This window comes from Cebidichthys violaceus, unplaced genomic scaffold (genome assembly GCF_023349555.1).
Source record: "Cebidichthys violaceus isolate CVI_PGR_0920_01 unplaced genomic scaffold, fCebVio1.0.p SCAF_49, whole genome shotgun sequence".
In the NCBI taxonomy this organism is placed as follows: Eukaryota; Metazoa; Chordata; class Actinopteri; order Perciformes; family Stichaeidae; genus Cebidichthys; species Cebidichthys violaceus.
This window is the reverse complement of record NW_027176694.1, coordinates 224,142-285,089: the sequence shown is the minus strand read 5'-3', so window position 1 is coordinate 285,089 and position 60,948 is coordinate 224,142. Positions and strand designations below refer to the sequence as shown.

The 60,948-nt window shown below is 39.0% G+C and overlaps 3 protein-coding genes across 3 annotated transcripts in view; 1 reads left to right on the top strand and 2 right to left on the bottom strand.

The window, feature by feature from the left end:
• Window positions 1-2,273: 2,273 nt before the first annotated feature.
• Window positions 2,274-18,125, top strand: fbxl4 (F-box and leucine-rich repeat protein 4). The gene is given in 10 exon segments (XM_068730020.1): window positions 2,274-2,423; window positions 3,715-3,812; window positions 3,815-4,350; window positions 6,209-6,542; window positions 8,917-9,161; window positions 9,426-9,639; window positions 11,344-11,415; window positions 12,474-12,598; window positions 12,828-13,015; window positions 14,451-18,125. Coding segments are annotated over 10 exon segments (2,001 nt in total). The 5' UTR covers window positions 2,274-2,398; the 3' UTR covers window positions 14,615-18,125.
• A 33,139-nt stretch (window positions 18,126-51,264) lies between these two features.
• pou3f2b (POU class 3 homeobox 2b) lies at window positions 51,265-52,965 on the bottom strand. The gene has a single exon (XM_068730052.1). It carries the CDS (start codon window positions 52,897-52,899, stop codon window positions 51,754-51,756), a length of 1,146 nt encoding a protein of 381 aa, XP_068586153.1. The 5' UTR covers window positions 52,900-52,965; the 3' UTR covers window positions 51,265-51,753.
• Window positions 52,966-57,036: 4,071 nt separating this feature from the next.
• Window positions 57,037-60,948, bottom strand: part of LOC137887202 (proprotein convertase subtilisin/kexin type 4-like) — a 160,102-nt gene continuing 156,190 nt past the window's right edge. The window contains 2 exon segments of the mRNA XM_068730015.1: window positions 57,037-59,312; window positions 60,805-60,948. The exon segment at window positions 60,805-60,948 is cut by the window's right edge and continues 44 nt beyond it. Coding sequence (XP_068586116.1) covers window positions 60,837-60,948 — 112 coding nt within the window. The 3' untranslated portion in view covers window positions 57,037-59,312; window positions 60,805-60,836.

Below are 60,948 nucleotides of genomic sequence, written 5' to 3'. Positions count from 1 at the left end.
GAGTACTGAGAACATTGGCAAAAGTATTTAATGGCTTTTTTGGCAAGTAAGAAATGTTTTCCAATACTTTACCAAACAAAACTGTGACAGATAATGATGCTATTGGAGCTTCTCAAATTTGAGGACTTGCTTGTTGTTCAACTACATACTACATACACACTTTCATTTTTAAATGTCTGATGCATGTAATATTTGGCTTTTTTTTTTTTGTACTGGCAAATATAACAGAGTTATTGATTGACAAAGAAAAAGAACAGAAGTCTTTAAACTCACGGTAAGATTTACCTAACAATCAAAATGAAAAAGACATGTAATTAAAAGTTGAACTGTGCATATATATGGTGCATATATACCCTTTGGATCATTTTCTTTCTTCAAGTAATTTATCTCCTGGAGAGAGCAGGGTAACTCTAAAAACACACATGCACTGAAATAAATAAATACATATAATGATGGCCTGATTCAGTGTAACAGCCACAGTGTGTTCCATGGTTGTTACAATAACAGTGAGAAACCAAACTATGTACTATGATCTTTTTTTATACAGCAGGTAGAGCTATGTAATATTCTAAGGAGAAATCCAACAAAGCCCTTTTACAGTTATACCAAGTTGTGGTAGTGTGGAATGTTGTTGTTGTCTTCTTGACAACCTTAATTTGACAAAGAGTGACATTCAGATGTTTGTTTAATATGAATACCTGGCAAATGTTTACTTTCAGCTACAGACAGGCAGTCTGAGTCTGGTATTTTCCGTTGAGCTTCATAAGCTCCAATTCTGATTTGTTTTTTTTCCTCCATGTCAACTTTACTGTTCTAGCCTGGAAACAAACCGTATGCCCACTGCCAAATAAGAATTCTGGATGAAACACAGAAAACAGATCCCTTCTGTTCATAAAGAATTATTAACATGTATGCTTGAAAGGACACACATTTTGTCTGAGTCACTCTGCAAAAGTGAATTCTGAAAAAACTGGAAAATTGAAAACATACTGAGATATACAAGCTGTTTCACCATACAACACAATAATTATCGGACTGTGAGCTGACAATATCCCGATCATATCAAAAGTCACTTTATCATATAGCATGTGCATGAGGATGCAACTTGATAATAAATGGGAGTGAGTATAAGACTTTTCCCTCACAAAAAGTGTATTATTGGTATAATCTTAAACAATTACATTTTACTACAATCAACTTTAACTTTATCAGTATTGATTAAAATTGACACAATACATGTTAACAGCCCATTAACTAGACTTCTCTTTATGTTTGCTGAGAGAGACACACAAGCACACACGTCTTTTGGCTTCGTGGCACCAGCTTTGAAAATATATATATATATATATATATATATATATATATATATATATATATATATATATAAGGTGCAACAAATTTAAGCTGTTTACTGTAAAAACATAAAATAATAATTACATAAATTTTAAAGTGTGATGGATTCTAATCAGAAACGTGTTGTTGTAAGAAAAATAATATTTGGCTATTATGTTGTTTAAACTGTCAAATATCAGTAATATGGCTCAGGTTGTAATTTAAAGAACATACAAGAGGTTTAGAAGTTGTCATTGACAATGTGTCTCATAGCCAAGAAATACTAATCCACCACCCTAAACTGTAAAATGGTAAACTATGGACATAATTATAATACTGTATATACTGTATTTGCTATATTGCACATCCCATTGTGATATCAAATATTGTGGATGAAAGCAGAAATAGATGAACAAAGAGATATTCAACATCTGTATGTAGGGTAAGAATCGTGGTCATCTTCATATATCCATCCATTCATCCATCACTCCATCAGGAAATAATTATACATCCATAGTTAGCGCACTACTAATAGGATAACTACTGTACCCAGAATGCTTTGCTTAAAATGGCTAATTTGTTGGACAGAAGTGATGCGACTTTTACCGTTCCCACGTAACTTCGAGCACCCACCATATTCAGACGTTTTAACAACCGTGAATTCAGTCACTTATTTTGAACGAAATTGTCAAAATGGACATGTGGCAGTTTCCCTTTTTTAGTAATATTTTTAAAATGAGGCGAGAGCTATTTAGTGCGGCAGCGGTGCAATAAAGTGGATAAAACTGCACTTCCGCAATATTGATCGCTTTTATCCCCAACTGACGACACAACTTTTGCCAAAATGCACTTTGTTCAGTAAACATAAAACCTCAAAAACCCAATACTATACAAAATGTTCCTAGTCTCAGCATTACCATCCAGATTGTGGTTGGATATAATGTGAGCTCAGTGAGTGGGAGCGTTGTCCGAGAGTTCATGAAGGCATCACAAGGTAAACGGTAGGAATTGTGGTTTGGTTGTTGAAATGTCCTGTAAAAGAGAAGAAGAGGATCAATCAACATGAATGAATATATTGATCTACGTTCACCGTAAATTGAAATTATGTCCCATCCACTTCGATTGCTTCATTTTGCAGAGCTAGCTCCGGAAGCTAACGGTTATGTTTTGACAGCTGAGCTTGTTTGTGTCACGATAGAAGCTAACGTTGGCTAGCTAGCTGACTAACCAGCTTTTTAACAGATAGCTACACAAACAACAAGCTGAGTAACGTTACGTTACTTAAGAAGAGCAACAGTTTCTTCAAGGTAACGTTAGTTCATGTAAGTGTAGCGTTAATGTATCTACAATTAGAAATACCTTTAAAGTAACGTTAACCTTAAGCCAAGGTTTTATGACAATTTAGCTAACGCTTGTCACATTTGCACAACTGGCGTTACTGTTAGCTAGCTAGTTAACTGTCCTCGGCACTCGTAGGAAACCACAGCAGAGATAACGTTTTACAGACGAAAGTTAATGCTAAACAGAATAGCCATTTCTCAGTAGCATTGATAAAGCCAACTTGTTATGGACTAGCCCAATTGCTATGTGCTGTTTGTCCCGTGTAACATTAACTTCAGAGCGTATTTATATCAATGCACATAAAAGCATTCATGCTAAAGCTTTACCAGTAATTGTAAACATGAACTACTTTGATTTAATTGTCTTCGAGTGTTTTCCCAGCATTGCAAAGACCTGTCAATACATTTGGGACTGATACCAGTGGTTCCAGTCCTGTTTTGAATTATGCTTATGGGACTGTGCCTTTGTTTACATCTGGATCACAGGTTGGCCCTTTTAAGTCATGCAAATGCTCATTGCTTAAGGCAGCCTTAAGTTGTATAGCTGATTGATTTGAAATGGGAATATCTGGTGAACACATTTAATTCCTGGCCGTTAAAGTGGGCAGTGCCACCTCTTCCCACTGTACATTAATGCTAGCTAAGTGTTAGCTAAGTAAGACAGTAGTCCACCTATGGCAGGACGCCTTGTGCATGTCAATAAGCCTTAAAAGCTTCAACTCCAATCAATCGGCTTTAAAAGCAACAACTCCCATCAATCAGCGTCACCTTCGCTCTCCTCTCTTGTTGTCTGGAAGTTTTCCTGTAAGTGCTTAAAGTAGGCAAGGATCTGTTGATTTACATTCTTTTAGACGTGGGTGTGTTTCTAGATTTGGGAAAGCTTCCATTTATGTTTAGCTACTAATCTAGGTGACACGCATTCCTCCCCTTTTTAACCTATGTTGTGAAATAGATGAGCATTCTCAATTGTGTTGACCTCTGTGGTGTCTCAGACCTGCTGTCTTGGTGTTCTCACTTGTGTTTGTTTCTGCCTAACCTACAGGTCATGCATGCAGCCGGGCCTCGAGCCTGCGCTTTGTACACTCCCAGCCATTGAGCCAGTGTCCTTCCAGTAGGTGGAGGCTCTTCCTCCCTCTAGCCGCTGTTTCTCCCCACTGCCCCCATCAGCCCCAGAGTTCCCTATGTTAACCCTCTTGAGCATGTTTTACTATATCTGTCTGCGGCGACGCTCCAGGAGTGGGACTCGAGGTGAGGCTCTTACCAGTCGGAGGGCCGTTGAGTCCGGCCAGCGTGCGGTGTTACCGGTCAGTGTGGAGGTGGAGCAGTATGCCAAGGAGGTTCTGGACTTTAGCTCTCACTATGGCAGTGAGAATAGCATGTCCTACACCATGTGGAACCTGGCCGGGGTACCCAATGTCTACCCCAGCTCAGGGGACTTCACTCAGACGGCTGTATTCAGAGCTTATGGGACGTGGTGGGAACAATGTGCCAGTGCGCCGCCACCTTTCCGTCGCACCCCGAAAGGCTTCCACAGCCGGGATTATATTGAACTGGGTTTCGAGGAGCCTGTCTACCCCACAGCAGTGGATGTGCTTGAGACTTATTACCCTGGAACCATTGTTCAGATCCTGGCCTGCTCTCACAACCCCTTCTCCCAGAACCCACCAACTGATGTCAGGTAAAGACAACCATCAATCTAAGAAACCATCATCAGTCATTCTCCTCAGTGCTCCAATAGAATGCTGAGTTCAAGGTTCATGTATTGTCATTCTGCAACACAGAGTTGCCCGACGAAATGCAATCTGTAGTCCCTTTATGCTACACAAGAAAAGAAACGCATCACAAAACATGTTTTTATGGTGGAGGTCAGAGGATGACTAGAGGAGTCATGGGTGCTTTCACACCTGTGGTTGGGTTCATTAGGTCCGAACCAAGGGACAAAACGAAACATTGCTGCATTTTGGTTCTGATCGGGTTTAGAGTAGAAACTTGAATCCTGGAGTCATTAAGAGCCTTATTTGAATTATTATTTATTACTTGCATTGTTTTGCTCTTACACATTTTTTCCTGACATTTGTATTCTTTATGTGTGTTTGTAAAACACGTAAGCGCTCTATAAATCATGTTTATTGCTACTTTTGGAGCCACAGTGTCCTGGCAGAGCACTCCAGTTTCTGCTATCTAACAGTGAAATCAAAAAGGTGCAAATGTTAGCCTGAACTGTTGGTGAATACAGGCAAAAAATAACACTAATGCACTTTTCAATCAAACATAGGAAAGCAGCAGCAAAAGCATAAATCTCTGGAAGGTGAACACGAGTCAGTGTGTGATGAGAACGAGGAATTTGATTGATAAACAGCTTCTGATGACCCTGTGAGGTGCTGCGGGGGGGGGGGGGGGGGGGGGGGGAGCACCGGGAACGTGTACACAAGGTCGTTACTGTTGTGGGAACCAACCTCATCAAATCAAGTGAAGTTCAGAAGTTAGACATTTTATCTCTCTGTCTGGCAGAGGCACACTGTGTAACAAGCCTTGAGGTACTTATTCACACACAGCACGGACATGACTCCAAATCCCAATTCGTCCCAATCTGTAATTGGTGAAATTGTGCCAAATGTAAGTATTCCACAGAGTTAAGAGTATAGAGTTAAGTAACTGATATATTGTATTTTTAGTCAGATTCATGCTGAGTTTTCCGAGTATAAAAGGATTTGTATTCTAATATGTTTTTGAACATGTATTAAAGGAATTGTCAGTAAACTCATCTTTTCTTTAAAATCATACAGCATGCAAAAGTGATTGTTGGACAGTCATACAGTTATAGTTAAGTCCAGTTCCTTGTGTGATTTAGAAACAATAATAAAAAATTTAAAAAAAGATCCTGTATTTTTGAAACTTTGCTGGAGTGTTTGTCTAGCACCATAACAGTCTGCTTATGTGGCACTGAGCAGGAATGCAAGGTCATCATCCTACATAGAAATTATTCTTCAAATATTATTGGCTGGTTTGGTGTCCTTGGAAAGAGCCTCCTTAAGAGGACTGATTTGTAACCAGTGTCAATGTGAACATAATGGGACCTTTACCAGTTGCCAAAAATAAAAAAAATCTCACGGTCTATTTGTATCCATAACCATGGTTGAATGTTCTGTAAGTAAGCAGTTTGGAAAACAGGACGGCGCTGAAATAATTCATCAGTCGTCTTTGATGAGTCGGTGAAGTTGTCAGTGCGGCATGGTGTTGTCCAATGCCAAGGCTTTTTTTTCCCCCACAGTGGCCGCTGTACATTGGATTCAGAGCGTGAGGCACAAAAAACAAGCCTAGAATCACTGAACCAGCAGCTGAAGATGTGAGAAAGAGTCAGGGAATGCCATCCTGATGGATTAGGATTATGGTCAGATGTTATTAGCCATATAAAGCATCGTCGTGCCACTGTTGACTTAAATAGATGACTGCGAGTCCACAAACAAAACACTCACTGATTTCAAGAGCCTAAGAGAGTCATGGCTTTACAGTACAACTTTTTTTCTTCTGTCCAGGTGGGAGGTGCTGTGGTCGGGGGAGCCCACCAAGGTGCTGACACCCCAGGCACGTCAGTTTTCGCCAAACATCAAGCACATCAGCTTCCCCACCAACCTGCTGCGTCTGGAGGTCAACAGCTCTCTGCTGGACTACTACACCGAGCTGGACGCCGTAATCCTGCGCGGCGTGAAAGAGAGGCCGATGCTGGCCCTCTACAAGATGCCCATCATCGACATAAATGACCTGAGTGACAGCGAGGAGGAGCTGTCTGATGTGGGAGGTCCATTCAGACAAGGAGACGGCAAGCACCAGAGGACAGGCAACGGCTACTTTGACAAACTGCCCTATGAGGTGATTACAGACCTTAATGACGTGTACAATCACTCGGGGTAAAAAAAAAAAAAAAGTAGACGCACACAAGTTTTCTTTAGTTTATCTTTAATAATGGGACCAATTGGTCCCTCTAATCCTTTTTGCTGTATCCCATAATACTACTGGCAGCCACATTTGTACTAGTGGATGTTATTAAAGGCAAGTTATGTTTACGTTCAGCGTTACTCATCAAAACTCACCGTGTGTGTATCTTTGAGTTCTAACAAAGCCGCTGAAAGCTTTTACCTTCCTCGTAAATCATTTGAGAAGCTCGTGTTTTAAGTCGAGATCCTCTGATCTATCAAAAGGTTTTCACCGGATCGGCCATGAGCGCTGAATCAGTTTCATATTTCCGTTTTTTTTTTTTTTTTTTTTGCCCCACATGATAGTTCTACGTCAGCACAGACCCTGCCTGTGTCGGTGAGCAAAGAAGACATAAAGTTCACAATTTGTCACGACTGCAAGTCCAACATAAACCGAGGGGGGAAAAAAGCCTTTAAACCGTTTGAAACAACTTAATTAGACACATATTATATTGTAATTAATTTCCATGCATGCTGTTCAAGGTCTTCTGTCGACAGAATGAAGCTAACGCCTTACATTAAGGTGCATGGCGCGTTTCCACGGTCCTCCGCTGTCATCATGTTTCCCAATGTAATCTTGTAAAATGTTGTTTATGGTGAGAAACTTGAATGAAGGAGATATTTTCACAGCAATAAAAAAAAAATAGATTAGAGAGAGAATTATGACCTGTTTAACTTATTAGCATTAACTCTAAGCAGCTTATAATACATAATTAAAACTAATATTGTCAAGATTGTTTTTTTTTTTAATCAGAGCAAGTATTTAGATACAAATACATTAATGTATTTCATAATCATTTGAATTGCGTGTTTTCTGCAAATAAACACTACAAATGACGACAATAAAGTTAAAAAAGACAACATTTAGAATTTTGACAATTTCCGTGGTAGTATGGTAGTAGGGACACCATCACAGTGTTGGGATGGTGGTAAACAAACAGTTGTCTGGAGCCTTGCTGTCAATTATAGTTCTTAGACAGAAAATTGGTATCGGCTGGTCAGACTTTTATAATAATTGGAACTCAGAATTGGGCCAGAAAATGGTACGCTCTGCATCTCTAGTTTTAAGTTCTGCATCGCTTCCATCCATGTTTACGGGTTTTCAGTCTTACTCTTCACCGCCTTTTGTTGGTGCAATTCAGTGTTTCTTGGTATTTTGCCGCCACCTGTAGCTCAGTGGAATAGTGTGGAAAAACCCATTGGAACCCACTCATGAAAACACTGCTCCACAGCACTGCTAGGAGTCAAAAATTCCACGGGACGCTTTTAAGCCAGTGGCAATTAATATCAAGTGTCTCTGGGTGCTTTTTGCATTAAAGTATGAAAAGGAGCAACTTGAAATTCCATCGCATAATGATATTAGTAGGAACATTGCAAATTAACAGATGGATAAATCACAACTGTATGCTAAGAATATTAAATATTCATTTTACCAACATGTCAACATGTCTGCGTGACAATAACAATGAAGGGTAACTTCAGTATTTTTCAACCTGCACCCTATTTTCACATGTTTTTGTGACTGCGTGACTAATCGGGCCAACACATTTTGAAACTGTTGATGATGATGATGATGATGATCACGACTTACAAGAGTGTGTGTATCTACGTTGTACAAGTATTCCACACAAACACATGAACATTGTGGCTTGGACCCATTTTTGACACGTGAGCTCGTATGCAGTCACGGACACGGAGTCATTTTCATGCCATGCAGACGTATCATGTCGTCTGAGGCGAGCTTCAAAAACGCCGGCAGTATGCTTGATATTCTCGTCTCTTATCTCTTCCCCCAAACCGCTGCCATTAACGGCAGTCTTCACAACCGCCGTGTGCTTGTTTCAGAAACACAATATAGCTATTATCTGTCAGCCGATACCCGCTTCAACACCGTGTATTGTTAATTCACTGCAACACACACACTTACACGAGCACAGTCGTCCTCTCTCTTTGAGAGGCGCGTGAACACAGTGCAAAACAAGCCGGCTCACCTCTCCACTGATCCTGCTATCAGTGCTTTGTGTCCCAGATAAACACTATTTTGATCTGTCTGACAGGGGGGACGCTATTAACATTCTCCAGACTACTCTGTTATCCTCTGTTCTCTACTGTTTTACTCTTTAGTGTTCTGTATTTTGCTTTGCTTTCTGCTACGTTTTCCTCCCAGACCTAACAGTCTTACATTTTGTCTGTCCTCTTTTCTTTTGTTGCCTTTCCCCCTTATCTTCCCGTCTCCTCTCTTACCCCTTCTCCCCGTCTTCCATCCGTAGCTCATTCAGCTGATACTGAGCCACCTGACCCTGCCAGACCTCTGCCGTCTGGCCCAGAGCTGTAAGCTGCTGCACCAGCACTGCTGCGACCCGCTGCAGTACACCCAGCTGAGTCTGCAGCCCTACTGGGGCCGGCTGAGTGACGCCTCCTTGGGACACCTGCAGGGCCGCTGCACCCTCCTCCAGAGGCTCAACCTGTCCTGGACCGGCAACCGCGGAGCTCTCACCCTGACCGGCTTCAGCAGGTCAGGCTGTCGGCGGGCTGGAAAACAGGGAGATCACCTTGGAAAGCTAGCAAATAGTCACAAGCATATGTTTTGAGGGAGGGACATGCTGAGACAAAGAAATTAATTGAAACTTCTTTCTTTGATTCATGGCCAAAGAAAGTAAGAGATCATGTAAAAGGACGTGGGCCTTACTGTCTAAAACAGGGACAGGTGGACTAGTAGGTTGCTGATGTGTGATGCGTTTGCTCATGCCTCTCCCTCTGCTTCCATTCTCCCCCTCAGCTTCATAAAGGCCTGTGGTCTCAGCCTCTGCTGCCTGGAGCTGTCATGCTGCCACTTCCTGAACGAGGCCTGTCTGGAGGTCATCTCTCAGACTTGTACTGGGCTGCAGGAGCTCAACCTGTCCTCCTGCGACCGCCTCCACCCGCAGGCCTTCGCACACATCTCGAAACTAACACGCCTCCGCAGGCTGGTGCTCTATCGGACCAAGATAGAGGTAGGCACGGTCAACAGCGTGTGTGTGTGTGTGTCTGGGGAAACCCAAATCGAAATGTGTCCCGTCCAAATTGGCTGCCTTGGCAGGTTGTAATGTTCAGGTTGCTTGGTTACCTTTTCGACAAGGCTGCATTTGTTTTCATGACAATAAGGAAACTTCATCTGCTGATGAAGACTGTGTGATATGGTTGAAAGCACTAAGTTGATAAGTGGTGTTGGAAGGTTTTTTGAGGTTTGATTTTGCTTTGTTGTTCTCTACTGTGGTAATTAATGTAGATAGAGTACTGTATCTCCATCTACTGTAGCTAATGTGATGTAAGTCGGTCAAGAGCACAAGAAGCAAACATCATCACAAGACGGTAGTAAAGATCAGATGCTAGGCTAATTAGCATACAGAGGGATAAATCACATCTGAATGTTAATTAAAGGCTTTTTTTTTTATCTGCAACTTTGCAACAAAACAATATATTTGTTTGCTGTTTCTGCTCAGTAGCTTGCATGAGTTCTGGTGAACCAGGAAACGTAAGCATCTCTACAGTAAAACAATGTAAGCCTCGTCTTAACGGACTGGTTCCCAACCGTTTTTAAGCTTTTGAGCCTTTACAGTCAAGTAATGTCTACTCACTGTAGCACACAGCTGGTCTTTAAAGTGTGAGCAGTGATGTTCCCTTTTCACACTGTTTCAAATTTGATATTTTTTTTTTTGGAAGGCCTGGAGATTTTATCAAAGAACAAATGAAGAGGAGCAGAAATGTTTTAGTTCTTCATTCATATCAAGTGAATCATCTCAAGACGCTTCAGACTTGTGTTCTGACCACATGGGTGGTTCCAAACACTTTTCGTGTGAAAACATCTGTTTCGTGTTTTGGTGTTACACCTCCGCGTTTCTCCGGTGCTCGTCGTGTTTCAGAGCGCCGTTGTGGGCAGGAGGCCGTGTAGAGTTTCTGCGGTGGAGCCAGGCAGCGTGCTGCAGGTTGTTTATACCCGGGCAGACAGAGCGAGCTGTGTGTGTCTGTTTGAGGCCCCGACATCTCAGCTGTCATTAGCCTGTCACTGCTCTAATTAAATGGCTAGCTCGCCCGGAGAGAGACGTTTATAAAGATGCCAGCGACACACACACACACACACACACACACACACACACACACACACACACACACACACACACACACACACACACACACACACACACACACACACACAAAAGGCTTTCGCTTTCATGTCTGCCACTTTCTCCTGCCACTGAGGTACACGTGTTGGCAGATTCCGTTTTGAGTTCCCATGTCTCTATCCAAGCTGCGGTGCCGCTGGAGAAGTCTCTGTCCTCCCGATGCTTGACTCTGTGAGGAGACGTAAAAACTAGCTGTTGCGCCGTATTACATTTCTTTAAATACAACAAGTGTTATCGGAGTGCCCCGGGCAGCAGACAGGAAGTCACTTCGGAGGAACTTTGGATGACATGACTGGATATGTTACTGTTATTTAAACACATATTGGTTAGTATTTGAATGTATACATTTTAGATCCACACTCGGATGTCTGGGAGTTTGATTGTTGGTGAGCTGTTAAATGCCATCAGTTGTTTTAAATGAAGTCTTTTCTGTGTTGTTCCATTGTTCCCTGGTCCTTCGACATAACAATTGTACCAAACTGAAGGAGTAATAAAATGACAACTCTGCATCTTTCTTGTTGTTGTCCTCTGCAGCAAACGGCTATTCTGAACATCCTGACTTTCTGCATAGAGCTGAGACACCTCAACCTAGGGAGCTGTGTGAGGGTGAGAACGCACACGCACAAACACACACACAGGAAGAAGTCCAAATACAGCTGTTAACTGCAAAACCATCCAAAAGATGGCAGAGACACCAGTGTAGAGTAACATAAAGACGGGAATCTAGGGAAACGGCTAGCCTGGCTCCATTCAAAGGTAACAAGATCTGCCTAAAGCTCACTAAGTAACATGTTATATTGTGTTTGTTAAATTCATACAAAACTGAAGTGTGAAACAAACAGCAAAGTGGCATTTTTACGCTTAGTTTTTTGTACAAATTAAACAAACAACATGTAGATTGGCATTTGGATTTTGTTGGACAGAGCCAGGCTAGTTGCTTCAAGTCTTAATGCTAAGCTAACCTCATAGGCTGGTGGCTGTGGCCTTATGTTGAAGAGATGGATATGAGAGTGTATTGATCGTCTCATCTAACTTTTTCTGCCAAAAAGCAAATGCATGAATTTCCAAAAAATGTCAAACTGCTCTTTTTAATGATTTTATTCTCAGTGTATGTGGCGTTCATGGACAGACAAATATGTTGACATTAAAATACAGCATCATGTTTAATACCATACATTAATTAGAATAAATATGACATTATAGTAAATATCCAGTGTATCATGCCGATAATGGTGCCTCTAAATATATATTTTTCTAAAAGATAAGTCAAAAAGAAGGGAAAATTCACCCCAAACCTATTTTTCTCATTCATTTCCCTCTAATTTGCAAACTCACACGGCCTCTGACTGACTGAGTGACTCGGTAACTCACCCACTCACTTTGTCACTAGCCGAGTTTCCAGCCAGCTGATGGATATTTGATGCAGATTAATAAGTAGCATGTGAGAAAAGCCGAAAGTAAATTCCAAATTTCAGTACGGTTTCTTCTTTTGCTCTTTCTTAAGGTATAAGTGTCATAATGTGGAACTAGAAAGCTGCACTTAATGCAGCAGCCGAGAGGTACGCAGCAGCATGCCTCTGCGTACCTGTGTGTCCTGGTAGTTCCGTTAGCTGTTCGCCAAATACACCGCAAACTGTTATCCCCCTGTTATGTCTCTACTGCAGATTGAGGACTATGATGTGGTGGCCAGCATGCTGGCCGTTCGCTGTCGCTCGCTCAGCTCGCTGGACCTGTGGCGCTGCAGAAACCTGACTGATCGAGGCCTGGCCGAGCTCGTCTCTGGCTGCAGGTAGGCAACCCCCATGGGTTCTGTGCTGTAAATAATGTTTGTCTTATTGTCCCCATTGAGTGAGAATAAACAAGTCATTTTTGATGGCAGCCTTTAATGCATGTAAACACGTCCATCCTGCAGCTGTAGACCACAGAGGCAAAGCAGAGCGTATCTGTTTTCAGTGTATTTCTACATTTTGTGGAGTGAGTCACCCCGGTGCTCTCCTGCATGGTCTGTGGTTCCTCAGGATGCTGGAGGAGTTGGACCTGGGCTGGTGTCCCACGCTTCAGAGCAGCACAGGATGTTTCCAGCAGCTCGCCCGCAGCCTGCCGCGCTTGCGCAAACTCTTCCTCACCGCCAACCGCACCGTCTGCGACTCGGACGTAGACGAGCTGGCGGCCAGCTGCCCCTCGCTGCAGCACCTCGACATACTGGGTAAGCTCTCTGTGTGGATGAACGTTGATGGACAGAAATGTCCACAGCTGAACGCAGTGTCGGTAGCATTCAGTGGGACCCTCTCTGCTGCGCTCCGGATGTAGGAAATGTGATGGTGAGACGGCGCTGATGAAATATTGATCAGAATTTGGCTTATATCTGTAACAGTTGATAAAAGATCTTGAAGTAACGTGTGACATGCAGTGAAAATAAATGTGTGAGTGCGATGCCGCTCACTTTTAATGGCTTCAAATCACCCAGAGTTTCTGTACAGGTGTGCACAATCTCCCATCAGGTTTTGTTTTTATGGATCACAAATGTTGTGTTCCATAAGCTGCATTAGCCAAAAACACTGCGAGGCTCTTCTGCCCATCGGCTACCAACATGACAGTAACTATAGTAACATTAAGAGGCGCTATGTTCTGTGCATTTTTCTTTTCCATTACTATACCTATTTCTTACATAAAGTTGCATTGGATCCCACATTCAGCTATCGTCTTGTGAATATGAAATATGAAAGGTACATGTATGACCGTTATTACTTATTCATACCCCTCACTGATTACTTGGTAATAAATACTGATCTCTCTTCAGCGATTAAACAAAACCCTGTTTTCTAAATTGCATTTAGTTGTGATTTTTGCATAGTCATAATCGAAGCATCACTCTGCATTCCACATGTCTCAACACATCCCAACTTTGCATTTGTGAGTTTCTGAAAAACTCAAGTTTTCTGCAAACAGAACCCTAAATAATCTGAACGAAATACCGCTCACTAAGCAATGTTGCGACAGCACCCCACAGCAGTAGCTGCTGTGCACAAACACTATGGTTCCAGTTGCGTAAGGTGATGGGCTTGGCAGCACAATAGCATGACAGTGTGTTATTCAGGCTGATTATGCTGATGTGTCAGTTGTGCTACAGTAGTTGGGTTGGTGTGTATGGGGGGAGAGTAACTCAAGTGGTGCAAAGAATAAACATTGAAGCTCATTATTTGGGTCTCGACTCTTTTATATGTAGAAGTGAGCGGTGCTTGAAGTGGGGGAAATAAACAAGCGTCGGTGTGTATCAACTGGTGACAGCAATCACTATCACGTTCTTAATTTTTACAATAAATAAAAGATACGAGGAGATGTTGGGTTTGGAGGTCCTCCCCCAAAAATCTGAAGGTTACTTGCATATCATTTTTATTATTATAGGCTACTCAAAAAGCTTTAAGAAAAACTTGCTGTAGTTAATTATTATTTTACTATTTACACATATCACATTTCATTCTTCTGAAAATGTTTGTAAAATCACATCCTGTAATATAGAGAAGAGTCTGAAACCTTTAACCAATTAGTTTTTTTGATAACTGACTTTCTTTATTACTTGTTTTCGTCCCCCCTCTGTTCATGTTATGTTTTAATAACGTATCTTCTCGTCTGATGTTCAGGTACGCGGTTGGTGAGCGCCGCCTCGCTGAAGAAGCTCCTCCAGTCCTGTCCGCGACTTCTGCTCCTGGACGTCTCCTTCTGTTCGCAGATAGACATGCGCGTTGTCCAGGAGCTCTCCAGCCTCTTCCCCAACGTGGCCATCAAGAAGAGCTTCACTCAGTGACTCCAGCGTTGTCTCGTTTCCCCACAGTCCGGAGGAAGGAGGAGGAGGGAAGTGCTCGCCCGCAGACACTGCCCCAAAGTGAATAAGCGGCAGGTCAGATGTTGTAGGAGATAGCTGGCCTGCCTCTGTATCACAGACGACATCTTCTTTTAGCGGTCTTACAGACCACAGCAGCTGAAACGGGTGAGGAGGTCATTTGGATTAACTGGCTGAACACAAACCATTACAGACTTCCACTCACAGGATTATAGAACGTGAGACTTCTTTTGTTGTTATTTTTTATTTTTTTTATTTTTTTGGACACTTGAAATCAGGGTTGTTGCAGTAAAACTGCAACATCTTCCCAGAATTGGAATCCCCACTTATGTATTGCCAAGCAACACTAGGCTAGGGAATATGCCACTGGATGCAAAACAGAAAACGTTTGTGAGCAATCCTCCCTTGAACATCTTATTAGGACAATGAGAAGGGTGTGAAACACGCCCTGATTGGAAAAAAGTTTGAAAAGCAGCAGTAGGTTTTGGTCGTCACATATTTATGTCAGCTGGTATTGTAATTAAAGATCAGGGCTTTGGCCAGGGCCTTTTCAGAACGTGCAGCCATCATGCTGGCTGTCTTAATGCATTCTGAAGGCATCTGCCAACATCAAGCCACTTTGATTTGATTATAACGAAATCATACTCGATGCTGTTGTGTTAAAGGTGAAGGCAGCCTTATTTCACACAGTGTACTGTGCGGATTGGGTCCACTCAAAACTTATATCACAAGTTCTTTGTTGCGGCAAACTGAACCTGAAGTTTTCATCAGAAAGAACTTGTGGAAAGCGTTTGTTTTAGTTCGCACATGTGCTATGAATAACAGAAGTAGTAAAAAGACTGGCCGACACAGTTGAAATGCAAACTCCTGAGAAGTTAAACAGTTTGACAGTCTGAAACCCAAAGATATACAATAATCAATGATGTGAAAGCGAGAAAAGAAGCAAAATGACTGAAACTATTTTCTAAATTATCCAAAGTGTGCGCCTAGTCGTCGATTGACTTATCAATTAATCGACTAATCGTTTCAGGTCTAATTGTTAACGTCAACCAGACAGATGCAACAAAGTCATTAATAAATCTTCTGATAGCACAATATGAGGACGTCTCCAACCACGACATATGTGTTCTATACAGTATATATATATATATATATATATAAATTAGGAATGACTTTAATTTAGGTCGTGGCACAGTAAGAGCCTCCCTTATTGAACAAATGATGCAAGACCTCCGTTAAACTTTTGTTGGATGAAACCTGTATAGAAGGGTCAATTTCTGTTTAAATCTGCCCTTTGAGTTTAACAGGGTGTTAAAAGTGCCTTTCACACAGGACGCGCTGAACATTGCGGCATGATGTGCTTCTGTGGTGTTCTGTGTGAAAAGCCCTTTATTGCTTCGTTGGTTATGAAAGAGACTTTTCAACAATGAACTCTGGTCAAGTAAAGGACAGAAGAGAAAAAAAAATCAGGTCAGGCTTTTAGGTTTGGCCAAGAAGATAATTGGGTTGATAATTGTGTTTGCTTAGCGTAGGTCTTACCGATCGTTCTTTTTGGTCAGTTCTTGTTTTGGCTGTGTCAGTTTAAGGGGACGATGAGTGAGTTTTGGCTCCAAAGATGAATGATTATGTTTGAAAGTCACCGCTTTCACCACGCTTTCCTGATGTTGCATGCTTTTCCTGTTGTCTTTCACACTGGGCTGTCTGTCACTGGCGTTTGACTACAGCGACCTCCTCATGTATTTACCTACCAAAATGAAGCTTCGCCGATGTGAAGCAGTGCTGTGGATTTAGTTGGGGATAGTATGTGACCTCAGTATTTGTCCTGAAACTCAGGGGTTTTAATATTTCATCTGGTTTGAGTTTTTTTTTAATTTATTTATTTTTTTTTAAACATGTGTTTTGCTCCAAAAACCAGCACAGCATCTTTACAGCCCTTAACGGCAGACTGAGTGAGCTTTGAGGTTGTCTGTAGTCAGTGCTGCTCTTAAACAACAAACACACACACACACACACACACACACACACACACACACACACACACACACACACACACACACACACACAGCACAGATGTAACCGAGACACAAGTTATAGATTATTGGCAGTGGAATGTTGCTGTAATTGTACGATTGTGAAAAATGTATTGATGTCCCTGATTATTTCATTTTTTGTAATATATGAAGCCACAATAGCCATGTGGCAGAAGTGCTTCAAATGCATTTCTTTCCTTGTCTTTACTTCTTCTTTTTCGTTGAAGCACATGCACAGGTCAATATTTGTGCCTTATACTCCCGTTTGAATGTGGTGTGATGTCCATGTGCTGTAGGTTGTAGTGAAGTGCTTTGCTTTTATGGCCTTCAACCAAAGTAGTACGCAGACGCCTGGTCTTTAATCCCACGACTATATTTGACCAGTTTAAATGCCATATACTGTATATCCGCCATGGTAATTAATATGCAAAAATGATATTTATTTATACTTCCCTGTGTGATAAAAATGTTATTTAAACATTACTACGTTATCCTTTATATACGTAAACAGTACTACACATTTTTGGGGAAATACTGTTTTTTGTTTTTTGACCCAAATGAGAGGAATAATATAGATTTAATCTGACTGCATTCAGTAGGTGTTCAGCCTGGCTCGGCTCAAAGAATGGAAACGGGGAAGCTGTTGGCTTCACCGGAGAGAAAACGTGGGCTTGACAGTCCTGACAATGACTTGGCCTTCTACGAGTACAGTCAAATTACGTAAAGTGGGTTTTCAAATGCTGATTCTGATATTTGTAAATCTTTAGATGTCTGCAAAAAATCAGTTTTGTGATTCCGACCAGAATGTCGGAGGAAGTTATGAACTTCTGAATCGATGTGTTCCTAAAATACCGGCTCCGGTCTTGACGCTATCGGTCTTCCTGCTCCCAGTCGTTGTGCTAACCGAGGCTAAACACGCCCCAGATCGATGATTGTGCTGCGTGCAAAATAGACATCGGCCTTCTAATCGGATTATTATGGGTTTTGATGGGAAACCCCAAAAATGCTGGACTGGCCCATTTAAAATGACATTTATGTTTAAATTGATTTCTTTTCAGTCTTGAGTTATGTTTGAAACGGCAATACCAGCCCCCCCCCCCCCCCCCCCCCCCCCCCCCTTTTTTTTTTTTGTCGTGAAGGCCACACTTTTGAATGGATGGTCACTGTCTGCAGTTTGGTTCAACACCTCCCAATATCTGTCTTGCTTTAGCTCCCCTCCCTTGAGTCGAGCGAGTTGGATGGCTCTGCTTTTCTGCTATGAATATGCATTCTCTCCTCTCCCGCTCCGGATGTGAGCTCAACCTTTGTGCCATTGGTAGGACATGCAAATGTGCTCCCTGTGCTGCAGTATGAAAGCCACTGTTCTGTGAAAAGATTGTGCCTCTGTCATGATGAAACTGGGTGCTTCACTTTCACTAGATTTTAAATAAACTGAATGCTGATGACTGAAAGACTCTGTGTCTCTTTTTTTAACGTTTACAGCCCTCTGATGCTGTAAGGATACGGATACAATAAGGAATGTTAACGTACAAACAAAGTGTCGAAATTGCTAGAATTAAGTCGCTCATATTCCGTTACTCTTCAGCGAACGGTACGCCATCACTGACAAAAGAAAAGAAAATTGTGTTATTACTGTATCACGCTGAGGAGTTATAAGTAGCAGCCATTATTCAGGATGACTGACTGGATGGTAGTGGCGGAATGATCCTTTCTGCCATGTTACAGTCTATTAATACCACAGAGAGAAGTGACATTAGCTTGTCTTCTTAACGGCCTTTTAATGAATTGTTTATGCCTAGTTTAATGATGTATATTGTGGCCCTGTAATGCGCCCTAATGACGGAGAACGAGGCGGCCTCGGCTGAAGTATTAATTTGGACTGCCTCCCCTATGATTATTCCTCAGCCAACAACACCGCTGCTCTTGGCTCTGCCGCCGTGTGCGCGAGAATGGATGCAGACGTGATTCATGGAGGCTTTTTCCGCTCTGCGCTACCGCTTGATTTCTTGCTGTCACGCTCCTCTATGAGGCTGATATATCCAAGGGGGAGCCACCGCAATTAGTTCAGCTTTTTATTTGTCTTTCAAGAGCGTACAGACGAAGCTTGATTAATCTGCAGGGGGAATATATGGATGGAAATATTGTTCCTGAATAATAAATCCAGCATTCAGACGTAAGCATGGGAAGGGTTAGGGGGGCTGGCACATGGTTGCACTTTGCTTACTTTCTTTCCTTTCCTTCTATTTACAAACCAGATGAGTGACACCAGAACATACCTTGACAAATATGGCAGCACGTGTAGTAATTGTACTCTCTTCAGTGAGACGCATGTTGTGGTCTGTCTCCTCTGAGCCTTTCCTCATCAGGCTGGGACTCGACAGGCCACAGACCTGCCTGAGGGAGGCCTCTCTGTGATACCCATCATTATGTGGCTTGGTGTTCCTTCTCTAGTTTCTTGACTTCGCCTCTAATAATGAAGACGTCCCTGTCAGTCCTCGCACTGCTGTCTAAAACAGATTATTTATGTTTCGTATATGAGTATATTAAAAATGTCAGCGCTGAGTCCCTTAAATCCATCTAAATACGTCAACTGATAGGTTGCTTTTGGAAGCAGCAGTGACGGCCGATGTTTCTTTAGCCGAGTTTAAGTTCGTGAGGATTTTCATTTGAAAACTTTGCTGAATTGTGATACCTTGGTGTAATTACTGTGACGCCGCAGAAAACTCTGAATCCTGATCTGATGCTAGAGGTGCAGGTCTAGCGCTAGTGTTTCTCAAAATTTAAACTGACAATGGCTCAGGTAAACTCGGGGGCCGTATGCAACCTCAAAAGCAACGTTAAGTGTTCAAAAAGAATAAGTAATGAAAAAAATCGAACTATATTATGTATAGTATGTTGAAAAAGTGTTTGAAAAGTAATAGAATAATACATCGAAAAAAGTCGTATCATAGTATTTGGAATATGATTTTAAAAAGTCACTGCATAGTATGTCTAAAAAAATTACAAAAAAGTAATATGAGATTATAATAAGATAAGTCATAGTATAGTATTTCGAAAAAGTGAGAAATAGTATAGTATGTCGAAAAAAGTCAAAAAACAGTCATAGTATATTATGTTGAAAACAGTCGTAGTATAGCCTGACTGTTTTTTCACTTTTTTTCTACATGCTATACTATGACTTTTTATAGAAATATTATGCCAGTGATTCTCATCTGGTGTCTGTGGATAAGTGGAGAACAGGGCTACCTTTCAATCAGAGGGTCGTTGGTTCAATCCTCTGCTAGTCCCATCTCAGTGTGTCATTCTGCAAGACACTTAACCCCAAATTACTATGACTTTTTTCAGACATACTTTTCTGTGACTGTTTTTTTCACTTTTCGACATGCTATACTATGAGCGTTTTTACATTTTTTCGACGGGCTATACTATGACTGTTTTTCACTTTCTTTGACAGGCTATACTATGACTGTTTTCGACATAATATACTATGACTGTTTTTTTCACTTTTCGACATGCTATACTATGACCGTTTTTCACTTTTTTCGACCGGCTATACTACGACTGTTTTCGACAGGCAATACTATCACTGTTTTCGACATAATATACTATGACTGTTTTTTGACTTTTTTCAACATGCTATACCATGACCGTTTTTCAATTTTTTCGACAGTTTATACTATGACTGCATTCGACAGGCTATACTATGACTGTTTTTGACAGGCTATACTATGACCGTTTTTCACTTTTTTCGACAGGCTATACTATGAAAGTTTTCGACATGCTATACTATGATCGTTTTTCACTTTTTTCGACAGGCTTTACTATGACTGCTTTCGACATAATATACTATGACTTTTTTTACTTTTTTCGACAGGCTATACTATGACTGTTTTTCACTTTTTTCGACAGGCTATACTATGAAAGTTTTCGACATGCTATACTATGACTGTTTTTTGACTTTTTTCGACATGCTATACTATTACTTTTTTTAGACATTCCATGCCAGTAGTTCTTGACTGTGGCTAAGTGGAGCGCACATCCACCTTTCAATCAGAGGCTCGTCGGTTCAATCCTCGTCTCCTGCTCTGTTAGTCCCCTGTCAATGTCTCCTTGAGCAAGACACCTTTCCCTAAAATTGCTCACATGGCTGTGTATAGATTTAGATTTTTTATATCATACAGATATTGATTTTTTTTTAAACATGCTATACTATGACTTTTTTCGACATGCTATACTATGACTGTTTTTCACTTTTTTCGACATGCTATACTATGACTGTTTTTCACTTTTTTCGACATGCTATACTATGACTGTTTTTTTCATTTTTCGACATAATATACTATGACTGTTTTTAAATTTTTCGACATGCTATACTATGAGCGTTTTTACATTTTTTCGACAGGCTATACTATGACCGTTTTTCACTTTTTTCGACCGGCTATACTATGACTGTTTTCAACATAATATACTATGACTGTTTTTTGACTTTTTTCGACATGCTATACTATGACTGTTGTTCACTTTTTTCGACAGGCTATACTATGACTGTTTTTCACTTTTTTCGACAGGCTATACTATGAAAGTTTTCGACATGCTATACTATGACTGTTTTTTGACTTTTTTCGACATGCTATACTATTACTTTTTTTAGACATTCCATGCCAGTAGTTCTTGACTGTGGCTAAGTGGAGCGCACATCCACCTTTCAATCAGAGGCTCGTCGGTTCAATCCTCGTCTCCTGCTCTGTTAGTCCCCTGTCAATGTCTCCTTGAGCAAGACACCTTTCCCTAAAATTGCTCACATGGCTGTGTATAGATTTAGATTTTTTATATCATACAGATATTGATTTTTTTTTAAACATGCTATACTATGACTTTTTTCGACATGCTATACTATGACTGTTTTTCACTTTTTTCGACATGCTATACTATGACTGTTTTTCACTTTTTTCGACATGCTATACTATGACTGTTTTTTTCATTTTTCGACATGCTATACTATGACTGTTTTTCAATTTTTCGACATGCTATACTATGACTGTTTTTTTCATTTTTCGACATAATATACTATGACTGTTTTTAAATTTTTCGACATGCTATACTATGAGCGTTTTTACATTTTTTCGACGGGCTATACTATGACCGTTTTTCACTTTTTTCGACCGGCTATACTACGACTGTTTTCGACAGGCAATACTATCACTGTTTTCGACATAATATACTATGACTGTTTTTTGACTTTTTTCGACATGCTATACTATGACCGTTTTTCAATTTTTTCGACATGCTATACTATGACCGTTTTTCAATTTTTTCGACAGTTTATACTATGACTGCATTCGACAGGCTATACTATGACTGTTTTTGACAGGCTATACTATGACCGTTTTTCACTTTTTTCGACAGGCGACACTATGAAAGTTTTCGACATGCTATACTATGACTGTTTTCGACATAATATACTATGACTTTTTTTACTTTTTTTGACATGCTATACGATGATCATTTTTCACTTTTTTCGACAGGCTTTACTATGACTGCTTTCGACAGGCTATACTATGACTGTTTTCAACATAATATACTATGACTGTTTTTCACTTTTTTCGACATGCTATACTATGACTGTTTTTCACTTTTTCGACATGCTATACTATGACTGTTTTTCACTTTTTTCGACAGGCTATACTATGAAAGTTTTCGACATGCTATACTATGACTGTTTTTTGACTTTTTTCGACATGCTATACTATTACTTTTTTTAGACATACCATGCCAGTAGTTCTTGACTGTGGCTAAGTGGAGCGCACATCCGCCTTTCAATCAGAGGCTCGTCGGTTCAATCCTCGTCTCCTGCTCTGCTAGTCCCCTGTCAATGTCTCCTTGAGCAAGACACCTTTCCCTAAAATTGCTCACATGGCTGTGTATAGATTTAGATTTTTTATATCATACAGATATTGATTTTTTTTTAAACATGCTATACTATGACTTTTTTCAACATGCTATACTATGACTGTTTTTCACTTTTTTCGACATGCTATACTATGACTGTTTTTCACTTTTTTCGACATGCTATACTATGACTGTTTTTTTCATTTTTCGACATAATATACTATGACTGTTTTTAAATTTTTCGACATGCTATACTATGAGCGTTTTTACATTTTTTCGACAGGCTATACTATGACTGTTTTTCACTTTTTTCGACCGGCTACACTACGACTGTTTTCGACAGGCAATACTATCACTGTTTTCGACATAATATACTATGACTGTTTTTGGACTTTTTTCGACATGCTATACTATGACCGTTTTTCAATTTTTTCGACATGCTATACTATGACCGTTTTCTACATGCTATACTATGACTTTTTATAGAAATATTATGCCAGTGATTCTCATCTGGTGTCTGTGGATAAGTGGAGAGCAGGGCTACCTTTCAATCAGAGGGTCATTGGTTCGATCCTCTGCTAGTCCCATCTCAATGTGTCCTTCTGCAAGACACTTAACACTAACATACTATTACTGTGACTTTTTTCAGTCATACTTTTCTGTGACAGTTTTTTTCACTTTTCGACATGCTATACTATGACCGTTTTTCACTTTTTTCGACCGGCTATACTACGACTGTTTTCGACAGGCAATACTATCACTGTTTTCGACATAATATACTATGCTTGTTTTTCAATTTTTTCGACATGCTATACTATGACCGTTTTTCAATTTTTTCGACAGTTTATACTATGACTGCATTCGACAGGCTATACTATGACTGTTTTTGACATGCTATACTATGACCGTTTTTCACTTTTTTCGACAGGCTATACTATGAAAATTTTCGACATGCTATACTATGACTATTTTTTGACTGTTTTCAACATAATATATTATGACTTTTTTTACTTTTTTTGACATGCTATACTTTGACCGTTTTTCACTTTTTTCGACAGGCTTTACTATGACTGCTTTCAACAGGCTATACTATGACTGTTTTCGACATAATATACTATGACTTTTTTTTACTTTTTTGACATGCTATACTATGACTGCTTTCGACAGGCTATACTATGACTGTTTTCAACATAATATACTATGACTGTTTTTCACTTTTTTTGACAGTTTATACTATGACTGCATTCGACAGGCTATACTATGACTGTTTTTGACAGGCTATACTATGAACGTTTTTCACTTTTTTCGACAGGCTTTACTATGACTGCTTTCGACAGACTATACTATGACTGTTTTCAACATAATATACTATGACTGTTTTTTGACTTTTTTCGACATGCTATACTATGACTGTTTTTCACTTTTTTCGACATGCTATACTATGACTGTTTTTCACTTTTTTCGACAGGCTTTACTATGACTGCTTTCGACAGACTATACTATGAAAGTTTTCGACATGCTATACTATGACTGTTTTTTGACTTTTTTCGACATGCTATACTATGACTGTTTTTCACTTTTTTCGACAGGCTATACTATGAAAGTTTTCGACATGCTATACTATGACTGTTTTTTGACTTTTTTCGACATGCTATACTATGACTGTTTTTCAATTTTTTGACATGCTATACTATGACCGTTTTCTATATGCTATACTATGACTTTTTATAGAAATATTATGCCAGTGATTCTCATCTGGTGTCCGTGGATAAGTGGAGAGCAGGGCTTCCTTTCAATCAGAGGGTTGTTGGTTCAATCCTCTGCTAGTCCCATCTCAATGTGTCATTCTGCAAGACACTTAACCCCAAGCTACTATTACTATGACTTTTTTCAGACATACTTTTCTGTGACAGTTTTTTTCACTTTTCGACATGCTATACTATGAGCGTTTTTACATTTTTTCGACGGGCTATACTATGACTGTTTTTCACTTTCTTTGACAGGCTATACTATGACTGTTTTCGACATAATATACTATGACTGTTTTTTTCACTTTTCGACATGCTATACTATGAGCGTTTTTACATTTTTTCGACGGGCTATACTATGACCGTTTTTCACTTTTTTCAACCGGCTATACTGCGACTGTTTTCGACAGGCAATACTATCACTGTTTTTGACATAATATACTATGACTGTTTTTTGACTTTTTTCGACATGCTATACTATGACCGTTTTTCAATTTTTTCGACATGCTATACTATGACCGTTTTTCACTTTTTTCGACAGGCTATACTATGAAAGTTTTCGACATGCTATACTATGACTGTTTTCGACATAATATACTATGACTGTTTTTTGACTTTTTTCGACATGCTATACTATGACTGTTTTTCACTTTTTTCGACATGCTATACTATGACTGTTTTTCACTTTTTTCGACATGCTATACTATGACTGTTTTTCACTTTTTTCAAAAGGCTATACTATGACTGCTTTCGACAGGCTATACTATGACTGTTTTCAACATAATATACTATGACTGTTTTTTGACTTTTTTCGACATGCTATACTATGACTGTTTATCACTTTTTTCAACATGCTATACTATGACTGTTTTTCACTTTTTTCGACATGCTATACTATGACTGTTTTTCACTTTTTTCGACATGCTATACTATGACTGTTTTTCACTTTTTTCGACATCCTATACTATGACTGTTTTTCACTTTTTTCAACAGGCTATACTATGAAAGTTTTCGACATGCTATACTATGACTGTTTTTTGACTTTTTTCGACATGCTATACTATTACTTTTTTTAGACATTCCATGCCAGTGGTTCTTGACTGTGGCTAAGTGGAGGGCACATCTGCCTTTTAATCAGAGGCTCGTCGGTTCGATCCACGGCTCCTTCTCTGTTAGTCTCATGTCAATGTCTCCTTAAGCAAGACACCTTTCCCTAAAATTGCTCCCATGGCTGTGCCTACGTTGTATAGATTTAGATTTTTTATATCATACAGATATTGATTTTTTTTTAAACATGCTATACTATGACTGTTTTTTTCATTTTTCGACATGCTACACTATGACTGTTTTTTTCATTTTTCGACATGCTATACTATAACTGTTTTTCAATTTTTCGACATGCTATACTATGACTGTTTTTTTCATTTTTCGACATGCTATACTATGACTGTTTTTAAATTTTTTGACATGCTATACTATGACCGTTTTCTACATGCTATACTATGACTTTTTATAGAAATATTATGCCAGTGATTCTCATCTGGTGTCTGTGGATAAGTGGAGAGCAGAGCTACCTTTCAATCAGAGGGTCGTTGGTTCAATCCTCTTCTAGTCCCATCTCAATGTGTCCTTCTGCAAGACACTTAACCCCAACATACTATTACTATGACTTTTTTCAGTCATACTTTTCTGTGACAGTTTTTTTCACTTTTCGACATGCTATACTATGACCGTTTTTCACTTTTTTCGACCGGCTATACTACGACTGTTTTCGACAGGCAATACTATCACTGTTTTCGACATAATATACTATGCTTGTTTTTCAATTTTTTCGACATGCTATACTATGACCGTTTTTCAATTTTTTCGACAGTTTATACTATGACTGCATTCGACAGGCTATACTATGACTGTTTTTGACATGCTATACTATGACCGTTTTTCACTTTTTTCAACAGGCTATACTATGAAAATTTTCGACATGCTATACTATGACTATTTTTTGACTGTTTTCGACATAATATACTATGACTTTTTTTACTTTTTTTGACATGCTATACTTTGACCGTTTTTCACTTTTTTCGACAGGCTTTACTATGACTGCTTTCAACAGGCTATACTATGACTGTTTTCGACATAATATACTATGACTTTTTTTACTTTTTTTGACATGCTATACTATGACTGCTTTCGACAGGCTATACTATGACTGTTTTCAACATAATATACTATGACTGTTTTTTGACTTTTTTCGACATGCTATACTATGACTGTTTTTCACTTTTTTTGACAGTTTATACTATGACTGCATTCGACAGGCTATACTATGACTGTTTTTGACAGGCTATACTATGACCGTTTTTCACTTTTTTCGACAGGCTTTACTATGACTGCTTTCGACAGACTATACTATGACTGTTTTCAACATAATATACTATGACTGTTTTTCACTTTTTTCGACATGCTATACTATGACTGTTTTTCACTTTTTTCGACAGGCTTTACTATGACTGCTTTCGACAGACTATACTATGAAAGTTTTCGACATGCTATACTATGACTGTTTTTTGACTTTTTTCGACATGCTATACTATGACTGTTTTTCATTTTTTTCGACATGCTATACTATGACTGTTTTTCACTTTTTTCGACAGGCTATACTATGAAAGTTTTCGACATGCTATACTATGACTGTTTTTTGACTTTTTTCGACATGCTATACTATGACTGTTTTTTTCATTTTTCGACATGCTATACTATGACTGTTTTTCAATTTTTCGACATGCTATACTATGACCGTTTTCTATATGCTATACTATGACTTTTTATAGAAATATTATGCCAGTGATTCTCATCTGGTGTCCGTGGATAAGTGGAGAGCAGGGCTTCCTTTCAATCAGAGGGTTGTTGGTTCAATCCTCTGCTAGTCCCATCTCAATGTGTCATTCTGCAAGACACTTAACCCCAAGCTACTATTACTATGACTTTTTTCAGACATACTTTTCTGTGACAGTTTTTTTCACTTTTCGACATGCTATACTATGAGCGTTTTTACATTTTTTCGACGGGCTATACTATGACTGTTTTTCACTTTCTTTGACAGGCTATACTATGACTGTTTTCGACATAATATACTATGACTGTTTTTTTCACTTTTCGACATGCTATACTATGAGCGTTTTTACATTTTTTCGACGGGCTATACTATGACCGTTTTTCACTTTTTTCAACCGGCTATACTACGACTGTTTTCAACAGGCAATACTATCACTGTTTTCGACATAATATACTATGATTGTTTTTTGACTTTTTTCGACATGCTATACTATGACCGTTTTTCACTTTTTTCGACAGGCTATACTATGAAAGTTTTCGACATGCTATACTATGACTGTTTTCGACATAATATACTATGACTGTTTTTTGACTTTTTTCGACATGCTATACTATGACTGTTTTTCACTTTTTTCGACAGGCTTTACTATGACTGCTTTCGACAGACTATACTATGACTGTTTTCAACATAATATATTATGACTGTTTTTTGACTTTTTTCGACATGCTATACTATGACTGTTTTTCACTTTTTTCGACATGCTATACTATGACTGTTTTTCACTTTTTTCGACATGCTATACTATGACTGTTTTTCACTTTTTTCGACAGGCTATACTATGACTGCTTTCGACAGGCTATACTATGACTGTTTTCAACATAATATACTATAACTGTTTTTTGACTTTTTTCGACATGCTATACTATGACTGTTTTTCACTTTTTTCAACAGGCTATACTATGAAAGTTTTCGACATGCTATACTATGACTGTTTTTTGACTTTTTTCGACATGCTATACTATTACTTTTTTTAGACATTCCATGCCAGTGGTTCTTGACTGTGGCTAAGTGGAGGGCACATCTGCCTTTTAATCAGAGGCTCGTCGGTTCGATCCACGGCTCCTTCTCTGTTAGTCTCATGTCAATGTCTCCTTAAGCAAGACACCTTTCCCTAAAATTGCTCCCATGGCTGTGCCTACGTTGTATAGATTTAGATTTTTTATATCATACAGATATTGATTTTTTTTTAAACATGCTATACTATGACTGTTTTTTTCATTTTTCGACATGCTATACTATGACTGTTTTTTTCATTTTTCGACATGCTATACTATGACTGTTTTTCAATTTTTCGACATGCTATACTATGACTGTTTTTTTCATTTTTCGACATGCTATACTATGACTGTTTTTAAATTTTTTGACATGCTATACTATGACCGTTTTCTACATGCTATACTATGACTTTTTATAGAAATATTATGCCAGTGATTCTCATCTGGTGTCTGTGGATAAGTGGAGAGCAGAGCTACCTTTCAATCAGAGGGTCGTTGGTTCAATCCTCTTCTAGTCCCATCTCAATGTGTCCTTCTGCAAGACACTTAACCCCAACATACTATTACTATGACTTTTTTCAGTCATACTTTTCTGTGACAGTTTTTTTCACTTTTCGACATGCTATACTATGACCGTTTTTCACTTTTTTCGACAGGCTATACTATGAAAATTTTCGACATGCTATACTATGACTATTTTTTGACTGTTTTCGACATAATATACTATGGCTTTTTTTACTTTTTTTGACATGCTATACTTTGACCGTTTTTCACTTTTTTCGACAGGCTTTACTATGACTGCTTTCAACAGGCTATACTATGACTGTTTTCGACATAATATACTATGATTTTTTTTACTTTTTTTGACATGCTATACTATGACTGCTTTCGACAGGCTATACTATGACTGTTTTCAACATAATATACTATGACTGTTTTTTGACTTTTTTCGACATGCTATACTATGACTGTTTTTCACTATTTTTGACATGCTATACCATGACTGTTTTTCACTTTTTTCGACAGGCTATACTATGAAAGTTTTCGACATGCTATACTATGACTGTTTTTTGACTTTTTTCGACATGCTATACTATGACTGTTTTTTTCATTTTTCGACATGCTATACTATGACTGTTTTTCAATTTTTCGACATGCTATACTATGACTGTTTTTCAATTTTTTGACATGCTATACTATGACCGTTTTCTATATGCTATACTATGACTTTTTATAGAAATATTATGCCAGTGATTCTCATCTGGTGTCTGTGGATAAGTGGAGAGCAGGGCTTCCTTTCAATCAGAGGGTTGTTGGTTCAATCCTCTGCTAGTCCCATCTCAATGTGTCATTCTGCAAAACACTTAACCCCAAGCTACTATTAGTATGACTTTTTTCAGACATACTTTTCTTTGACAGTTTTTTTCACTTTTTGACATGCTATACTATGAGCGTTTTTACATTTTTTCGACGGGCTATACTATGACTGTTTTTCACTTTCTTCGACCGGCTATACTACGACTGTTTTCGACAGGCAATACTATCACTGTTTTCGACATAATATACTATGACTGTTTTTTGACTTTTTTCGACATGCTATACTATGACCGTTTTTCAATTTTTTCGACATGCTATACTATGACCGTTTTTCAATTTTTTCGACAGTTTATACTATGATTGCATTCGACAGGCTATACTATGACTGTTTTTGACAGGCTATACTATGACCGTTTTTCACCTTTTTCGACAGGCTTTACTAAGACTGCTTTCGACAGGCTATACTATGACCGTTTTCAACATAATATACTATGACTGTTTTTCACTTTTTTCGACAGGCTATACTATGAAAGTTTTCGACATGCTATACTATGACTGTTTTTTGACTTTTTTCGACATGCTATACTATTACTTTTTTTAGACATTCCATGCCAGTGGTTCTTGACTGTGGCTAAGTGGAGGGCACATCCGCCTTTTAATCAGAGGCTCGTCGGTTCGATCCACGGCTCCTTCTCTGTTAGTCTCATGTCAATGTCTCCTTAAGCAAGACACCTTTCCCTAAAATTGCTCCCATGGCTGTGCCTACGTTGTATAGATTTAGATTTTTTATATCATACAGATATTGATTTTTTTTTAAACATGCTATACTATGACTGTTTTTTTCATTTTTCGACATGCTATACTATGACTGTTTTTTTCATTTTTCGACATGCTATACTATGACTGTTTTTCAATTTTTCGACATGCTATACTATGACTGTTTTTTTCATTTTTCGACATGCTATACTATGACTGTTTTTAAATTTTTTGACATGCTATACTATGACCGTTTTCTACATGCTATACTATGACTTTTTATAGAAATATTATGCCAGTGATTCTCATCTGGTGTCTGTGGATAAGTGGAGAGCAGAGCTACCTTTCAATCAGAGGGTCGTTGGTTCAATCCTCTTCTTGTCCCATCTCAATGTGTCCTTCTGCAAGACACTTAACCCAAACATACTATTACTATGACTTTTTTCAGACATACTTTTCTGTGACAGTTTTTTTCACTTTTCGACATGCTATACTATGAGCGTTTTTACATCTTTTCGACGGCTATACTACGACTGTTTTCGACAGGCAATACTATCACTGTTTTCGACATAATATGCTATGACTGTTTTTTGACTTTTTTCGACAGTTTATACTATGATTGCATTCGACAGGCTATACTATGACTGTTTTTGACAGGCTATACTATGACCGTTTTTCACCTTTTTCGACAGGCTATACAATGAAAGTTTTTGACATGCTATACTATGACTGTTTTTTGACTTTTTTCGAGATGCTATGCTATGACTGTTTTCGACATAATATACTATGACTTTTTTTATTTTTTTTGACATGCTATACTATGACCGTTTTTCACTTTTTTCGACAGGCTTTACTATGACTGCTTTCGACAGGCTATACTATGACTGTTGTCAACATAATATACTATGACTGTTTTTTGACTTTTTTCGACATGCTATACTATGACTGTTTTTCATTTTTTTCGACATGCTATACTATGACTGTTTTTCACTATTTTCAACATGCTATACTATGACTGTTTTTCACTTTTTTCGACAGGCTATACTATGAAAGTTTTCGACATGCTATACTATGACTGTTTTTTGACTTTTTTCGACATGCTATACTATGACTGTTTTTTTCATTTTTCGACATGCTATACTATGACTGTTTTTCAATTTTTCGACATGCTATACTATGACTGTTTTTCAATTTTTTGACATGCTATACTATGACCGTTTTCTATATGCTATACTATGACTTTTTATAGAAATATTATGCCAGTGATTCTCATCTGGTGTCCGTGGATAAGTGGAGAGCAGGGCTTCCTTTCAATCAGAGGGTTGTTGGTTCAATCCTCTGCTAGTCCCATCTCAATGTGTCATTCTGCAAGACACTTAACCCCAAGCTACTATTACTATGACTTTTTTCAGACATACTTTTCTGTGACAGTTTTTTTCACTTTTCGACATGCTATACTATGAGCGTTTTTACATCTTTTCGACGGGCTATACTATGACCGTTTTTCACTTTCTTCGACCGGCTATACTACGACTGTTTTCGACAGGCAATACTATCACTGTTTTCGACATAATATACTATGACCGTTTTTCAATTTTTTCGACATGCTATACTATGACTGTTTTTTGACTTTTTTCGAGATGCTATGCTATGACTGTTTTCGACATAATATACTATGACTTTTTTTACTTTTTTTGACATGCTATACTATGACCGTTTTTCACTTTTTTCGACATGCTATACTGTGACTGTTTTTCACTATTTTCGACATGCTATACCATGACTGTTTTTCACTTTTTTCGACATGCTATACTATGACTGTTTTTTTCATTTTTCAACATGCTATACTATGACTGTTTTTCAATTTTTCGACATGCTATACTATGACTGTTTTTTTCATTTTTCGACATAATATACTATGACTGTTTTTTGACTTTTTTCGACATGCTATACTATGACCGTTTTTCAATTTTTTCGACATGCTATACTATGACCGTTTTCTACATGCTATACTATGACTTTTTATAGAAATATTATGCCAGTGATTCTCATCTGGTGTCTGTGGATAAGTGGAGAGCAGGGCTACCTTTCAATCAGAAGGTCGTTGCTTCGATCCTCTGCTAGTCCGATCTCAATGTGTCCTTCTGCAAGACACTTAACCCTAACATACTATTACTGTGACTTTTTTCAGTCATACTTTTCTGTGACAGTTTTTTTCACTTTTCGACATGCTATACTATGAGCGTTTTTACATCTTTTCGACAGGCTATACTATGACCGTTTTTCACTTTTTTCGACCGGCTATACTACGACTGTTTTCGACAGGCAATACTATCACTGTTTTCGACATAATATACTATGACCGTTTTTCAATTTTTTCGACAGTTTATACTATGACTGCATTCGACAGGCTATACTATGACTGTTTTTGACATGCTATACTATGACCGTTTTTCACTTTTTTCGACAGGCTATACTATGAAAGTTTTCGACATGCTATACTATGACTATTTTTTGACTTTTTTCGACATGCTATACTATGACTGTTTTCGACATAATATACTATGACTTTTTTCACTTTTTTTGACAGTTTATACTATGACTGCATTCGACAGGCTATACTATGACCGTTTTTCACTTTTTTCGACATGCTATACTATTACTTTTTTTAGACGTTCCATGCCAGTGGTTCTTGACTGTGGCTAAGTGGAGCGCACATCCGCCTTTCAATCAGAGACTCGTCAGTTCGATCTTCGGCTCCTGCTCTGTTAGTCCCACGTCAATGTCTACTTAAGCAAGACACCTTTCCCTAAAATTGCTCCCATGGCTGTGCCTACGGTGTATAGATTTAGATTTTTTATATCATACAGATATTGATTTTTTTTTAAACATGCTATTTTATGACTTTGTCGACATGCTATACTATGACTGTTTTTCAATTTTTCGACATGCTATACTATGACTGTGTTTTTCAATTTTTTCGACATTCTATACTATGACCGTTTTTCAATTTTTTCGACAGTTTATACTATGACTGCATTCGACAGGCTATACGATGACTGTTTTTGACAGGCAATACTATGACCGTTCTTCACTTTTTTCGACCGGCTATACTACGACTGTTTTCGACAGGCAATACTATCACTGTTTTCGACATAATATACTATGACTGTTTTTCAATTTTTTCGACATGCTATACTATGACCGTTTTTCACTTTTTTTGACAGTTTATACTATGACTGCATTCGACAGGCTATACTATGACTGTTTTTGACAGGCTATACTATGACCGTTTTTCACTTTTTTCGACAGGCTTTACTATGACTGCTTTCGACAGACTAAATTATGACTGTTTTCAACATAATATACTATGACTGTTTTTTGACTTTTTTCGACATGCTATACTATGACTGTTTTTCACTTTTTTCGAGATGCTATACTATGACTGTTTTTCACTTTTTTCGACAGGCTATACTATGAAAGTTTTCGACATGCTATACTATGACTGTTTTTTGACTTTTTTCGACATGCTATACTATTACTTTTTTTAGACGTTCCATGCCAGTGGTTCTTGACTGTGGCTAAGTGGAGCGCACATCCGCCTTTCAATCAGAGACTCGTCAGTTCGATCCTCGGATCCTGCTCTGTTAGTCCCACGTCAATGTCTACTTAAGCAAGACACCTTTCCCTAAAATTGCTCCCATGGCTGTGCCTACGGTGTATAGATTTAGATTTTTTATATCATACAGATATTGATTTTTTTTTAAACATGCTATTTTATGACTTTGTCGACATGCTATACTATGACTGTTTTTCAATTTTTCGACATGCTATACTATGACTGTTTTTTTCATTTTTCGAAATGCTATACTATGACTGTTTTTCACTTTTTTCGACAGGCTATACTTTGACTGCTTTCGACAGGCTATACTATGACTGTTTTCAACATAATATACTATGACTGTTTTTTTACTTTTTTCGACATGCTATACTATGACTGTTTTTGACAGGCTATACTATGACCGTTTTTCACTTTTTTCGACAGGCTTTACTATGACTGCTTTCGACAGACTATACTATGACTGTTTTCAACATAATATACTATGACTGTTTTTTGACTTTTTTCGACATGCTATAATATGACTGTTTTTCACTATTTTCGACATGCTATTCCATGACTGTTTTTCACTTTTTTCGACAGGCTATACTATGACTTTTTTCGACATGCTATACTATGACTGTTTTTCATTTTTTTCGTCATGCTATACTATGACTGTTTTTCACTATTTTCGACATGCTATACTATGACTGTTTTTTGACTTTTTTCGACATGCTATATTATGACTGTTTTCGACATAATATACTATGACTGTTTTTTGACTTTTTTCGACATGCTATACTATGACTGTTTTTCATTTTTTTCGACATGCTATACTATGACTGTTTTTCACTATTTTCGACATGCTATACCATGACTGTTTTTCACTTTTTTCGACAGGCTATACTATGACTTTTCACTTTTCGACATGCTATACTATGAGCGTTTTTACATCTTTTCGACGGGCTATACTATGACCGTTTTTCACTGTTTTCGACCGGCTTTACTACGACTGTTTTCGACAGGCAATACTATCACTGTTTTCGACATAATATAGTATGACTGTTTTTTGACTTTTTTCGACATGCTATACTATGACCGTTTTTCACTTTTTTTGACAGTTTATACTATGACTGCATTCGACAGGCTATACTATGACTGTTTTTGACAGGCTATACTATGACCGTTTTTCACTTTTTTCAACAGGCTTTACTATGACTGCTTTCGACAGACTAAATTATGACTGTTTTCAACATAATATACTATGACTGTTTTTTGACTTTTTTCGACATGCTATACTATGACTGTTTTTCACTTTTTTCGAGATGCTATACTATGACTGTTTTTCACTTTTTTCGACAGGCTATACTATGAAAGTTTTCGACATGCTATACTATGACTGTTTTTTGACTTTTTTCGACATGCTATACTATTACTTTTTTTAGACGTTCCATGCCAGTGGTTCTTGACTGTGGCTAAGTGGAGCGCACATCCGCCTTTCAATCAGAGACTCGTCAGTTCGATCCTCGGCTCCTGCTCTGTTAGTCCCACGTCATTGTCTACTTAAGCAAGACACCTTTCCCTAAAATTGCTCCCATGGCTGTGCCTACGGTGTATAGATTTAGATTTTTTTATATCATACAGATATTGATTTTTTTTTAAACATGCTATTTTATGACTTTGTCGACATGCTATACTATGACTGTTTTTCAATTTTTCGACATGCTATACTATGACTGTTTTTTTCATTTTTCGACATGCTATACTATGACTGTTTTTCACTTTTTTCGACAGGCTATACTTTGACTGCTTTCGACAGGCTATACTATGACTGTTTTCAACATAATATACTATGACTTTTTTTTTACTTTTTTCGACATGCTATACTATGACTGTTTTTGACAGGCTATACTATGACCGTTTTTCACTTTTTTCGACAGGCTTTACTATGACTGCTTTCGACAGACTATACTATGACTGTTTTCAACATAATATACTATGACTGTTTTTTGACTTTTTTCGACATGCTATACTATGACTGTTTTTCACTATTTTCGACATGCTATACCATGACTGTTTTTCACTTTTTTCGACAGGCTATACTATGACTTTTTTCGACATGCTATACTATGACTGTTTTTCATTTTTTTCGTCATGCTATACTATGACTGTTTTTCACTATTTTCGACATGCTATACTATGACTGTTTTTTGACTTTTTTCGACATGCTATACTATGACTGTTTTCGACATAATATACTATGACTGTTTTTTGACTTTTTTCGACATGCTATACTATGACTGTTTTTCATTTTTTTCGACATGCTATACTATGACTGTTTTTCACTATTTTCGACATGCTATACCATGACTGTTTTTCACTTTTTTCGACAGGCTATACTATGACTTTTCACTTTTCGACATGCTATACTATGAGCGTTTTTACATCTTTTCGACGGGCTATACTATGACCGTTTTTCACTGTTTTCGACCGGCTTTACTACGACTGTTTTCGACAGGCAATACTATCACTGTTTTCGACATAATATAGTATGACTGTTTTTTGACTTTTTTCGACATGCTATACTATGACCGTTTTTCAATTTTTTCGACATTCTATACTATGACCGTTTTTCAATTTTTTCGACAGTTTATACTATGACTGCATTCGACAGGCTATACGATGACTGTTTTTGACAGGCTATACTATGACCGTTTTTCACTTTTTTCGACCGGCTATACTACGACTGTTTTCGACAGGCAATACTATCACTGTTTTCGACATAATATACTATGACTGTTTTTCAATTTTTTCGACATGCTATACTATGACCGTTTTTCACTTTTTTTGACAGTTTATACTATGACTGCATTCGACAGGCTATACTATGACTGTTTTTGACAGGCTATACTATGACCGTTTTTCACTTTTTTCGACAGGCTTTACTATGACTGCTTTCAACAGACTAAATTATGACTGTTTTCAACATAATATACTATGACTGTTTTTTGACTTTTTTCGACATGCTATACTATGACTGTTTTTCACTTTTTTCGAGATGCTATACTATGACTGTTTTTCACTTTTTTCGACAGGCTATACTATGAAAGTTTTCGACATGCTATACTATGACTGTTTTTTGACTTTTTTCGACATGCTATACTATTACTTTTTTTAGACGTTCCATGCCAGTGGTTCTTGACTGTGGCTAAGTGGAGCGCACATCCGCCTTTCAATCAGAGACTCGTCAGTTCGATCCTCGGCTCCTGCTCTGTTAGTCCCACGTCAATGTCTACTTAAGCAAGACACCTTTCCCTAAAATTGCTCCCATGGCTGTGCCTACGGTGTATAGATTTAGATTTTTTATATCATACAGATATTGATTTTTTTTTAAACATGCTATTTTATGACTTTGTCGACATGCTATACTATGACTGTTTTTCAATTTTTCGACATGCTATACTATGACTGTTTTTTTCATTTTTCGACATGCTATACTATGACTGTTTTTCACTTTTTTCGACAGGCTATACTTTGACTGCTTTCGACAGGCTATACTATGACTGTTTTCAACATAATATACTATGACTGTTTTTTTACTTTTTTCGACATGCTATACTATGACTGTTTATCACTTTTTTCGACATGCTATACTATGACTGTTTTTCACTTTTTTCGACATGCTATACTATGACTGTTTTTTTCATTTTTCGACATGCTATACTATAACTGTTTTCTATATGCTATACTATGACTTTTTATAGAAATATTATGCCAGTGATTCTCATCTGGTGTCTGTGGATAAGTGGACAGCAGTGCTACCTTTCAATCAGAGGGTCGTTGGTTCAAGCCTCTGCTAGTTCCATCTCAATGTGTCCTTCTGCAAGACACTTAACCCCAACATACTATTACTATGACTTTTTTCAGACATACTTTTCTGTGACTGTTTTTTTCACTTTTTTCGACATGCTATACTATGACCGTTTTTCACTTTTTTCGACAGTTTATACTATGACTGCATTCGACAGGCTATACTATGACTGTTTTTGACAGGCTATACTATGACCGTTTTTCACTTTTTTCGACAGGCTATGCTATGAAAGTTTTCGACATGCTATACTATGACTGTTTTTTGACTTTTTTCGACATGCTATACTATGACTGTTTTTCACTTTTTTCGACATGCTATACTATGACTGTTTTTCACTTTTTTTGACTGTTTTCGACATAATATACTATGACTTTTTTTACTTTTTTTGACATGCTATACTATGACTGTTTTTCACTTTTTTCGACATGCTATACTATGACTGTTTTTCACTTTTTTCGACATGCTATACCATGACTGTTTTTCACTTTATTCGACAGGCTATACTATGAAAGTTTTCGACATGCTATATTATGACTGTTTTTTGACTTTTTTCGACATGCTATACTATGACTGTTTTTCAATTTTTTGACATGCTATACTATGACCGTTTTCTATATGCTATACTATGACTTTTTATAGAAATATTATGCCAGTGATTCTCATCTGGTGTCTGTGGATAAGTGGACAGCAGGGCTACCTTTCAATCAGAGGGTCGTTGGTTCAATCCTCTGCTAGTCCCATCTCAATGTGTCCTTCTGCAAGACACTTAACCCCAACATACTATTACTATGACTTTTTTCAGACATACTTTTCTGTGACTGTTTTTTTCACTTTTCGACATGCTATACTATGAGCGTTTTTCACTTTTTTTGACATGCTATACTATGACCGTTTTTCACTTTTTTTGACAGTTTATACTATGACTGCATTCGACAGGCTATACTATGACTGTTTTTGACAGGCTATACTATGACCGTTTTTCACTTTTTTCGACAGGCTATGCTATGAAAGTTTTCGACATGCTATACTATGACTATTTTTTGACTTTTTTCGACATGCTATACTATGACTGTTTTCGACATAATATACTATGACTTTTTTTACTTTTTTTGACATGCTATACTATGACCGTTTTTCACTTTTTTCGACAGGCTATACTATGACTGTTTTCAACATAATATACTCTGACTGTTTTTTGACTTTTTTCGACATGCTATACTATGACTGTTTTTCACTTTTTTCGACATGCTATACTATGACTGTTTTTCACTTTTTTCGACATGCTATACCATGACTGTTTTTCACTTTATTCGACAGGCTATACTATGAAAGTTTTCGACATGCTATATTATGACTGTTTTTTGACTTTTTTCGACATGCTATACTATGACTGTTTTTTTCATTTTTCGACATGCTATACTATGACTGTTTTTCAATTTTTTGACATGCTATACTATGACCGTTTTCTATATGCTATACTATGACTTTTTATAGAAATATTATGCCAGTGATTCTCATCTGGTGTCTGTGGATAAGTGGACAGCAGGGCTACTTTTCAATCAGAGGGTCGTTGGTTCAATCCTCTGCTAGTCCCATCTCAATGTGTCCTTCTGCAAGACACTTAACCCCAACATACTATTACTATGACTTTTTTCAGACATACTTTTCTGTGACTTTTTTTCACTTTTCGACATGCTATACTATGAGCGTTTTTCACTTTTTTTGACATGCTATACTATGACCGTTTTTCACTTTTTTCGACAGTTTATACTATGACTGCATTCGACAGGCTATACTATGACTGTTTTTGACAGGCTATACTATGACCGTTTTTCACTTTTTTCGACAGGCTATGCTATGACCGTTTTTCACTTTCTTTGACAGGCAATACTATGACTGTTTTCGACAGGCAATACAATGACTGTTTTTGACAGGCAATACTATGACTGTTTTCGACAGGCTATTCTATGACTGTTTTAGACATAATATACACTATGACTGTTTTAGACATAATATACTATGACTGTTTTTTGACTTTTTTCGACATGCTATACTATGACTGTTTTTCAATTTTTTTGACAGTTTATACTATGACTGCATTCGACAGGCTATACTATGACTGTTTTTTCACTTTTTTCGACAGGCTATACTATGAAAGTTTTCGACAGGCTATACTATGACCGTTTTTCACTTTTTTCAACAGGCTTTACTATGACTGTTTTTGACAGGCTATACTATGACTGTTTTCAACATAATATACTATGACTGTTTTTTGACTTTTTTCGACAGGCTATACTATGACTTTTTTTCTCTTTTTTCGACATGCTATACTATGACTGTTTTTCACTTTTTTCGACAGGCTATACTATGAAAGTTTTCGACATGCTATACTATGAGTGTTTTTTGACTTTTTTCAACATGCTATACTATTACTTTTTTTAGACATTCCATGCCAGTGGTTCTTGACTGTGGCTAAGTGGAGCGCACATCCGCGTTTCAATCAGAAGCTCGTCGGTTCGATCCTCGGCTCCTGTTCTGTTAGTCCCATGTCAATGTCTCCTTGAGCAAGACACCTTTACCTAAAATTGCTTCCATGGCTGTGCCTACGGTGTACAGATTTAGATTTTTTATATCATACAGATATTGATTTTTTTTTAAACATGCTATACTATGACTTTTTTTGACATCCTATACTATGACTTTTTTCGACATGCTATACTATGACTGTTTTTTTCATTTTTTGACATGCTATACTATGACCGTTTTTCATCCGAGGCCTGAAGTAGAGGGCGCTGACTTCTTGTAGTCTTCTTCTCTTGTCCTCTGCCTCTTCACACTTGCCCGTTCCATGCGGTCCTCTTCCCTGCTCCTCTTGGTGGACTCTTCTGACCTTTGGGGGACTGGGGGCGGAGCTTCTTCAGGACGTTCCACACCAAAAGGGAGCGAGAGAGGATGGCCAGCAAGACAGGGAGGAAGAGGCAGCGCTCGTCGCAACTCCGGCCAGAAAAACAGAGGTGGGAACCGCTGAGTGAGAGGGTCATCTGCATCTTCTTCAAAGTCCTCTTCTTCCTCCTCTATATCCTCTGCCTCTTTTTCATCCTCGAATATGGAGTCGTACCCGGAATCTTCGCTCTCCCAGTCGGATCCGACGTCTTCCTCCTCGTCCTCTTCCTCCTCCTCGTCAGCAAAGAACCCGGGAAGCAACTCACCTTCATCCACAGTGCCAAGCTCGACCTCACCTTCCTCTTCCTCATCAGAAGAGTAGTAGATCGGGAGATTACCTTCATCAATGTCGAAGATGAACTCAGGGAGGCCAATTATTTGATTGTCGTTATTGATATTGTTAGCAGCATTACTACTATTATTTGTATATGTCCGACATAACAGTGTAGGGTTCATAATTAACATGTTTTTATGTAAAGTTGCACATGAAGAGCGCTTCATAAAGATGCGCAGTGAATCTTGGCTACATTAATCCAACATGACCACAGTACCCTCTTTAGTTTAGAACTCATTATTCTCCCAGTTTATGAGTTGCATATCACAGCGCGTGGAGGAGTTGGTGTCATGCTGGACGCAGCATGCGCACATGCAGTCCCGTACAGTTACTTAACAGATCGCTCTCTTGGCCCTCGAAAAACAAAATACCAGAACAAAGAGCAAAGGGCATTTCAGTGTTAAATGGTAAAGGACTCGTTTATTTAACATGATGAAGTAAAAGGAGCAGATGTTTGAACAATAAGTCAAGTTTCAACAATCAAAACCAAAGAGTTGTCTTACCGGCACGGTAATCGTCCAGCTCACAGTCCACTCCCTTCAGCTCCTCCTCGATCGGCAGACGACTGAGGGCCTTTTTCAGGCTCTTCTGTTGCCCACGATCACAGTGATCTAGTAGAAGAGTTCGCTCTCCACAGTTTGGATCTACAAGAGGTGTTCAACTCGTGTTCAAGTCCAAGTGCAAAGTGAGGAATCACACTGGTCTGTTGACCTTAGGTAACCTCGGTTCGGGTCATGTTCTGTTTCCATGGTATTTAATGTGTGTGATTGAGGAAGACAGAAATGTTCATTATTTTCTCGTATTTATTAAATATACATACATTTTAATTTATTCTAGTATTATCTATGTTATTTTTCAGTGATTTTTTCCACTCAGCTGTCATCTGTTTCTGCAACTTTACAAAAAATAGGACAAAAAAACGAGCATGCAGTTTTCACATGGCTTCATGTGTTTTATAAAAGGACAGGTCTACTGAACACAGAGAGCCAAAGCTGGTCAATAAAACTCATAGTACAGCATGTCAAAAAAAGTCATAAAAAACGTAATATACCATGTCAAAAAAAGTTATAAAAAAGTAATATTATAGTATATCAAAAAAAGTAGTATGTCGCAAAAAGTCAGAGTATAGCATGTCAAAAAAGTCATTAAAAGTCATATTATATTATGTATAAAAAACCTAGTATGTTTAAAAAAGTCACAAAAAATTCATGTATGTCGAACAAATTAGGAAAAAGTCATAGTATAGCATATGAAAAAAGTCAAAATTCATTATACAGTATCTAGAAAAAAGTCATCATTTTTTATAATAAAGCCATAATATAGTATGTCAGAAAAATGTATTAAAGTCAGTGTATCATGTTGAAAGTCATAAAAATTCATAGTATAGTATGTTAAAAGAAGTCAGAAAAAGTCAAAGAGTAATATGTCGAAAAAACTCATAGGTTAGTCTGTCAAATATTCATAAAACGTCATAGCATTGTATGTCAAAAAAATGTATTGTATGATATGTCAAAAAAAAGTCATAAAACAGCCACAGTATAGTATTTCGGAAAAAGACATCTATGTCATCACACATATTTGGCCTGAGAAAGAACCTTAGAAAAAATAAATAAAAATACCAATACAAATAAGCTGAAGAGCATTAATGTAGACAACATAGTTTTGGAAAGATAAATAAAGCTATGAAATGTGTGATAACCCGGTTTACTGAACATTCCTGGGAAGTTAGGTAAACGTTGTCCTGCAAACTATCAGCTATTTCATGCAACAGACAACACAATCTCGTTGATCACTCATAGACATTATATTCAAGCAGATACAATACATCTTCTATTTAATAACTGTTTGGTAGCCTCTGTGGAATTGAATATTTGCCCAGAAATAGCGGTAAATAAGCGTTTCATACCTACAGAAAATAACAGGTAGCAGACACCACAGAACCCAACAGCCTTGTCGTCACACTCATTTTGGACTTGGAAAGAACCTCCACTGGAAAACCTGTGGTAGGAAAACATAAATAGATGTGAAGATCTGTACAAACAAAAATAAGCTGTAGAGCATTTATGTAAACAATATAGTTTTGTAAAGAAAAATAAAGATATGAACTCTACGGAAACGATGAAAGAATCCGGTTCGGTGAATGTTCCTGGGCAGTTAGGAAAACAACTGTCAGCTGTTTGATGCAACCTTGGTAAATACTCATAGACATCAAATGGACCCAACGCTTTTCCTGAATACATATGTTATTCGATATTTGTTTAAAGACAATTTGTCTGTGGACAAAGTCAGAAATAGTGGTAAATAAACATGTGGTACATGCAGAAAATAACAGCTTCAAAATAACATTTGAAGCTGTATTCAAAAGCTTTTATAGGAGCTTCTAGTGTAAGAACAACGAGCTTTGGTGCAGCCCTACGTGACTATCACTGAGCTGTTGTTTCAGAACCATGGACAGCGCGGTGTGCCGTTCTAGAGGATGTGTCTCGGCTGTCCAGTAATGAGTAACGCAGCAGAGAAGAGAGAGAAAAGAGTTTTTCGGAAGAGCTGTACAACAAAGAATCTGTAGAGCATCAATGTAGTTTTGTAAAATGATACAATGATCTGATAAAGCAGATGTGTAACTTTCCTAACATCGAAGATGAAGTTTTCTCATATTTATTACAATGCTTGGCCTACAATACCTCGGGATATTTCTTGTCTAATAAAGGATTATTATGCAGGCTACAGGCTGTCTAATGACAATAGCGAACTGGATATGGTTAATATTTGGAATAAACACTAAATCTCCATAAATAGTTAGTGAGCGTTCTGCTTTTCCACTCTGCAAGGTGCGTGCAGAAGTCACAATTCTTCTTCAAGTCCAATGGAGTTAACTTTGTCAGTTGCTATTAGAACACGCGTATAAAACGCTGAAATCTTTCACAAACCCTCAAATATTCGTATCATGTCAGAAAAGCGTATGTATTCTAACCATGGGCTGACAGACACCTAGACTGCCTTGGAGAGCCCGATGGATATTATCGATCCCCCGCAAAGATGGGGAAGAGGTGCTGCCACCAGGATATGGACAAACTATCATCAGTATGATACTATTTGTAGAATAAAATCCAGTGGAGGCTGAGGATAGTTTCTCAAGGAATATGATAGTGTGATTAAAACATTTCAAATAACTTAAGAGTGTTGTAATGTCCAAAAGTCAACATTTATCGCAAAAAAAACCCTTTTCTCTCCTAATTGCTGCACACAGAAGAGAGGCATGCAATATAATCATTAGAACAACTTTGTAATGACAGATGAATCCCTATATATATGACACAATGTAAAAAAAAGTCATAAAAAAGTATAGGATGTCGAAAAAAGTCTTAAAAACGTCATAAACCAAAAAAATCAATAAAAAGTCGTAAAAGAGTAGTATATGTTGAAAAAAATTATAGTGTGTTGAAAAAAATCGTGACAAAGTCATCTATAGTATGTCAAAATAAGTTATAAAAACATCATATTATAGTATGTTGGAAAAAAATCATATAAAATTCCTTGAATGGTTTGTTGAAAAAAGTCATTAATAAGTCATAGTATAGTAAGTTGAAAAAAGTCAAGGTGTATTCTGTCAAAACCCATGGTATAGTGTCTTCAACAAAACAAGTCATCAACCAGCCAAAGTGTAGATGATTACAAAAGTCATAGAATCAAAAAAGAGTGGATACCCAAAACTTGCAGTTTTATACATGTAGTTTTATTTATTTTTCATTATTTGCTATTTTAAGACCGTGTGCGTTCAGAGGATGTATTGCTTTCCTACGCATATTGACAAACAGGGCGTTTTCTGAGCAATTTCCAGAACAGAAACGCAAAAATCTCCAAACAAGCATGGCTTTGTCTATGGTGTTCCTCAAGGTCAAGGTAATGTGGTATTTTGGAGCAATCTTTGATCATTTTTTTTATCAATTCTCGAGTTGTATATATATATATATTTCTGCCTCAAGTGTTACATATCCATTTTAACTTGAAGTACCACCTCACCAGGACAACTTTTTTTTTAACCCTTTGATTCTCTTTGTCCATCTACAGCTTCCTGTTCTCACAGCAGCCTTAAACAGAGCCGTGTAGAGGCCCATGGCCAATGTCAAAGGAGAGCTGGCACCAGGAGTCGCACAAGATGGCCTTGCTGGGAGACGAGCATGTTTCACAAACAGGCCGAGCAATTATATCCTGAATAATTACGCGCTGAAGGGGAGACACGATTCGCCCCACTGATCAGCAAAGTTCATGTGAAGTTATAATTAAACAATAACTCGTTTACAAATGAACGCACACGCGCATTTGTGTACTTAAGTGTGCAAAGTGTAATTAGCTGCGATGCATCTGAGTGAGATTGAAGAACAACAATGTCAAATGGTGGAATTATGTTCTGCTCATGAGCTTGTATCACTGTTATCTGTGTGCTGGGGGGAGGATGAGCAGGGGTGTGTGTGTGTGTGTGTGTGTGTGTGTGTGCGATACAGAAGGCTGATTCATCTTCACGCAATTCAGAGATGGACATGATGTTTGACAGGGAAACTTTGTACAAAGGCATTAGATTAAGATCTCTGGGGGGTAAATAAAGTTAGCCACAGAAACGTTCATTTTTCAAATTAATTTATTACAAATTAAAATTACCCGAGGAAGTCAAATTGAAACACTATGTTGTTTCACACAATGTTAAATGACACTATGTGATGCGAGTTTGACTACGTATTAATGTTGTTCCATCAGACACAATCACTTCTCTCTCTCTCTTTTTTTTTTTTTTTTTTGATCGCGACAGGCCTCAATGTGCTGAGTCAGCATCTAACCGTGTCTCGACACCAGAAATAATACCGTATGTCCCACTTCATTACCTGTTGCCAGAGGCGCCGGCACGCCTCTGTCACTGAAAAACAAACGCTGTCGATCAATAGTTTAGAAGTAGAACAGGTTCGCTGACAGAGGAGGCCTTCTTTAACGTTGGCAGAAGAGAGGGAAAGAGAACACGGTCATCCAGATAAACTGACAAAAAAATGGGAGTAAAGGACACTTCAAACAGATTGAGCCGATACCCTGCGTGATGTTGCCAGCTTGCCTGAACAGGCTTTTCAGGCTGACGTGCCCATTCACATTCAGCCTTTGATTTTCTCAGGGGCACTTTGCAACAACAAACACAAATCTGCAAGGCTCATGTCGAGTTCAGTAACAGGTCTGTGAAACCAGCGCATGGGTTCTCGTGGCTAACTTGCTACAGATACATTTTCACTGTTGAGTCTTGGGCTGCAGCTAATGATTGTTTTTGTTAATTGAATAATCCTTCAATTATTGTTTTGCTATGAATTGTTCAGTGTATTAAAATGTCAGGTGTTACTAATTCCATTAACGATGGCTCCGTTCTTTTCAAAGTGTCTCCGTGAGCCCGCGGCAGTGTGACGGTGAGCCAGCATGCACAACACCAGGACCCTGAAACTGAGGCATCTAAATGCAATCCAGACATCACTCATTGTATTATTTACACCCGTGTTTTTCCTACTGACATGTCAAAAAAGTGGGGGGAAAAAAAACGCTTTTTGCTTGTTTTGTCTGACCACTGGTCCAAAAAAATCCAGAGATATTCAATGTAAAATAATGTCGAAATGACAAAAAATCCTCAGATTTAAGAAGCTGGCCCTGGAATGATTTTTGTTGAGATGACTTATATGACCAGTGTGCAGGATCCGGTCCAGTTTAACGATAAAGAATGATGTAAATGAATACCCATCAAAAGTGTGCTGACTTGTAAAAACATGCTCTACCAATGAGTAAATATTGCTTCCCAAAACTGCCCAAGAGTTTTCTAATCATGAACTGTTGTCGGTCCGATAAAGTTAATGTTATTCCTCAACAATGAATGTATTGAAATTATTACATAAGTATGTTTTTCTGACATTTCCTACATGTTTTTGGTGCAACTCCTGCCCAAAGTCTGTAAAATGTACGCTATTTTAATATATCCTACTACACTGACTAGTCTTGTAATGAGGGCCTCTACTATCTTTCTCACATTCATTATGTCATGACAAAATGCTTTTACATCTCCATTAGACAACCACACTTCACCTTTAGGCTATATCTCACCTTTATGCCATAACTTCATGATTTGGCAAAGATTTGATGATGTTGATATTTTTGACCCCCAACCCTCACAGACAATAAAATGACATAACGGCTTGGACTCACCCTCGGGTCATGCTATTGTCGCTAGATGGCGCTAGAACACCGATGAATCTGTTTCTCCACAGCTCAGCACCACGACAGTGGAGTGTTTTGTTTTTTTCCCTTCCCTGGGAGCCTAATGGGAAATTTCAAGTCACCTAAATAAAAAGGAAGGTGTAATTAACGCGACGCGCTATTAATTGCATCTGCTAGAGAGCGGATGAAGGGCACGAGGGCGCACTTTTTTTTGATTGCTGAGCTCCACAAAAAGTCGACTTCAGAGATCAGACACATGGGCTTTATTTCCGGGTGTCGTTTCGTGCCACGCATCCTAATGGCAGGTCAAACGGCGAGCGGTGATGATGCGGAGAGTGCGGCGTCTTTTTATTTGATCTCATACACTGTTTTGTAGTCTGTAACACATGCTGTGTTCCAGAGGGATATATCCACTGTGTTTATAATCCCGCGTGGAAGTCAACGAACCATAGTGTCGTTGATTAAAAATACAAAAAGTCCAATAAGGTCAGTAAAAATCCACTTTTGGATAAGAAACCATTGAGTCTTGCCCTGTGTATTATGAGAATATTACGGTTTTTATACTAGGGAAAGACGCTACTTTTATGTCATTGTTTTATACAGAAATAAAAATAAGTATATAAGCCTAACATATGAAACTGCAGACTTGTTTGGACACTATAGTAAATAGTTATTGCAATACCCAGGGAAAAAAAGGGCGGCCTACATTTTAGTTTGTTTGTTTATGGTCATTTTAATCGGTCACCGCCATCAATAACCGATCGGATATTGATTCCCGGTCAATCCTGCTCGTTTGCTGAGGTCCACCTCACTCTCACTTTATCCCCACAGGCTCCTCTGTTTACACGCTGCACTGCTGCAGTCAGGACGGGCAGTTCGTGGAGTGAAATGGAGAAGAACCCAATTGTAATTCGCATTATTATGACGACCACAGAGGGCAAACACATTTGACATTTTGTTTGTAGTGAAGCAGGAAGTGGCAGCTCTGCATTCTGTCCGTCAGCTCCAAAACAAAATGAACCAGAAGAGATGCTCATACTAATATCGCACCACAGGTTCCTATGGGAATATTATCGCGAAATGACATTCCATAGTGAATATGAAAATACCATCAGGGTCACCACTGTCAATATCACTGTCACTATAAGTCTCATTTAGAGTGGATTGGTTCTGGTAAGATTTTTTTTATCTGTTGATCTTGAACTTTCTGTTTTGGACAACATGTTATCCATACGTTTTGGAATAAAAACAGGAAATCTCACAATGTATGATGCTGTTTAAAGTCTGGTTGTTCTGGTAACCTTCAGTTTAAAGGGCTCAACCTCATCAACCCAAGTGAAACCAAAAATAGCCAAAAACATGCAATTCTTTGTCTAGTGTTATAATAAAATAAACATCTTTGACCAAGAGCAGAGGAATGATGATGCATAACACAGCTTTGTGATTAAGGATGAATTGTATGATAGGCTGCATTTTACATCTAATTTGTCTGACATCTTATGTGAGATGATATCTAGATTGTTCTTTTTTTTTTTTTTTTAGTCCACAATACTGTGAGTGTGACTGTGAACAGAGAAAGTGAAACCTCTGGCTCCAAATACAATTGCAGTGAAATTTCCACGTTGGACCCCTTTCAATCCTCCCAAGGACCACTATTGGTCCTCCGACCCCACTTTGGGAACCCCTAATTTAACCCTAGATGGAAGCTGAGGTTTTCCCAGCCAAAGCCAGTCCATTTAAAAGCAGCCTGGGGCAGAAACAACACATCATCGGCTCACAATCTTCCATTCATCAACCCTGATTTTCTCTCAACCATTAATTCCACCCAACCGAATGAGCTCAAAGCAAGAAGCCCATTTTCTTTTCTTTTTTTAAAGCACAGATGCCAGAGCAGATAGTGGACTCACGGCAGCAGCGTTCTCTTTTGCTGAATTGAAAGAAAGAAAAAAATACATTTAGCCTCGACGTTGGAAAAAAGCTGTTTAATATCAACCCCATTATTTAAAAATGTGCAAGTCCGTTGTTCGTGTGTCAAGTGATGAAACACCTACAGGCGTTTATCACCTCTGCTGTATCTACCCCAAGTTCATCCAGTGAATATGACATAGCCTATATATCCCCCCCCTAAAAACAAACGACTGGTTTAACAAGCAATTAAACAAAACAACAAAAAAAAACAGCGTCGGATTGCTACAGGTCTACATCCCACAACTTGGATTTCCAGTGAATTATGAGATGGATCCATTCATTAAAGCTACTGAGGAGATATTTCAATGCCATAAACATTTCTGCTTGTTGTTTTCTGCGGGAGAAAAATAAATCAGGAGGGGGGAAAAAGAAGCTGTTTCCACATGAGATGAGAGAAAAAAAACAAAGTCCCTGGATATCTGTTTTTGCATAAAACGAAAAGCAAGCTACGGAGAACAGATGTATATACATTTAGCTGTGACGGTTTTAGGCTGTGGCAATCCCGCTGAAAAAAAAAAAAGAAAATTAAAAATATGTCTCTCTTCTTCCCTACGAAACAAAAGCCTTCTCGGTGACATTTCATATATATCTCACATTTTGTGTCAACTATAAAAGCCATTGTATAATAAATTACAATCTCATTAACAGTGCTAAAAAAAAATCAAATAAAATGTCTAAGAGCAATTTCCCTCATGTAATAAAGCAACATAGACGAAGAGGAACAAAATGGCTGAAATGAAATGCATGGCAACGACCTCACAAACAAATTAAAATAACACCCTGTGAATAATAATAATAATAATAATAATAATAATAATAATAATAATAATAATAATACTATTTTGATCATATGCTGCAATTTTTTGGAAATGTCTCTAAAATGTGTTCTGGGAAGAAATACATAAAGGCCTTATTATCTTTCTTTTCAAACACTAATCAAGATGCGTATCTCCGTTTGTATCCTGTCTGATTCATTGTGGACAATCCTCTACAACAGTGTTATCGATTCATCTGAATTCAGTCCTCAAAGCACTATACTTTGATTGGGAACACAACGTATTTCAAAGCGGACTTCAAATGGCAAAATAGAGCTCCTCCGACAATTTAAAGAAATTAAATTGATTTCACATTAATAAAAAAAAAATCAAAAAAATCTTTAGACTGAAAATAATATGAAACATAAAAAAAAATATGAAACCGTAAAAGAGCATAATTTCGGCAACAGAATGAACGTTAAATAGCACACAAATACAAGGCAGTAGGTAGGCTATATGAATGAGACTGGATTTTAAAAACTCAACCTGTTTGTTTTTGAAAACATCAATCCAAAAAGTGCCCCAGTGAAGAAAGAAACAGGGATGAAGCCATGACTTTTAAAGTTATACAATATTTACAAAAGTGGATATCCAAATGTTCTGTGAGAGTTGGTGACGTATATTTTGTGTAGATATCGCTCTATCTATAGCCCATCCTATTGTAGAAAAGTGCCAGATAATCCAATCGATCGCCACGGAGCCCTTCCTGAAGCTTGGCGACTCTCTGAGGGGGAAGAAATATCATTTAACGCTTGTTTTGTGGAAAAATATAATGGACTTTTTGTTTATACTGCTCTCTGACTTATGATGGAGGTCATACAGTTTTTTTTTTTTTTTTAACCACATCACTGCACTCACTGCCAATTATTGAAGAGTTTAGCCGGTGAGCTGCACAAATGTAATAATAATAATTAAAAAAAAAAATTATAATATAATAGTAATAATCTATGTTCATAACTAAATCCTGAACTCTGTTCTCAAAGCATAAATAAGAGCTGAATGGCCAGCAGTCTCCCAGCAGTGTTTTCACTGCGAAGCGGCTCTGTGCTGCCTGGCTGACAGATGGGACTCAGGCGATGCTCACCCTCAGCTGGACTCCACTGGACTGGGGCTGCAGCCTTTACTGGCCTCCAGTTTACTCCATTAACGCAGCTCCTTTGACCCCCCCCCCTCCCCCCTCCCCCACCCACCCACCCACCCACCCACCCATCACTGCTGGACGCACAATTTAGAGCTACAAAACTAAACGCCTTTGTATTTTCTTTCCCTTTAACGCACAGGGAAAATGTGTCTTGTGATTTGATATAAAAGTGGCGAATGGAAACCATTCAGCTATGCTTTTAGTCTAAAACAGGTATCCCTCCTCCCCTCCCTCTTCTTTTTTTTCCCGTCAAGTATAATTTCAATACACAATAGGGGCTACACCTTGAAACTGCGTCGGCTGGAGTCACAGTGCTGGGCATGTATCCTCGGAGAACACAACACAGGCTTATGTTCCTTTAGCTCTGGGAGGGGGAAAAAAATGTCCTGTCCTCCCCTCACTCATTTTCCATTTCTCAGATATTCACTGCAGATGTTGTGTAAGTACTCACTGCAATCTAGTATACATAAAACACCCACTATAGCGCTTCATAGTTCAGTGATTTATATATAACCTTGGGGATAAATAAAAAGGATAAACATGTCCTGGAGGAGCGGTCCAGCAGAGTTCATTGGACCGGGGTCTGGACCCCGTGGTGCGGCGGCGTGTCCCCGTACACATCCTCGCTCCCGGGCAGAGCTCCTCCGGGAGGGGTCATGCGTTTCTCCTTCTGTCTCCTGTTACAAAACCAAACCCTCACCACTTCTTTCTCCAGGTGCAGACTGTCCGCAAGGCCGATTATTTCCGACGCTGCCGGTTTAGGGGACTTCAAAAAATGGCTCTCCAAAGCTCCCTTTACGCTAACCTCGATTGAAGTCCGTTTTTTCCTTTTCCTCCCCTGCGCCGCGATTTTGTCCAGGCTGGTCGGGCTGCCCGAGGTGGAGTCCGCCTCCTCCAACCACTTGTTCAACAGAGGCTTCAGCTTACACATGTTTTTGAAGCTGAGCTGCAGGGCCTCAAACCTGCATATGGTGGTTTGGGAAAACACATTTCCGTACAGGGTCCCCAGGGCGAGTCCCACGTCCGCCTGCGTGAAGCCCAGCTTGATCCTCCGCTGTTTGAACTGCTTGGCGAACTGCTCCAGGTCGTCCGAGGTCGGCGTATCCTCGTCCGAGTGGTCGTGGTGGCTCTGCGGTCGGTGCTGGTGCTGATGCTGGGACGGAGGGTGGCCGTGTTCGCTGAGGTGCGGGCTGTGGTGGTCGTCATGACTGTCTCTTAGGTTGTGGTGGTGCATCCCCTGCCCGCTGCCCGGGATCAGCCCGTTTACGCCGAAGCCCGGCTGGGAGTAAATAAGGCTTTGGCCGTTCGTCGTGGCCATGCTCGGTATGTGAGCCGCGGTGGTGGTCCTCCACGCCCGGCCGTCGTGGTGGTTCCCGTGCGTCTGGTGCACCAGGTGGGGCGGCCGCGACTGGTGCTGCAGGTTGTTGCTGGAGTTGTGCATCTCGTCCCGGGCGCCCTGCACCGCGGGTTTGATGTCCTGCTCCGCGCCGAGCGGGCTGGAGGACCACGGGGCTCCCTCTCCGTGGGACAGCGCCGTGATCCACTGGTGTGCGTGGCTGAGCGTGTGGCTGTTGCTCTGCAGCGGGTAGTCGCTCTGCAACAGGCTCTGCGCGTCCCGGTACGCCGTGGCTTGCTGCATGTTGCCGGGCTCCGAGTGCACGATGGATGCGCTGGAGGTGAGGATGTTGTAGTGGTTAGACGCTGCGGTCGCCATGACTCTCGGAGCCGGACTGGTCGCTCTTATTGAAGGAACCTCGCATTTGACAGATCCTCTCCTGCCCACAGGCGGCTCTCAGGCGCTCTGCCAAGTGGACGCCGAGGCGCACCTGGACTCCGCCACGCCCCCGCTGCTCATTGGACGTCAAAGGATGATGGACGTGGTTACCAGGGGCAACGACGCGGCGATTGGCTGCGGGGAAGTCTCAACAAACACTACTCTCTTTGTTGAGAGAGGTGCGAGTTGAGGCTCCCGTGGAAGCGGAGAGCCGGAGTGCAGCATGGGGAGACGGAGCACCGGGATCAGCAGTGCAACTGTAAGATACAGTTGATTTACTTTGATAATCATGTTCTATCAAGACTCAGGCTGAGGGTAGCCTAGATCCAGGAGACCAGGGTTTCCCCTATTGGGAAGATTAATACAAAAGCTCTGTAGTGTATAGGATATGCAATTGTTTATTGAGGCAGACTTTAGATTAATTGTTAATTGTAATTTCTGCGCACATTTATGATATTAAATGTTAAGGAAACGTGTGCGTACAACTCCTAATTTGATTAGGTGACGTTAACCTTTTAATTTCAGCAAAGAGTGTTGGATTTCAAATGACATGCATAGCTATATTATCTGCATATCCATAGACAAGGCCTGTCTGTAAAATGCTGTTTAATGTTTTTAGGAGTGCTGCAGCGTTGCAACATTTCTGCAAGACGTTGTGGGTGAATGCATATTAATAGGTTTGTGTTATTTGTGCAGCGTTGTGTGTGTGTGTGTGTGTGTGTGTGTGTGTGTGTGTGTGTGTGTGTGTGTGTGTGAAATAATATACTGAATATTGATCTTCAAGCATTAGTGTTAAGTTAAGATAACATAGTTTAAATATTGACTTTTTAAAGTCATGTACTCCTGCAACAAACAGAATAGAAATCTGATTTACTCAATCCGGGGTTTAAGACAACATGCATGCTGACATAACGGCAGATAAAACGCATAATGTCCTAAATACAGAGCACTGTTTTGAGATGGTGCGTCATAGGAGAAATACATCTAGAATACAAGTAGTTTGATTTCTAAATCTAGATATCTGGCGAAGGAAAAAAAAGATCAGACACATTTCAGTCAAATCGATTTTATTAGACATTATTTTTTGTAAAAAAAAAAAAAACTTGAATAAATTGTGAGTGAAATGGACACCGTTGGACGTCATTTAGTGACCAATAGTCTTTCATGTAAAAGTTTTACAGCAGTTTTAATTGAGGTGTGTGTCATTTAAAACAACTACTTAGAATGCATCAAGTCCAACATGTTCCTGCTACCTAGTTTTTGAAACAATTGCTTATCAAAGTTATTAATAACAGAATTCTACCATTTTAATAACCTTCATAAGTGTTTGTAATAGTGCAAGTTAGTAAAAAAAAAAAATTCAATTAAGTCTCGTAAATGTAGATATCTTTCATATGTTTCGAAGTGGGAACTTTTAACAGCCCATAAAGTAAACAAATCCACTGTTGTGCCCTACCAGGCTGTAAAGTGAATTAACAAGTCTGCACTGGGAGGAGTGGCTTCACACAGATAAAGTAGGGTCCCTGGAGGAACTATATATAGCTTGAGTGACATAAAATATATATATATTTTAAAACATTGAAATACGCCATTTATGTGGTTTCCAAAATGTTCCTTTTACAATGTAGTTTGAAGCATTGCATGTGCTCCTAAATGGGTGTTTACAGCACTGTTAAGGATCTATGTGGGATCATTCAGGCTGGGCTGGGTCATTAAAACCCTTTAGGTTTCTTTACATCCCCAAAAGAGATTTTGAAGTTATTTTCAGGTCTTATATACATCTTTTTTTTCCCCCGAGTTAATTGTGTGTGGAAAGCTCCTCTGGCTGCTCATCATCCAGTAAAGTGAGAAAACACACAAGTGGAGAGGAGGATTAATACTCCATACTCGGGCCTCCATGTCCAGGGCAGGGAGGGCAGGTTTCCATCCCATCCCAGCTGCCGTCCCCCCGGTGTCAGCTTCAGGGACCAGGACTTTGTCCAGAGAGGGGACATTCCTGGCCGACCGCTGCTGGTTGCCATAGGGAGAGGTAAATGAAACAACAGCAGTAGAGTCGCTGCTGCCCCCCCCTCCTCCCCTGTTCCTGGACTATCTAAAGGCCTCTATTTAGAGAGGCTCTCTGCTGCGGGGACAAAGCCTTGGCAGGGATAAAGGAGGGAGGGGTAAAGAGCACAGGGCCCTGAGAGGGAGAAAGGCCTAGAAGAACTGAAAAAGATGAGAGAGATTATGTCTGTCCTCAAAGCTGCTCCTCACACTGCAGTGAGATAAAGCAAACTGTGTGAACAAAAAAAAAAAAAAAAATACAAACAAAACTTCAAAAATGCTGCTTGGCAGAAGTATATGCTTCAACTTGCTAACTTCTGAAGCGGCCCCTTAATTCTGAATACTAGAAGGCGTTAATACTTCCTACTGTATAGATGCAATTAAACAGCACTTTTTGTCGGTCTGTGGCCTATAACAATTAAATCCACCAGAAATAAAGTAATACATACTGGCCACAAATTAAACCTATAAATCAATGGAGACAGTTCTTCAATATCCACAATTTATAACTTCTAAACTATGCAAATGACTAAAGCTGTAATTAAACATTTTATCTAATAATTTGGACCTATAGCAGTAAAATTAAATGGCAATAAAAAAGCAATTATCAAAGAAATATTTTCACAAAAAATAATCAAACTGTGCAGTAAAAGCAGAGTCTACATACTGAGTTCGCTCACTCACAAATCATTCTTAGCGATGTTAATGTATACGAAAAGTTCACACAAGGACACACGTCATGTGCATAGACTGAGGTCCGTGAACAATACAGGGGCAAGTAACAAAGGGCAAGTGCTAATTACAAAATGCTCCAGATGCCATGCTTTCTATGACCTGGATTGGCTATTGATGCTGTTCACTGATTTAAGTCGTTCGCCAGCTTTTATTTTGTATTGATGCTGCTTTAGTGGCCAAAATAGACATTTCTAATCTCTGATGTTACTAACAAAGACGAATACACTTTAAATATAATCATCTTAAAATAAATGAAGGGTCACAAAATTGTATACCAAACAAATATTTTGTCATATTTATCGCTTAAAGGCACAATCTGCAACCAAACTGCTCCAACATTCCTTTTTGTTAACAGTAGTTCTACGTCTGTAATGTTTTCTGATGTTGTTGGTCTGTTTACATTATTACTATCTATAAACGTTGAAGTAAACCAGGCCTATGACGATCAGTTGAGGAACAACAAATGCTTATATTCATTCCATGTATAACTCAGGCTCTTCAATTAAGTATTGCTGATTGGGCCTTTAATGGATCTCATTTCGGCTAATAATCCTTTATGGATGTGAATCCAGCTGCAGTGATAGCGCATGAAGCAGCCAGGATTTAAGTCATACGAGGAAAAGTTTCCAGGCATGGCTCAGTAATTCATCCTGGTAATATTGAACATTATTGTGGCGTAACATTGAAATCGGCCAAATCAAAAGAACATTGTGGTAATTAGGCTGTAATTCAAGGAATTACCACATCGCCACACAGGCTTAAATAGTCGTGTTGGGAGAAACGCAAAGCACATTATTTTAATGGTGTAATATGCAAACTATGGCTCGTTTCAATTACATGGCTTAACAATGCATAAATGATGCGAGCCTTGTTATTTGGACTGCAGGGCCCTCAGTTATTCAATCACTCAGAGGGGCCAATGTTAGGGGCCATGCTGCCTCCTCTCATACAGTAAAAACACGGCGCTGAGCACAGAGGGCCGCTGCCAAACTACATTTAAGGGAATAAAAATGAACAGCAGAGAATGTAAGCGTTAAATTAACAGTAGGATAATTATATGACCCGTGTGCTGTAAAGATTCAATTTCTAACGCTCTAATTAGGCGACTGTCTCCCCATACATCAGCTCACATCCCTCTGCCAATTTCTCACCAGAAAGCGTCCTGTGAGCGGAAATAATTAGATTTTATTAAGACACGGCTCGCGTAATAAAGAAAATCAAAGGAGAGGCTGGTTGAATATGATATGTTTTTTAAATCATTGATTGTTCCACACACACACACACACACACACACACACACACACACACACACACACACACAGTCCACTGAGCCCCATTTACTAACCAGAACAGTTGAGTCCAAACTGAAGGGAAAGAGGCTGGGGTCTGTCTGGCTATATTAACCCATATATTGAACTGTCCACTGCCTACTGTAGGAGGAAGATACAGAAATATAGTCCGTGGGTGATCATTTTAGAAGGATGCTATTCAAAAAATCATTGAAAAATAATATGTGTGTAAGGCTTCAATTAGCAATTCTGTTTTTATCATATGACCAGTGAGAATTACCAAACACACACAACTAGTTTGGAGCCAATCATGGCCCAACTTACATCAACGTGTGATGTGGAAACTTGAAAAAGCACATTGACGAAGAGCCGGCGTCTCATTGTTACAATTTGGAAACCAAACACATTTGCATATTCATCTTCTGTATTTTTAAGATTTCTTTTAGCGAGGTAATCAATGTTTTTGTTTTTTTGTTGTAAAACCCATATGGGAAACAAATTATTATTGCAAGCGCTGTGTTTTTATGTCTTAAAACATGTCTGCAGGGGATCTTTAACTTGCTTGTTTTGTCCAACCAACATTCCCAAACCCAAAGATATTAGTTTATTATCATCAAAGTTGAATAACTGCACATTTGAGATGCTTGATTCTTTTAAACAAAAAAAATGACCAAAATGATTAATCAATTAATAAAATAGTTGAGGATAAATGATCTGTCGATTGACTTCCTGTTTCATCTCTAACTATATATATATATATATATTGATTGGTATATGCCCATGTTGAATACTGTTATAATGTCTAGACTATTACAACAGGAGGTATAATCCAATGAGGTACAATTAGATGTTTACCAACTTAGCATTTAGTGCCACAAAGTCCCAGATGGAGCATTATTGGTTTATTAGTCTCATCTTCAGGGAACAATCCCGACTAACTAGATATTTCTTTGCTTTGCATCCACCACAACTTTGACTTGTTTGGCTCATACCAGACCAGATAGGAAATCAAGCACCAGAGGAACTGAACCAATCTCCTTCACTCTACAAGACTGCATCGGAACTAAAGATATCCTGCGTTATAACAAAGTAAACTTGCATTGTTACACTGTGGAATAGCTACAGTGGAAGGCATTCAATACTTTTTAATCACGCACGGATCAATTGCTGCAAAGTAATAACAGACATGTCATTGTTGCTGAGGTTTTATTTCAGATTAGCTGTTCAGGTATCAATAATTCTCGTTAAGGCTTGCCTCAAGTCTTACATAACGAGAGCCCACGCTTTCCATCCTTACTGTAATTGTTGTGCGCATCAAAGAGAGGGGAGATTGACAGGCTGCATGTGAGGATTAATACAGTGGGTGAGTGACTGCATACTGGGTCGGGAGGGAGGGAATCGAGGAGAGAGAGTAAGATATGGGGTGAGGAGGAGGAGAATGAGAGGAAAGTAGAAGAGGACAAAAAGTGGGGAGAGAGTTAACGAGAGGGAGAGCATTAATTGTGTGCATTGTGCCGGGGCTCTTTTGCTGAGTGTGGCTGTCGAGGTGCGGGCGCTAACCCCTCCAGCAGCCCGCCGTGATCTGAGCCAGCTCTCAGACTGCTGTATTCCAATGCAATTAGGCCACTCAAAGGGCTGCTTAAAGCTGCACCCACACACACACACACACACACACACACACACACACACACACACACACACACACACTCAGATAGCAACAGCCCCTGTGGGTCCCCTCCATTGTGGCGGGGAGGTGTATTCTGCCCCTCTTTGAGGCCCTGGATGAAGAGACCACCCTGGGGAGCAGAAAAAAGGGAGGATTACCTCTCTTTCTGTCCCTTTCCCTCTGTCTTTCTCTCTTCCTGTCTCTTTTATCTTTCTCTCTCTTTTGGTTTAGGAGTTCACCTCTAAATCAGCTCAGAGCTGGAGCTTGGGTTAGCTCCTCCAAAGAGACACTGCTTGGGAGTTTTATGCAGCAGGAAACAGAGGAAGAAGAGCAATGAGGCATTCCCGTGATGGATGTCATTGCGGGACTGCTTTAGCAATATCACTTTTCCTCTTCCTCTTTCATTATTCATACAGTCATATATTTCAACAAGTGGCGTGGGGCGTGTAGCTCACTAGCTCGTCCCCGTTGGCATCGGCGCCGCAGCCTCAGTCGGTCCCCTCTGTGTGGTGCTGCATTAAGAGAAAGCTCTTCATGATAGCAGAGTTCTCTTGGCTGGGTTTCAGCGTGCCTCATTCCCCAGAAAGCATTTAAAGCAGATTACCCAACGCTACACCTCCCTAATAAGAGAAGAGAGGGGGAAAAAAAACAACAAAAAAAAACTGGCACATTAACACCTGCAATAGTACTCAATGGCATCAACAGATTAACGAGGTAATCCACACAATGAGGTCTTTGATTCGTGTGGTTTGGCAGGCAATAACGCCAGGCATAATGCACACTGTTATTTCAGACTGTCCCAGCACGAGAAAACCTGGCAGAAGCCGCTCCCTTTTTTTTTTTTTTTTTTTTTTTTTTTTGTCTTCCCCCGTCAGATGAGCTTTTGAAGAATTTTAACTCGTGCATCTGGTGTGTTTGCCTGTTTCCTTGTCAGAGAAATAACCTGCTGGCTGCTCCTGTGGCACAATGTGAGGGGAGAAGGGGAGGAATCACAGGCTTTCTGAAGGCTGTTTAAACAGCAGGGCTGAGGAGCTCTCCCTCGTCTTTTCCCCCCTATTTTTCTGCATAAGGACGTGCGTATAGGATATGTGTGTGTGTGTGTGTGTGTGTGTGTGTGTGTGTGTGTGTGTGTGTGTGTGTGAAACATCTCGCGGTCCCATTGCTCATGTGCAGCTCGATTAGCCCCACGTGCCTCGTTCGTCAGACGTGGAGGCAGAGCAGATGGCAGGAGACGCACCGTGTTACCATGCTGCGGCACTATGTAACGCCGCTCTAATTGAAACATCAATACTGCCCTGTCAATACACTACTGCTACTTTACAAAACACCATTACCTACAGACCTGCACTTGACATCTTTGTTTCACATTGAGACGCCTGGGTAAAAAAAGTTTCTGGCTGATTCCAAAATGGCGACGAAGTAACTTTCTTTCCAACGCTGTCTGTAACGGTTTCTGGTGTGTTTAATATCCTAATTTCAATTAAACACTCGAGTTGGTTTCTGTTTGTATACAGTGTTGGCGGCGGTAAAGGAAGCATGCAGAAATAAGACAGAGAATTTCCTCAGTCACATCTCCGCTGTGGCACATTTTTAATGAATTGATAAAAAGTTGAGGGAGTTCACATGGCTGTGATCAGTAATTCGACGTTATCGGAAAGTCAGCGGAGAACAGAGAGAAATTAGGTGACTAGAAATTAATTTGCTATTTGTCCAACTCAATGAGGAGTGACACAGCCTCTTTAATGAATGGGTAATCCATTTCTTATTGCACTGAGCTGATTCACCCTTCAATGAAGTGGAAAAAAACAAACATATCTTTCGCTAACCTTTGCAACATCCGAAAGCAAAGGGGGGGGGGAGATGAGTGCAGAGACCTGCTCCTGAGACTATTTGTTTTGAGGCGCAGATTTATATTTTTGTGTGTTTCTGTGGAGAGTGATTGAGTTTTACAGCCAAGCTAGGAATCCCCAATAAATGATTTGTGCCGAAACTGAGGTCACACAGTCAAAGTGCTGTACATGGAGCTGACTCGTGATCTATTGGCTTGCTGCACTGTGGAAAACAACACTCTTTATTTCACCGTGGTTCATATTTGTTTCTTCAGTTCCTTGCCTGCTGCCCCGTGCCTTCCCCCTCCTCTCCGCTCACAGTTTCTCCTCCTCCTGGATCTGAAGAGTCTGACTGCTGACGACATCCTGGAGATTCTGTGATGGTAAGGATCTGTTTTCTGTGTCTACGTTATCCCTGACGGTCTTG

What these genes read in the sequence shown, in the direction of transcription:
- pou3f2b (XM_068730052.1), bottom strand. Translation starts at nt 52,899, where the DNA reads ATGGCGACCGCAGCGTCTAACCACTACAACATCCTCACCTCCAGCGCA.